The sequence below is a fragment of the Squalius cephalus genome, assembly GCF_949319135.1.
Source record: "Squalius cephalus genome assembly, chromosome: 13".
NCBI classification, from domain to species: domain Eukaryota; kingdom Metazoa; phylum Chordata; class Actinopteri; order Cypriniformes; family Leuciscidae; genus Squalius; species Squalius cephalus.
Genome location: NC_137134.1, coordinates 12,622,986 through 12,684,840, shown reverse-complemented (window position 1 = coordinate 12,684,840; position 61,855 = coordinate 12,622,986). Strand labels below are relative to the sequence as shown.

The window sequence follows — 61,855 nt, the reverse complement described above, 5'->3', positions numbered from 1 at the left end:
CCTCAGCGAGAGGTTATATGTAGAGCTCGTAGTTGCTGGGTCAAATTTAAAGGATCTGCAGGTTGAGAAGTGTTTGTGACCTCATTTTTACAGTCGAGCCAGTAAATACAACAACTGAAACAAATAAATACGCAAATAACAACGTGAAAGTATATACGACATATTTGGCAGACACATAATAAATACATAGACGCCCTATTGGCCGCGATACGTTAACGCCTCCGCCATATTGCTGAGGGCAAGACTGCGCTGTAAACAAATGCAAGTAAACGGGTGAGCTGCGGTTTCTCTGGATAAAAACAAAAATAACATTTACATTTATCAACTGATTTCAGTGGTTTGTACGTGGTGTGCAAAAAGCTCCATCTCTAGTTATTTAAAATCTCGATAATTAGACATATATTTTAATGAGGAATTGTCAAAGCTCAGGCTTGTCATGTATTTGGCTTTTTATTAGGGCTGTCAAACGATTAATCGCATCCAAAATAAAAGTTTGTGTTTACATAATTTGTGTCTGTGTACGGAGTATAATTATTTTCTATATATAAATACACACATGCATATATATTTAAGAAAAATGTGTTATTTATATATAAAATATTTAAATATAATACAAATGATATATAATATAAATATATATACACAGTATATACATGCAAATATTTCTTAAATATATACATGCATGTGTGTGTATTTATATATAGAAAATAATTATACACCGTACACACACATATATTATGTAAAAACAAACTTTTATTTTGGATGCAATTAATCGCGATTAATCGTTTGACAGCCCTACTTTTTATTCTTGGATAAGAATTGTGAAGACCCCCATACTGAGATATAATTTAATTTTCTCATTCAATGAAATAACGTTTTCTTATTGTGGAAAAAGCATTTTCTGTCTTTAACCCGATTTTAGCTTTTCTTGTGCTTAGAATTGACCGTCATTGAGAAAATGAAACAAATCAGCAAATACAAATCACACCGGCAGGTGCTTTCCGTATTTTTATAGCACTAAAATTATATATATATATTTACAGATAGATACTCCAAATATTCAATAACAAAGATAACTGATGGATCTTTTATGGTAATACATATGATATGGTACAACTACTGTGCAATCTAATTAGTAAATATAAGATAAAGTGAGAAGTAATAGTAAATAGTTTAGTGTATAGTCAATAAAATAAACAGTATACAGCAAATAAAATAGTAATGAATAGTATAATTATATAATATCATAAGTACAATAATATAATAATATATTGATAACAGCATAAAGTTTATGTATAATACTATAATAATAGCAATAGAATATGAAATATCAATTTCAGAACATAGACAATACAAAATAATAAGTTAAATAGTGACTAGTGAATAGTAAAATAATTTAACAGCATAACTAATAGATTGATAATCGCAAGTGGTATAATAATAATAATAATAGCAAATACAATGTAATATCAACTGCAGAATAATATAGACAATAATAAAAACAGTAAATGAAAAAGTGACAAGTACCTACCCGAAACGAGTACTTGTCATAAAAGTCGGTTTTAAGAAAATATAGATGAATATTTAGATTTCAGGAAATTTACTTTATAATATAAAATATAATATAAGCTAAAACTATAGTATAAATCATGTCAACTCATGTCTCAACTTTCACAGCTAAGTTAACTAGCAACATCGGTGGCTATTTTAGTCTGACTGACTCCGGTGGCCAACTAACGTTACTATTACTAATTATATAATGACCAAATAAAACCAGAAACAAATGTTCAGTCTTGAACACAAATTAAAACAACCTGTTTTCAATTGTGCAGTGATTTGTACAGCCCCAAGTAGCACACAAAGCAGATATTTTTCTCAATTCCCGTTATGAGTTATGGGAAAGTTGCCCTCCGCAATATGAAGGCGCCGTTGACGTACGATCCAGCGGCCAATAGGGCGTCTATGTATTTATTATGTCTATGGGCAGACACGTTCTTGTTGCAATTACCGGAGAGGAAGTTAAGAAGTGAATAAAAGTCATTCTGTAAAGTATATTATTTGATTGCTGGTGGATTCTGCTAAAAAATATATATAATAATAATAATAATAATAATAATATCGATATATCGCTTTAATTTTGTGTTCAGTTCTGATGTACAAAAAACAACCACATAAAATGATGACAGAATACGTAGGGCATTTTTGAATAACTGGTCACATATTGTGATTTGCGACTTAAAAGTCCATAATGGGAATTTAAATGTTTGTCCACTAAGAAAAGCTGCTTTTACTTTAGAAAGCAAGTTATTGTGTTGTTTAATTATTTTAGCCTAAACATTTTTTAACAAATGACCCAAAAAAAAAAGATGCCGATTGTATAGGCAGCTGAAAGTTCATCCCGTGAGAGTGAAGCGACTTGTGTGCATTGAGACAGCAGCATCTGTTCTCCCAGCAGGACACCGCTCACCAAACTGACAAGTTTAATGGGACACTAACACTATTCACAGAGACAGACAGAGTCAAGGGCACATGGTGGTTATAGGTTTGACACGGCACCTGTCAGACAACAAATTAACTTGTGTGGTGAACGACTGTAAAGCAGGGACAGATTTATGCGAGGTTTATCGTGGCCTCCCCGTGATTATGGGGTGGTTTCATCTGTTGATTACGTTAAGGGTCACGAGAGAGCGATTCTGGCAGAGAGAAGCGTGTGAGCAGTTTAGAGAAGAGAGATGGACAGGCCCAAAGGACTCTTGGATCAGTTTAGTGATCAGCTGAGTGGATCTGGCAGATAAAACTGTGTTTGTGTTGTTGGCAGATGGAAAAAGGATCCAATATCCCCAGATTATTTCAGTGAACATGACTCACCTTCAACAGAATGACTACAAACCTATTACAGACAAGCATGATTATTTCCAAAGCCTGATCTCCTCACTCAACTCTGATCTGCTTAAGCTCAGGTTTGAAAGACACTGGGATGAAAACAATGACAAGCATTACAAAACAGAAATATTTATCATATTATAAATATTTATTGAAATGGTAGGCTGTGTTTAAATTTTACCTTGAGATTTGTTTAATAAGGAACAACTTCTCAAAAAACCTATAAAAAAATATATATATATATTTTAATTTTACACACACACACACACTCACATAAAATATATTCACATATTATATATATATATATTTACTTAAGTTATGAATAAAAAGAACTTACTTGCACTGCACATGCCAAAAGCAGCCTCAAAATCGCTGATTTCTTTGCAACCACATGATGTAATAATATCAAAACTGTACAATGTGTGACACGGCGCCCTCTAGCGACAAGAAACCAGTGGAATCAGCTTTGATAAAGACCAGGGTAATTTTATTCTTTTTGGGTAACAGAATACACATTAGAAGACTATAATCACAATGACCTAAAGAATAAATGAAACATCAACAAAACAATGATAAAAAAACATGTAGGCTCATTCGGAAAACCTACAAAACGAGCCGTTTTCATATACCACTTAAAAAGGAGAGTATGATGAAATAGCTCATGCTGGTTTATTAGTAAAGGAAGAGAGAACTGGTGTCAAACGGCAGACTGCAAACCACAGCTCTTTAACATACACCTACCTGTGTATTCAGTCTTAGCATACTACAATTGTTCCTTTACTGGCGCTTAACTTTGAAACTGAGTGTCTGAACTTCCTCATCTTTAAATAACTCGAGTGTGGAGCACGGCACATTTCATCAAATATTAAAAAAATGTTTTCAGTGTTTTATCCTTGAAATACGAGAATCAACAGAGAGGAAAGAAAATATAAAATTGTAAAACAAGTCAGCATATCCTGTTCTGAATCCAAGCAGATTAAGAAAAACAAACTTTTGCTTTTCATTCATTCATTCCAACTGGGATTTTAAAAAGGAAAACACACCAGTTGAGATGGTGGTGAGAAACAAGGAAAATGAGTGATAGCGGGGTATTGTTTCTCTCAGCCGTGAGTGGTGTCGTCCTCCACAAAGTCCTTGGCCTGCTCTGCTGAGATCACATCGATGTGACTCACCTAACACACACACACAGAGAGAGAGAGCTTAGGAAAATCATCATCTGTACAGCTTGACAAGACTTCCATTTATAGCTCATTTATTTTCTATGCACAAGACTCATTTGCATTTGCTAATTACTTCACGCATCAAGGTGTTAATAATGCTGTTACCTTGTTTCTGAATTTGACGCCGTAGAACTTGTCTGCTGACTCCAGAAGCTCAGGTCTGAAGGTCGTAGTGATGAACTGAGCATGTCCAGCCAGCTCCACAATCATATCTGAAAGACAGCAATACAAACCACTGACGCACTGCAAAACCACTTATTCACTCCAAGCGGAAGCTTGTAACCTCCCAAAACCAAACATTTTGTGTGTAGTGAAAAGATAAAACAAACGACAGGTATGGTAGAATTAAAGAAAAAAAGCATTATTTTGATTAAAACCTGGGGCCGGTTTCACAAAGATAGACTTTGACTATGGCTTAGATATAGTAGACAGTCAGACTTCAGATAGACATCTAAATCAGACCGTTACACAAAGCACTTAAGACTCTGACTATCTTAAGTAGGACTACACTGCAATGCATTCTGGGTAAAATAAGACACTTTTCAAAACAAAAAACATGGCGGATCGAGTAAGCACATTCAACCGCTCAGTGCAGTTTACCCCAGCGGAAAATATGTGTTTGTTGGAGGAGTATAAATGACGCAGAATGTTTTTATGTTTCCACTGTTCGATCGCGCCCGTGCCTCTCTCTCTCTCTGACACACACACACACACACATTCCAGCATTGCAATCTTGACATCGCAGCCTGTTATTATGCTGCAGCGTTCACACCAAACGCGAATAGAGCGTCAATTTCGCGTCTAGTTCGCCGCTTGAACATTTTAAATCCATTCGCTCGTCCAAGGCGATTAGGACGCGCGTATAAAGCGAGCGTTTGAAGCGAAATAGACGGGCATTCAGAGCTATGACTCCACTATGACTCTACTACCCCCTGTTTGAGCAGTCACGGTGTATTGCATTTCACGCATCGCGCGTGACACTTGCGTATGAAAGGGAGCTCGCGTTGACTATGTAACAGCCCTAACAGTTACAAGGACATTTTACTTGAGAATGTAGTAACAAGAAGAAATGTTTAAATTTTGAGCCATTTCCCCTTTTCTTTTGGCAGTTTGTAATGTAACTGATTGTTACTGCTGGTTGCCAAGGTAACATAGAGTCTTAGACCTAAGTTAGCCTGGGGGTAAGGTGTCTATTTTTTTTGGTCTAAATTAAGTCAGTCTTTATTTTTGTGAAACAGTCTAACTTGCATTAGACTAGTCTATGAGCAAATTTTAGACTTGTCTAACACTATAGACCGGTCTAAAATAGCTTTGTGAAACCGGCCCCAGATCACTTCTTTTTGATGTAGGCCTAGTGGTTTATTTTTGCCTTTTATCCTCTTTTCAGTGGCTGAAATTCCACTGCATCTCTAATGTCAACACTGCATTGGCTGATGGTACCTGACACTGCTTTTCTGTGCTGGGCATCCAGAGCCTGGTCGATTTCATCAAACAGGTAGAAAGGAGCAGGGTCACATTTCTGGATGGCAAAGATGAGAGCCAGAGCGACCAGAGACTTCTGCCCTCCAGAGAGCTGCTGCATCTCTCTCATCTCTCCCTGTTTACCTGTGAACGACACCTGACGCACAAACACGGTTTGTCAAGTTTGAGCATGTAATAACTGCGTGTACATAAGCACACAATCATTTGATTGTCCATGCTGTCCTTACCCTGATGCCCACGCCAGTGAACTGGTCTACACTGGGCACACTGCTCTGAGAGGAAGACCCCCTCTCGCTGTCTCCTCCCTCGCCCTCGTCCTGAGACTGTCCACCCTCAGTGTCTCCCTTCTTCATCACCAGAGTGGCTTTACCACCGGGAACCAGCTTCTGAAACACCTCGCTGAAATTCTTAGACACCTGCGGGGAGACAGAGCACATTATTAAACAGGATACAGAATGCTTGTTTTTATTTGTGCTCACTGCGGTGGGAGTTTGATTTCAATAAGAGAATCACTGATGATGGGTTTTAAACAGGGCCAGGGCTCGGGAAGAAGGACTGAAAGGTGCTGGTGACAGATGATGGCTGAATCAGATCACAATCAGGCTTAAGTTTATAATTAGCACGTGTTTTTAACCCTCTGCTGCTCAGTCATTTTTGACCTCAACTTGGTAAAGGTCTTGGCACTTGCTATGTGAACAAAAAAAAATCATGGACATAAATCAATCAAAACGGTTGAATGGTCGTGAATAAAATAGTCACACTGCTTTTCTGTGCTGGGCATCCAGAGCCTGGTCGATTTCGACGTGACTCGCAGTCAAAAATGTTTAAAACATGTTTTGGAAAATATATATTTCATATATAAAAAATTTCAAATGGTATTTTTATGTATTTTTCATAACACAAAACTTAAACTTTAAGTTAACTTTTTTTATTTATTATTAATTATCTGCCAATTTTCTTCTTTAAAAGAGATCAAACTTATGTCTGTGCTCCAAAGCATTCAATATTTGAAATTTCATTTTCAGGGCTATGCTCAAACAGTGGTTAACAAGGTAATAAATGGATTATTAATGCTGCATAAATATAATCTATTACCTTAAAATACTTTTTTTTTTTTTTTTTTTTTTTTAATCAAACTAATACATAGTACATTCATTTTATTGAAATAAAAACAAATTGTCATTTTTGACAATGTCAGGAACACCAGAGGGTTAAACTTGCCGATTTAAATATAAGGGTTTCTGCAGGTATCTTTTAATGCTAAATTTAATGACTTTTTTAATGCCATTTTTTACATTTTTAATGCCATACACGACTCATGACTAACCACGGATATTATATATATATATATTAGTGCTGTCAATCGATTGACTCGATTCATCACACATTTTTTCTGTGATTAATCGCAATTAAAAACACTTACATTTTTATAGGTTTATTAGTTTATATATTTTATAATGTAATAATTTCACAGTTAATCTACAAATTAATGTAGAGACAACATAAAGGCCAGTATCACTGACACTAATACAGCTATTGATGTCTGGATAAAAATGATTTCCCCCCCTCTAATTTTAAACATTAATTATAGCCATCCAACATTACAGTGTAATTGAAAGCTATCCATTTTTTAACATTAGGCTTCAAAAAAATATAACTTAATTTAAATTAACTTAAACAATCCTCACATAAACCTATAATAAATGTCATATTTAACAGGTAGGACGTATACAGAAATTGAATAAAGTTATCAAACAGCCTGCACGCATAAACTATAAATTAAATATAGACTAATCCTTATTAAAGCTACAAAAGTTCTTCAGTCAAAAGCAGTGAGTAACGGTCTCTGTTCCCTTTGTTCTTTGTTTAACTTTACTGACAGAAAGCTTTATTGGCTGCTGTCCCTTTAAGACCAGCCTCTGCTGCACAACACATCTCACACGCCTCATTCTCTCACAACTCTTTGCATTCATTTAAGACTTTATTTCACTAATTTAAGACTGCTCTTATGTTATGAGGATACTATGAGCATAATTGTGTGTGTTATTGTTCGTTCAAGCGCGAAAGAGAACCGTTTTCTGGCACGCTGTCTCTGCGCACGATACTGGCGCCCGTCTTTCTCTGTGTGTGTGTGTGTGTGTGTGTCACAGACAGGACATTCACAGGCAGCGCGTTTAAAAGCATTTGCACGAATAAGAGCGGGATCATATAATGTAACGCTACACAAAGGATGAAAAAAATTAATGGATGCTGCGTTTTACGTTAAATATTTTAACACGTTAAACTGGACAAAAATTAATCGCAGCCGTTAACGCGTTAATGTTGACAGCCCTAATATATATATATATATATATATATATATATATATATATATATATATATATATATATATATATATATATATATTAGGGGTGTAACGATACGCGTATTCGTATCGAACCGTTCGGTATGAGGCTTTCGGTTCGGTTTTCGGTACGCATTACGTACCGAACGGTTCGTTGGACCATTTTTTCTGCCGACAAAAATTCCGTTATTTCAAATGAAGGCGCGTCGCGGGTGGCAAGCGCGGCGCGACCACAACATCAACTGGCAAATGCAATGTAAGGAACGACACTGAGCTACTCTTATTGTGTTTGTGTGTACCGTTTATCAGTTTTGACCTGTGAAGCGGGACTCGCGAGCCCTATGCGCAAGCCTGATCAAGCAACACTACCAAACAGCGCTAAGAGATCCAGACCAGTAAAGAAAGCATTTGAATTTCAAATGCTTTTTGAATTTGAATATTACTGAAGTAATAACATCGCTGCGACAGCTAGTGCGAAACATGCACATTTCTCTGTTATTAACGGATCAAACAGCGCTGACGTGGAAACCAGGAAGAAACATCGTGCCATGAATGAACTGGCCGGTGTCAGATCAGCAACATTCACCGTGGAATGGATTTGCTGTAGTAACACTAACTGCAAGGTATGGAAGTTTGTCAGGAATAGTGGGCTATAATGCTTTCAAGTAACATTACGTCGGTTTTATTTTGACATTATGAATACAATTATTGCTGCCCTCAAATGTTAATCTGAACTAAAATAAACCTTTGTTTATAACTAGCCTACTACTACAATATTACATTTCATTTTGTCCAAGGAGCTGTTTTGTTTTATATGCTCATAAGAAGAGTCAAGTATAGCTCCATTATTGCTCAGTATAAAAAGCAACAAAAAAAAAAAAAAAAAAAAAAAAAAAAATCATACTTTATGATGTTAGTTTCATTAAATAAAATAATAATAATAAAAAAAAAATTCAAGGAAATTTCTCTGGCATTTATTTATTTTTGCTGTATGGAAAACATACCGAACTGAACCGTACCGAACCGTGACACAAGTGTATCGTATCGAACCGAACCATTAATTTTGTGAACCGTTACACCCCTATATATATATATATATATATATATATATATATATATATATATATATATATTAGTGGTGGGCCGTTATCGGAGTTAACGTGAGACTCTTATCGGGCGATAAAAAAAATATCGCCGTTAATCTATTCTCAAAGTTGGGTTGGGAGCTGGGTCTATTACTACGCAAGCTATGATGACTTTCACCTTGATATTTTAGCGCGGATGTATACTTAGCTGAATTCGGTTCGGTGTTCGGTGCGAATTTTCAAACCGAACGGTTCGTTGGACCATTTTTCCTGCCGACCAAAATTTCGTTATTTCAAATGTAGGCGGGTCGCGCGTGGCAAGCGCGCTCATAATGTAAGAGACGCTGGCGCGACCACAACATTGTCCGACATCAAATGGCAAACGTAATGTAAGCGGAACGAAACTGAGCTACTCGTTATTGTGTGGTTGACGGACCGTTGTTTATCAGCGAGAGCCGATCGTGATCAAGCGACACTGATACTACACAGCGCTAATAAGAGATCCAGTAAAGAAATCATTTGAATTCGCCACAGAAGTAATAACATTGCTGCGAGATCTAGTGAGAAACATTTGCATTTCTCTGTTATTAACGGATCAAACAGCGCGTGGAAGCCAGGAATTTACATTGTGCCATGAATGAACTATCCAGTGTCCACAGATCTGCAACATTTACCATGGATTTACTGTAGTAACACTGCAACCATGGAAGTCTGGCAGGAATAGTAGGCTATAATGCTTTCAAGTAACATTACGTTGGTTTTATTTTGACATTATGAATAAAATTGCTGCCCTCAAATGTTAATCTGAACTAAAAATAGACCTTTGTTTATAACTACTACAATATTAGGCTACATTTCATTTTTTTCCAAGGAGCTGTTTTGTTTTATATGCTCCTAGAGAAGAGTCTATATAGCTCCATCATTGCTCAAAGTAAAAAAAAAAAAAAAAAAAAAAAATCATACTTTATTATGTTAGTTTTAATAATAATAAAAAAAATCTCTGGCATTTCTTCACAAGTTCTTTTAAATGTCACTTTGTATTTAAGAAACACGTGCCCTTTAGTCATTATTTGGGTAGCACACATACTCTGAATGCCTTCGGCAGAATTCAAATGAGCCATTTTAATCTAGATTAATCTAGATTAATTTCAAGATTACAGTGAGATTAATTAGATTAAAAAAATTAATCTATGCCCACCACTAATATATATATATATATATATATATATATATATATATATATATATATATATATATATATATATATATATATATATATATATATATATATAGTATTTTAAGCCACGTACACAAACAGTAATCTACAATTATACCACTCAAGTCAGTCAAAAGAGACAGTGCTGTGACAAAACATTGCATGTCAACAAATCATCTGCACAAAAACGCAAAGTGAGCTTTAACAGTGGATGTCAAGCTGATGAGGGAAAGTTACTACACACAGTTAATTGCTGTCTGCCTTTTACCGTCGATTTGTGGCTGTCAGACTGCATATGAGATTTTATGGCATTGATTCCCGTTGTAGCTACCCAACTTAAATACCTTTTAACAAACGCTGCAAAATCCTTCTTTATTTTGACCACCAACGGGCTGCAACCATGTCCTAAATTGTTCGTCTTCCAGCCACTTCTGCCGGAATTTGCACATTCCCATTTTTCTGGTCAAAGTTTTATTCCTGTCCACGGCTGTACAAAATGCCCGCGTCACCTCCGCATCACGGCAATTTTGCTCCGGCCGGATGCTGGTTCAGCGTGTTTATTATAACACTAACCTACATATTTTGCGACAGCAAATAAAAATTATTAATTATGAAGGCTATATTCAAATATATTGATAATATTAAATTTTCTTCAAAACTATCTACATTTTTAATGCCTGTAGGATTAAAATTTATGCTTTTTTATGCCATTTAAGGCCTTAATTTTCGCAAAATCCATTTAATGACTTAAATGCTTTTTAATGCCCCGCGGAAACCCTAAAAAAATCTTCGGCAGGCCAAGAGCTGAAAGCTGAGAGAGCAACATTTTTATCGGTGGCTAGATTTGTAAAAAAATTTAAAAATAAATAAAAATTGAAATGTAAACCCTACTTTACAGGAACTTATCAAGATCATCAACATACAAGAATCCTGTCAGCGGAAGATATTTGAGTTTGAGCGAGTCTGATTGTCTGATGGTCGTACCTGTTTGAAGGTGAGCTGGATAGCCTCGTATTTGCGCAGCTCCAGGACGTTCATGAGCTCCATGATGGATTTGTATCCTCTGTCCAGCTCTTCCTGCCTCTTAATCAACTTCTCTTTCTGCTCTGAGAAATTGACGAACTGGTCCAAGGCCTTTTTATTCACATGGCTGTACTTTTTCAGCTCGGTGTTGCACTGCTCAAGCTTCCTGAACAACTACACAGACACACACACACACAATCATTACACAACACGTAACGCATGAAATAGTATCGAGGGGACATGATGGAAAACAATTTGAGATGGGAGGAAAAATTATATTTCAATGCTTTGCGTTCACCGAAGAAAAGTAGCGTTCTTTGCAAGCAAATGTAGTTCATCAAGGGAATGTAAAAAAAATGTGCAAGTAAATTTTTCCAGAACAAAATCACTTGAATAAACGTTGTGCCATTATTACCACTTCTGAACCTACAAGAGAAGATTCCAGAAGATAGCTAAAGAAACAAGACAGATATGGCACAATTCAACCTCCCTCCTCAACTCCACGCACTCAAGTTCACCAAGACAGGGTGAAAAAACAGGAGCGCAAGCATGGGGTAATGAAGAATGAGTCACCTCAGTGTAGGAGGGCTGACACACAATAGAGCCCCTGACTGGAGAGGTGGAGAGAGAGGAGGAAGATCAACTAAGAGAAAGAATATGAGACAGGTGGGAGAGCTGCGAGACTGGAGGGGGACGAGAGGAAAAATTAATGCCAGACATGAGTCGAGGAGGTGGTAAAAGGGTATCCGGACAAATCGTGGTCTTCATTATGTAATACTCGTTTATGACCTCATTTACGACAAGAAGGAAAAAATGGTATATCACCACTCTAAATGTGTCACTGGAAATTATATGGGCAATTCTTAGCAACTTGACCATAAATCTTGCATTTTCTGTAACGGCTGTGTACCTGTTTGAGCGTGAGCGTTTGGTACTTCTCAAAGGCCTCCTGCGGCAAGGAGCCCAGCTCGCGGATCTTCTTCATACATTCCTCTTTCTTTTTAAGTAACATGCCCTGTCTGTTGGTCATCTTCTCCAGCTCCTTGGTGTCATGGTTGATGGCTTCGTTCTGCTCCTTCTCGATGTTTTTCCAGCGCTCCATACTCTTCTGATGATCCTTTATTTCCACCTCCGTCTTATCAATGAGGGTGTCCAAATCTGAAAAATGAGAAACAAAATTTAATAAAAAAAAATAAAATAAAAAAAACCACTGATTTTAATCTTTACTCACCCTCAGAGCGAGCCAAAGTGTCCTTTATGCGTTTATTAATGCCATCCAACTCTGACGTTGTCGCAGTGAGGACGGTTCCTCCTTCAGTTTCTCTCAGTTCATTCAATTCCTACACAAACACACTTTTTAGTGCACTATATGGCATTGTATTTCATACAGGTTATACTGCCAAAAGGGAAAACTGCTATATTCACCTGCTCGACTTGGTCGAGACGCTTGCGCAGGTTCTCGTTGAGGTACGTCTCCACCCTGGTCATGATTCCCTCCAGCTTAATTCGCTCATTCAGCAGCTGTCTGTTGTCCTATAGTAAAAAACATTACACACATGAAACACAAACATCTATAAATAACCCCAGACTGAAGGGCCAAAAGAAACATGATCGGTTTTAATGGTTTATTATTAAGTCTAAAAAAAAGATGATGTGGCTTTTGGCCATGTGAACGTACATCTAAAAGAACAAGTGAAAATCATATGCATATGTTTAAAGGCCAAGCCTGCCTGGAAATTCAAAAGCAGACAAAATTAGCAAACCAAATGGAAGGCAATACAAAAAAAACAAAGGCTAATGATGTGGGCCGGTTATACAACATTTAAAGTAGCTTTTTAATTGTCTGCTGTGTGTGTCGTGTGTCAGGCTGGAGGTGGTGAAGAGCTGCAGCTGTGGCCTCAGGCTTCAGCGATTATTCTCGCACACATCTAACAGAGCTTCACATTGACTAACTTTTCAGATGAGATTACAGCCTCTGTATGGAGTCGTCATACACATACAATGTCACAACAACTAGTTCTTCCTTGTGGCCTGGGACCTTGTAAACATCACTTTGCTAATCAGAGGCCCTGGCATTTACACTGCGCTTTGCACAAAACAGCCATGCTGTTGTTACGGCTGGGCAATTAATCAAATTTCATGATTTTGTTCTATGATTTTGGCTTCCATCGATTATGAAATCAAGATATTATCGATAAAATGATTATTATTGGTCTAATATATTTTAATATACTTTTGTGTATGTGTGCGTGTGTATATATATATATGTTTTTTATATAAAAATATGCCGTTTTTTTAATTTCCTGAAAAATAATGGTTTTGGAGATACGAGGATTCCGCCCGACAGCGACGATATATAATGGTTCCATCATCTCAATATAGCCCAAAATAAATGTTCATGACTTTTGCCATAAATCAAGCAGCCCAACCTGTTGCAGCTGTCTGATCTCGTCATTGAGGTCGTCCACCCTGCGTTGGTCTTCTAAACTGAGCTGAGAGAGCAGGTCCGTTCCCAGCTCTGCCTTGAGAGACTCCCGCGTGCTCTCCATGGCGTGCAGGCTGGCCTCCAGACTCTGAAGACTGCGTTGCTGTGGGAAACAGTAGAGAGAAACCAAATTAAAGACCTGATAGAGAAACAATGGTAGTTATAGTACTAGCGCTGGAAAATATACTATGCATTACCTTGGGCATGAATGTTTTCTCTGACTGCTGTCTCTTCTCCTTCAGCATTTTCATCTCAGACAGTATACTGTCTCTGGATGCTTTGAACTTCCTCTGCTGGGTCTCGATTTGCTGCATCTGATTCATCAGCTGGTCAATTTCATTATTGATACGTGAAGAACTGAGTTAAGGAGCCCACAAGAACTTGTGATCCAGTTTAATCCTGAAAAGCTGCATCACTTTAGATAATCTGCTTCTGGACAGTGTTATTTTAGTATTATTTGTATAGTATTAATTAACTTTTATTTTTATATTTTCTTAATGCTTTTATGCTTCTCAGCTGTGCTCATTCTTTGAAGGGCTTTTAAATATTTTTATCTGGCCTGTTTTTGCTGAAGCTGAAAAGGAGGTTGTGTCATCATATTAGTTCTGAATTAGTCAGAGTATGAGCCACGCAAATCTAGTGTGATTCGATCAAGGATTGAAATGAATTTCACTTGAGGCCTTCAGAATCACATCCTCCAATCCAACTACACATTATCATCCCTCCATTACTAATATAACACCAGGTGTGCAGCTCACACATGACCACATACACGTTAATGACTAGCTGACTCATACAGTGATCCTTCTGTGACCTTGTGTCATCTAGGCCGATTACACCAGCAAGCCCAGCTGGCCGAGAAACACACAAGTAGAATTTCACAATCCATTCGATTTCATGCCACTCCATCACAAGTAACCCTGTGTGTGAGGTGTAAATGTGGAGGATATGTTCAATGTTTCTACGCAGGTTCTCGTTGAGTTTGGCCTCCAGTTCTCCAAGCTCCTCCTCGGCCTTCCTCATGTCCTTCTGCAGCTCCAGACGGGACTTCCGCGTGTCGTAGTAGCCACCGGTCAGAGCGCCACGATGACTCACCTGATCACCTGTTACACATACCAAAACAACACAACGACAAGGGCTCAGAAATCATTTGAATGAAAAACAAAAAATGACACGTATAGGAACACATCTGTTTACCCTCCAGAGTGATGCAGTCCATGGTGAAAGCTCGAGCCAGCTGAGTGGACACTTCCATACTGCGGCAGATCAGAGTCTTCCCAAACACATGTTTGAAGGCCTTATCGAAGTTCTGACTGTAACGAAGCTTGCTGATCATAGGGATTGCGTCCTACAGAAAATTAGTATATTTCCACTTAATATAATAGCAAAACATAGCAATAAATTAATAAATAAGAAATAGAAGATGAATAAGCTTAATTTTTAAAGTCAAACCCTTTTTAATTACTTCCACAATGTGAAGAAAAAAGAAAAAAAAAAGGACAGGACTTGGTTTTATCCATCTGAAGGTGATTGTATGTTTTAAATTGGGTATTCCAGAATGAAGCCAGGCTTTTTTCTTGGAAATATTAGCATAATTTCACCTACATTTCGCATGCAAAAATGGTTCATTGTCAATAGTCACTTTCATTTCGCAATGTTTACAGACATAGCAACGGATCTTTTATTCCGTATTGTGACGTACATCCGAGTGAAACGGATCAGTGAGAAACTAAAGTGGGGTGGGGACTTGGTTTTATCCATCGGATGTTCATTAGATGGAGGCAGATCTAAAGTGGTGGAGTTTAAACAGACTACATGATTGGAGAAGTCCGGTATACATCAACAGAAAGAAGTCTGTCACTTCATTGGAAGGTTGAGTTGATTAAATTACAAGCTCAAAAAATGCTTTAAAAAAAGTGAAAAGTACATGGATGAATCGTTTACATTAAGATCAATAACATGCATTTAGAAAACAGATTGAATGTTCATTTCATGCTGACACTAAGTAAGGGTGCATTTTAAATGTCATGTCAGTGGTGTAGGTAACCATGTGTCCAGCTTACGTTAGTCTCAGGGTAAGCGGTGTCCCTGACGTCCAGTTTGGTGAGAGGCAGGAATGTGACCTCTCCAGGCAAGTTCATCTTATTAAACTCCATCAGAATCTTGGTGCTCACTTCATCTGTTTCCACAATGTGGTAAAACAGCCTGAACAAACACAACTCCATTACTGTCAACACACGGCCACAAACATCTGTGTGACACATGACATTAAGCAGGAAACACTAATAATAAAGCACAGTGTGTCTGACCTGGTGCCAGCGGTCACCTCCACACAGGTGTAGAAGGCAGGCTCGCACTCAAAGTTGTTCATGACGATGCCGTGATAACCGTTGATGACGTGCTGGTTGATGCCCTTCCGGCGGAAATGTTCCAATACTTTATTAATGCTGTCAATACCATTCAAGATAGCCTGGAGGAAAAGCAAACAACATTCAAAACATTGCATTTCCAAGTTCGTATTTTCATTTCAAGCCCAGATGACGATAAACGGAGTTCATCTATACTGATGTATATTTTTGTAACGTGGGAGAGTTGCTATAATTAGTGACTGACTCAGTCCATGAGAAACGATCCAGCAGCCAAGTTGAGCTTAGCAGATATGGTTCAGTTCAGCCGATACAAAGTGAACTGGAGTGGGCGGCATGTGTTTTAAATACACATGTATGCTGGTTACATATAATGAACTCTGAGGTGGACTTGATGGTTTAATGTTTAAAATTAGACATGACATGAATATTAAAATTATAATTTACTGTTGTACTGTAAAATAAAGTGTATGAATTTTTTTACAGTAAATATTACATTAGTAATATTATTTTTATTTAAAAAAATATACATTTTCTCTCCAAATCGTGCTTCCCTACAATCCCGAGGCCATATTTTAAGTTTCATTAAAGGCTTGCTTAAATCAACAACAGCAGGATGTAGAAAGATATTACATATAATTATAAATAAAAATTATATATAAAAAAATGAAAATAAAGTACAGATGACTGTTTTGGTTTCTAACCTTTCCGGTGGCTGCTCGCAGTAGCTGTTGTTTCTTCTCCAGGTCCTCTCGTTTGGCTGCCAGCGCCTGCTGTTCTGCGTTCTCCTCCCGCCACAGGTAACTGCAGGAGGAGGGACACAGACACACCCATCAGCTCTGGCTCACAAACACTACGCCTGGGTTCAGCAGGAGACCCTATTCTATAGCCCATCCGTCAAGTCTCATCGTGCTGGGAAACCTATGACTCCTGGATTATTAATAACTAAAATGCCAGGTGAGGAGAGGAACGGTTTGTTCAGGTAACAAGAAAGGGTGGGATGCTGGAAAATGGGCCAAAGCCAGACAATTTCCCATGATGCATTGGGAATAAGAACAGGAGGATCTTACTTTCTCTCACTCTGAAGTTCGTCCTTTCGGTTCTTCACCTCGTAGTACTTCTTATCCAACTCCTCCACTCGAGTCTTCACTTCGTTCAAGTCTTGGTCCAGTTTCTGTGACCGAAGTCAAGCGTCATACATTCAAAACAATCCATAAATCTTGCAAAACTAAAAAAAAAAAATCTGTCCTCTACTGTTCAATACCAAAACAAGCTTTTAACGAATCTTACGGTGTACTGTTCCAGATTTCTCTCTTTATTGGCCTCTGTGTCCTCCAGATCTTTGTGGATGGCGGCGATCTGCCGTTTCTTGTCGTTGATGGCTTGATCCAGAGACTTCAGCTCTTTCTTAATCCATTTGTCCCTCTCTTCTTTAGAGGTGAACTGGCTGCCTCGACCCTGCTTGGCATACAGATCTGTTCGCTCTTGTGTGGCTTGAGCCAGTCTGAAAAAACACACAAACAAATGAATCATACTTCAACTATTGGTTAAAGACACAAAACAGCATTTGTAATGCATATGTCCTCCTTAATGTGACATTTTGTTAAATAAAATAATCAAAATAATTTGTGAGAACAAAACGAAGGGCGGGACTAGAAAAATTTGATTATGGAAAAACAGGCAATATTATTAAGCCAAATGTTGAAGAAATAAATATTGACAATTCGATAAAATATTAGGAAAACAAACTACTTCTTTTATGAAATAACAGTGATGATGAATAATCCAATCACAAACCTCTAAAATGATAATGTAGTAGCAGTAGCAATAAGTAAATTATGGTTTTGTGATGTAACGTAATATTAATTGAGTCCCAAACGCAGCTAAGATGGCCTACGAATAACTTTAACACGTCTAGGGGTGTGACGGTTAGTATATAACCGTGAGACCGACGGTTATAGTTGAACACCGTCATTAGATCTCTATAACCGGCAAAACCGTGTTATTAAAATATTTTTTACAAACATTTTTTATCATAGAGAATGTTTAAATACTAATTAAAAACAATTGTTAACAGTCTGTGTTATTAATGGTCTACGTCGTTTCCAACTGTATTTGATTCTGTGCCAAGTACCCCCTGACCGACCGCAAATCATTTGAGATAGAAATAAAAGCTAAGACTATGATATAGTGATGTGCCATCATTATGAGATTTATTAAACAAATGAAAAACATTTGCAATAACAAACATTAGCAATGAACATTTGCAATCGGGAGACATGGTTTTTACCACTTAATGAAGTTTTGTTTTGTAAATCGTCAGACATGATTTTCACCACTTCATTAAGTTTTGCTTTGTAGAAAGCCTTTCTTTAAAGCAAATTTCGTTTTGTACAAATTGTATCTTAATTTTAATAAATGTTTCATCAACCAATTGCATGTATTTAATAAATAAAAAGCAAATATAGGAGACAATATGATAACCGTGACATGGAGGCTCCGATGCACCGCGTTCACTTGCATTGCATTGTGAAGTTGAACTAGAGCGCATCTCATCGTAAATGAATGAAACTCAGCGTAGGCCTATGCCTCACACATTAGCATTAAATATCTTTGCTGCATCCTTTCTAGAACAGACAAGGGCTTTCTTGCGGCTCGCATCAGCAGAGCATTGCATCGTCCATAGACCGCAAAACAGTCAGCGGATGGCGGGCGGGTGCAGCTTTGAAATTTGGTCAAAAAACGTTGGTGCGGATGATGAGTTATGTGATGCGGTTGCGGATGAACTTATACCCCATCCGCGTATCTCTATTGATAACAACATTGAATACTGCACAAATATTAATTTTATTCAAACTAAGTTGTCCTATAACAGACGAACGTCGCATCCCCCACCCCCCCCCCACCCCGGCGGCGACGGTTATGTTACGAACCGTCACATTTGACTCACGTCTTAACCGTCATAACCAATTCTGAAACCGGCACACCCCTAAACACGTCCCACCCCAACTTCCCGTTTAATAGGAAATACATCAACACAGGAAAGAAAACTATGTTCCCTACTTCATGGGCCCTTTCAATGCTTCAAAAAGTTTACCGGGCAATTCCTCGCTCCTCTTTTTCTTTCACAGCGTTAAACTTGGGTTCTGTTTCCTGCAGCTCCTTCTGTTTTTCTTCAATCTTCTCCAGAAGCTTCTGGCGCTCTTTGAGCAGCCGTTTCTGTTGGAAAGGAAGTGAGACCATATTTAATCACAAGTCGCGGCATCAATTCATGATTCTCGCCTCTTTTAATAGAAAGCCTAAATACATTTTGAGCAGATGCGTGAGGAGGTGTTCATATTTAAATGAAGAAGAATGAAATGCGCATAAACAGGTGTGTAGATTCAGTGTCATGAGCAGAACAAAGGGGATCTCCGTCTGAGCAAACCTACATTCACCAATCAAAGGGCAAATGACGCATTTCTGCCTCTCCTCCATAGGAAAACACACACACTTGGCCAGGTGGGGCTAATCCCTCTATAAGCCAAGCCGGGATGCAAGAGGGGCTGACCAAAAGTGTGTATTTCACACATACAGGGATACACAAGCATTATGTGTGTGTTTGTGTCTGGCTGCGAGCCCGAGCTGGAGTGAGCGTGTGTAGTTAGTGACGCAGACGGAGACACTGCAGACCCTCTGTTCACTAGTGCCTGCCAGCATTTCCTGCAGATCTCTGGCTCTCAGTGTGTATAATTAATGTGTTTGCATTTGCGAGCATGTGTATCAAACCCGCGTGTTTGTGTCTGTGAATTCAGTCATCGCTTTGTTTGTGCACCAGCCACCTCAATTCAGCGGCAGCAATAAGAAAAGAACAAGCAGGTGGGTATTTGTTTGAGGAAATGGGGCTTATACTTATGAATGTTTATATGTACTCCACACAAGTAAAGGAAAGTAAAAAAAAATTGTTTTTGAATGTAGCTCTTTAAACTAGAGCTGTGATAATTAACATCATTGGATAATTTGTCAACTCACTTTACTCCATGTAATTGAGCTGATATAACTCAACTTTGTTTGTGTGTGTGAAAGAAATTCAAACTTTTGATCAATTTAATGTGCCCATGATGAATAAAAGTGAAATTAAAGACATTTATAATGTTTCAAATAATTTTTTTGTTTTTTTACATAATAATAATAATGTTTCTTGAGCAGCAAATCATCACATTAGAATGATTTCTGAAGGATCACACTGAAGACTGGAGTAATGACGCTGTAATAATAATGATTGTAATAATATTTCACAATATTTCTGGTTTTACTGTATTTTTGATGAGCCTTGATGAGCGTAAGAGACTTCTGAACAGTAACGTATACAACTCAAAGACAGTAACTTTCACTTTTCTAAGACCACACTTCTTCTAAATGTGTGTGTTGAGTGCATATGTGTGCCTGTAGCGTGTGCATGTGTTAGCGTGTGTGCGTCTGCTAGTCGCACCCTCTGTTCGCTGTTTCCTGCCAGCTCGTCCTGCAGATCTTTGGCTTTGAGTTCCAGTTTGGTCCTCTGTTTGATCTGCTCCTGTCGCTCGGCGCTCAGCTGTTCTTTCTCCTCCTTCATGGCGGAGATTCGAGCCTTCAGCTCCCTCACCACACGCTCCGTCTCCTACAGAGACACAGAGAGAGAGGTTAGATAAGATGACCCAACGTAAGCTGCTGTATGACGCGTGAAAGCACGTTTTAGGGAATCTTCACATTTCATTACTTTATTTTAAATTACTAAGGCCGACACACTGGAAGAAAAGTTAACGTGAAATCAAAATTGACCCCATTTACAATCATTGTTCCTGGTTTATTGTGCTCGATTCATCAGTGCATGTTAATCTAAAGGAAAAAGGAGTTTATTTTTGTATAAAGAATTTTCTTTTTGTATAATACTTCCTTTTGATGTGTGACTGCAGAGGCAGGTAAAAATAAATTGTAATCTACAAGATTTTTTAATTTTTCTAAAGAAATTGTGGCAAATTTTTATGCAAAACATTTCATGATGATGTTAGGCTGTTGAGGACGGTTTTGCAGAACAAGAAACATGAATAAACATCAGTGATTAATGCACAGAGAAGCTCAGTTTACCTCCACTTTGTCTCGAGCATCTTGTTGTGCATCTCGCAGCTGTCTAGATTTGTCTCCACAGGTCTCTCTCTTACTGGACAACTAGAGGAGGGAATCACACCTTCAATAAATTATTATGTTAATCACACATCAGCAACAAAGTAATACAGTGTGTTGAATACTAATTTATTTACAGTCACAACCGAATTAAACTCAAGAAGGTGATGACAAGTAAGGTTTGGTGTGTGTGTACCTCATCCATCTTGGCCCGGGTCTCGTTGAGCTCCTGGTTGTAGATGGTGTACTCCAGAGCTCTCCTCATTTTGTCCCATTTCTGGTACTGAGCCAGTTCCTCTTTCTCATCCTCCAGAGTGTGCAGACGCTCCTCGATGTACTTCAGCAGCTCATTAATCTTCTCTCGCTTTCCCTCTGCACACACACACACACACACACACAAAAGAACTGCATGTCACAAACCTTTGACTATAAAAAAACACAGTAAAGCATCTACTGTAGGGCTGGGCGATATGGACCAAAAGTCACATCCCGATATATTTTGGCTGAATATCGATATACGATATATATCCCGATATTTTTTCCGCAAAGTGAGAGCAAATGTTCAGTCAAAATCAAAGCCAAATAGGACGTTACAAGTAGTTTTATTGAAACCGCCTATTTCAATGAACAGTTGCAAAATCGAATGAATAAATAATAAACAGGTTTCTTCACCAGGGCTGCACGATTATGACAAAAATCATAATTGCCGATTATTCCCTTGGAATTATAATTGCGATTTATTAATTATGATTATCAAAATTTACATTGAATATATATTAACAAATTTTGTGTAAACGTGTTAGATTTTGCCTCTATATATATATATATATATATATATATATATATATATATATATATATATATATATATATATATAGGCAAATTATAACGCATGTTTACACAAAATTTGTTAACACACACCAAAGTACTGTCCCCCTTTACTTAACATACACATAAATTGTAAGAATATGACTAATAGTAAAGACTAGTACTAATAAATAAACATTAGGCCTATGCTAAAGCTATTAAATAGCAGTCCCAAACTAGTTTTTGTTAATACATGTTGGTATGAGCCACTACAGTCATTTAAAAATATAAAAAATAACACAAAGAAAAATAAAGTGGCATTTTGGGGTTAATATGGAAACGACAGTTACCATGGTGAATACACAATACTAACAAGAACTGATAATGAAACATGGAAACTGCTCCTGGTGAATAGAATGAAAATCATAACTGCATTACTTTTATTTCGTGTAATTTACAACGTAACGGCGTTGCATGCTCGTAGTTTCTTTTGCACTTTACATACAGTGAGGCAATACACAGCATGCGCCACCGCATTTGCGCATGCAATTGATGAGTGTGAGAAAGTCGTTTTTTCTGAAGTGAAAGACTTTATTTCAGCGTACACTTACGTCACTGCCTGGTAGTTCCTATTGTGCTGGGTTTTCTGAAGTAGTCATGATTCACCTCTCATAACATAACATGCTCTAAACACGCACGCAGAGTGGAAAAGGAGGAGTGGGGGCGCGGGGAGCAGTGCTGAGAGCTCCGGGTCAGCAGCTTGCTTGGAGCAAGGATCACAGCACAAATTTGAACTATATCGATATATGCGATATGGTCTAATTCCATATCACATTTAAAAATATATTGATATATTTTTTATATCGATATATCGCCCAGCCCTAATCTACTGCAGTGTTTTCTGCACTGCTTTAGTGATTCATTTAAAAGATTTGGCTCCACTAAATAATACAAAGATAATAAATAGACAACACATTTTTATATTGCATTGGATGCACGATTTAGGGGAAAAAAGCAAATTGCCATTTTTCTGATAAATATTGCAATTGCGGTTTAAAATAAATACCAAGTTTGCTGTCCTTATTTGTAGGGTCCGCACAATTTGGCTAGAATTGTGTGATTATATATCAAAATGGCTATAAAAGTATTATTATTATTATTAGCAAGTAAAAAAAATAAAATTACTAAATTAAAACAAGAATACATTACTATTGTAATAGTTCACTATAAAAATTATTTAAGAAAATTTTACAAAATTTTTTTTATTTTACATAAAAAATTAAATTAAACCTGTAAAAATGCAATGCTAATATTTCTGGCTGTCTTAATTTCTTAATGTTCGACCATTAAATCATAACCTGTTTCATAAGCTTACATGACAACTGCTCTCTCTGGCTCAGCGGCAGTGCCAACACAGACTTTGAATGTTCGCTGATCATACTTGTCAAAGGTTTAATAGACACATCTGAATCGTTTTCATTTAGGAATAAGATCATATGGGTGTTTGAATCGAGATTGCGATCTTTTAACTATTATTCGTGCGGCTCTACAATTACGTAAGAAAAAGGTAAACTGCAAATATTTTGCCTTTTATTAAAATAAGCAGAGAAATACAGATCGGAAAAGAAAAATGGCATTTTCACTCTAATCATACATTTAAACAGAACAATCTCAGAGAAGGATCTACCTGTTTCCTTCATGAGCGAGATACTCTCCTCCTTGCGCTCATCATAGACTCTGGTGCCTGCCACCTCTCTGAGCAGCTTCAGACGCTGAGAGTCCGGCGCTGTCGCCATCTGATTGATCTATTATCATGTTGGAGACAATCAAAAGGGAAAAACAAAGTGAGCAAATTAATTTAGAACGAGTAGCAACAGCATTAGCACCACTTTAATCCCAAGTAAAGCCACATTCTTGTTTGTAAATCACCATTAATGTTAATGAGAGAGATGCTGTTATTTGCTACAATCCAAGAGGGCTGGAAAACACAGTTGCAGCAGCATCTTAAGCGATAATGCGCTTCAAAAAAAATCATGAATAGCTGTAAAAATCATTTGTCATGTCAAGAGACACTAACATACCTTTCCCTGCTTGACGATGTAATAAGGGTTACTGCGGGAGAAACCAGCACTCTCCAACAGGTTCATCACGTCGTTCTTACTGAAACGCACAGAACACAATGCATTCAGTTACAGCTTGAATCATTAGCAGTCCGCTGCTTCTCTGATGTGTTACGAGAAATAAACTTACGTGACCATCTTTTTGTCCAAGAAGTACTGGTCTTTCTTTGCTCCGATGACACGGCGCAGAGACACTTCCTCTTTATCGATCTGAGAGCAATGAGGTTATGTTATTCACCTGCCTTTACTTCAGTGCACTTCCCATCATTTAAGGCCCTGATTAGCGTTGCACGATATATACCGGTACTAGAAAGGTATCGCGATACCCTGCTATTAAAAACGATACGATATTAACTTTTATTAGTACCGGTACTTTAAGAGTGACAGTACTCTAAATAATAAGAGCAGTATTTCTTAATTTGCGTAGCTGTGTGACAGCAGGAGTCAGGACGTGTACATTCACTAAACAACGGAAGCAGAACAGTAAAATATATGTGCGCAGCACTTGACAAAGAAACTTGCATGCATGAGAAAATAAAGCGCGGGACGTGCTCGCGCTGCCGGGCTCAGACCTGAAGCGCGCGCACACGCCGTTCAGACAGCATACGATCGCGACTTCAGTTCTCTTTCGCGGATTATTACGTTTGAATAGTCAAAATGATATGTAAAAATGCACGTCTGGGCGAGTATTCACGTAAACACAGTCGGGTATGTATTTAGTGAACGTAAACCGTTTGTAAAAAGAAATCGTATATGTTCCAATGTATTGGATACGTGCAGGTCTTAAAGGGCCGGACCGGCAGCGTAATATTCTGTGTGATTAATGTTAATCCAACAACAAAAGAAAATAGACAGTCACCCAATGGTTGACTGAATAAATTTAATCTATTTATTAAGAATCAGTCTATAGTTAATTTATAGAGTGAAGACCTTATTTTTTCAGCTACAGAAGGTCTATTTAGCTTTCAAAAAATTAATTAAGCACTGTTTATTATATTTGTCTCTTATGGCCTAGTATTTGTCATATTGTCTGTAATTTGCTTTTTTGCTTATTTTTAATAACAAAGATACAATTAAATAAAATATCTATATTATAATTATAAAATTACATTTAAAAAATATTAAATGACTCGTATCATGAAATAAGATTTTGGTCATCCCAACCTGTTCAGAGTTGTGAAAGGTTTGTAAATGTTAGCATGATTGATAATAATGTGATTGTTGCAAACATCTCGGTAAGGACGTTCACACTGACATGTAATTATTATTATTATTATTATTATTATTATTTTTAATAAAGGGGAGGGAATGGTCATAAAGCAGGGCAGGAACATGCTGGTCATGTGAGTTTTTAGCTTTTTTAAATTAATTTATAAAACAATGATTTGTAAGTTCTGTCATATTTTTCAATTACTTTTACTGTTTTCGTTTTTTTGCCGTGGTATCGATTCAGTATCGAGGTATTTTGGTCTGGTATCGTATCGAAGTCATAATTTTGGTATCGTGACAACACTACGATATACTTCAAGCGATATACTTCACAGGTGTGTCGAATTGCAGAGCTCATGAAAACATATCCACGTCGCTATGATCAGATGCTTTCTTCACTGCGGTTTTCTCGCACATCACATATTTACATATTCAACTAAACATCGCTCTCCGCAGCGTGGACGGCGTTGGGATGTTGCCTAACAGTATATCTATGCAAAAGTATTTAAAACTTCTTTTTACCCCTAAACAAAGAACGCAAAAGAGCTTCACCGTTGAGTATATCAGGGCCTTTAAGATACATTTCTTACCGGCAGCCTGTTGTCAGAGTTGTCGAATATAATTTCCACAAAGGCTGAAATGACTCGAGGACCAGTGCCTTCCTAAAAAATACATGGTTTAGCATGGTTACTGAAAATTACTTAATGTACTTAAAATGTTTTTACATAAAATAATTGATCAATTATCAAACAAAGGTGTTTTTATGGGTTTTTAAATTACTGAAACAAAATATAATGTTACTCACGTGAAGCAGAGCCAGACGTTGCTCTGGTCGAAGATGACTGAACTCATCACTGAGCACAAACTGTATGGCTGATGGGGGAAACAATGAAAAGTGCTTATAACAAACTATTCACCAGCACTGTCAGTGTTTTGACGTATTAAATTACTAAGGGTGCTCCGTTTGATCAGTCGCCGATCATTATCGGCCGATAATAGTTTTATATAGTTTGATCGGTGGTCTAATTCAGATGATGCAAAACACACAAGACAATTTTTCATCACCCAAACTTAACATCAGTGATTGTCATAAAATACAGTCTACTGCTGCTAAACTGCAGGACAATATCCTTAATAAAAAGTTATTAAAATTACATTAAGCCGCGGAAGAGATACTGTTCTCCAAGGGGCTTTCTGTGTGCGCGCTCTGAGACGGAGTGTAACACAAACAAGCAAAGTGAACTTTGAGCTTCGGGTTCGCGCCTACAGAGTCAAATACACACAGAAATGTGTCTAAATGCCCGGCTTAGTGAGTATTCGCTTAAACAACGTCGGTCATGTCTTAAGTGAACATAAACAGTTGTTTAATAAAAATAAGTTGCATGTATAACAGTATATTGGATATGTGTGTTCAGTCAAAAAGACAACGAGAAAAATCACTCATTTAAGCAGATTTAGTAGATTTAATCTAATTAAATTTATGTAATGAAAACTACAGTGGTTTTAATTTTTTTTAAACATTTACTTTCTGTTGATAGAAACTGTTGTTTAAATATTATTTACTTCATAGGAATGCTATATTCGATCTCTCAGCTGTTCCTAATCTCCTCTAAGAGAGGGAATGGAATATGTTGCTTGCCAATTATTAAAGAGTTGTCATGATTATTGTCAATTCATGACACTGCCTTAAATCTTAATTTTTTATATATATACTTAAAATACATTGTCGTTGAAAAAAAATGATGGCTCCCCAAAAAATCCTGATCGGAGCACCCTTATAAAAAATAATTACTTACCATAAAAGAAGTTACTCTTTCCTGATCCATTTCTTCCAACTGTAAAAAAAATATGTTGTTGATATGTGATTTTTTTTAAACAAATGTTAAAACATTTTTTTTGTTGTTGTTGAAAGTTTATAAATGTAAAAAGCAAACAATGTGATTCAAAATGTATAAATCTGATGAAAATCATACCTATGACATTGTGTTTGGAGCTGAAGGGGTCAACCACAGTCTGATCTCTGTAGCTGCGAAACCCCTGAATAATAACCTGAAAGACAATTATATTAAATAACGTCAACATAGTGTTATAGCAATACAACCTGCTAGAATGTTTTTCCTTCAAATATACTGAAAGTAAAACCTGCTCTCAAATAAAGAGTGTAATCTAAACAAAAACTTACAGATGTTTGTGTATACAAGACTTTATGTATTATGAATTAACTTACACAATACATAACGGAGTTCAAGTATTTACATGAGAAATAGCTTAATTTTCTACTAGCAGTATCCTCACATATGATGGGCAGCAGCAAATTAAAGTTAATTTCAATATGAGAGGTTTAAAAATATTAAATACTTTATTGCAATGTTTGGGGGGGTTTGACAGCTAATGCTAAAGCTAATGCTAACTTCATTGAAGGCCATACAATCGCTAAAACTTACAACCTATCGAGCTCAAAATTAACAAAAACTTATGTTTGTGCACATTTGATATTTAAAAATGTAAATAGGTAGTTTAATAGCATTATTCAACCTATATATCATCATTTTACACGCAACGCGTGAGTAGCATCTCACTCACTCACCTGTTTAATGTACATGGCGGTTTATGCACAAATCTCTCCTCAGGAACCAGCCGAACAAAGCTGAATTAAACACCCTCCTCCTCAGAGAGAAGAAGGGCTTGAGTGAAGATAAATATGTCTGCACACTGAATAAATTTGTCCGATATTTACTCTTCTGTACGATCAAATTTTATTTTCCCTCCCCTCACGAAGCAGACATAACAATCAAAATGGCGAAAGAGGCGGGCCGAACGGACGAGTCTATTTTACTTTTTAGGGGGACATATAAGTATAATTTAAAATAAATGTTTAAAGGAGAAGTAAATGGACGGAACGAGCCTCAAATTTTCAAGACAAATTAATTATAGCTGTCCTACTTGAATGTTTAATTAACTCATTGCTTTACTTTAGTATCACATCTAGTTCGTCCATAACGTTACCCCTATTTTGTAAAGTTAGATTAGTCCGTCGTGGAAGAGATTGGGCGCCAAGACAGCTGCTGTAGAATAAACTATTGATATTAGTGTATTGTTTCATTTATTTATATTCCCTTTTTAATTTTTAATTTTTTCTTTATTTTCTTTATTTAACAGAAAAGTATGGAAACCCATTTCCACCACATAAGAAAACAACTATTGATTATGATCCATAGACTGTATAAACTAGTTGATCGTACAGTTATACAGTAATGACATAAAAAGTCAAAATTATGACATTCAAAGTCATAAGTATGACATACTAAGTAGGTATTATTACATACAAGTCTACATTAGGCATGAACAGTCATAATTATGGTAAAGAATTCAACCTTTCTACTTTTTAATCTCATAATTATGATTTAGTCATAATTATGACGTCATAATTTCGACTTTTATCTCATATTATGACACTTTTAATGTCATAATTCTGACTTAGAAGCTGTTATATATTTATGAGTTAGCTAAGTAGCTGTCACATGAATTTGAAATAATTCAAAATCTTTCTTTCACTCAAAACTTTCCTGCATAACTGAACTGCAGCACACAATTAATTCTGGTTTACTACACTGAGTATTTCTCTCAAAATAGTCGGATAATGAAGTGGTGATCATTATTTTAGAATGATCTTATCCACATTATTATTATTATATTATTATCCACATTATTTACATTATATTTACATTAATATCCAGTCAGTCTACACAGAAGAACAGAATCCAAACTACTTCTCGTCTGATCTGGATCTGGATTCAGTCAGATTTGGTTTGTGTTCCTGCGTGCAGAACTTTTATGAAGCCAAAAGTCTCTTTTTTTCTTCTTTTTTTCCAGTTATTTGCGCTACATTTTAATAATGCATCACAAGAGCCTTTAATGCAAATGATTTTTGTTGAGGAAAATGTTTTTAAGGCGCCAAAACTACTTTTGACGACGTGCATCTTAAATGTGGACTGAAATAGGCCTAAATTTGCCTTATTTTTTTGTGTGGTGTGAAAAGGGGCTTATGTTCCACTAAAATGTATATTTTAGTAGGCTATATACAGTATCTATACTGATACAGTGTTTATCACAGCAGAGGTCACTGTTGTGTCTTTTTTTTTTTTTTTACTATGGCTCCTTAAAGGGATAGTTCACTCTCTCTACTCTCACCAAAGCTTACACTACTCCTACATATATGTCATGCATCGGGTCAAAGGTCACTCTTCGGGTCAGAGGAACTCGACTCCTGTACGGCCGTTACCGGAAGCCAGTGATTATAGTTTATAAATCTATGAAAATTGATATTTTTCTTACAAAAACGCATCGCTTCGCTTCAGAAGGCCTTTATTAACTGCCTGGAGTCATATGGATTACTTTTATGATGGATGGATGCATTTTTTTGAGCTTCAAAAACTCCATTACAAAGCTTGGAAGAGCCAGGATATTACTTAATATAATTTCGATTGTGTTTGGCTGAAATAATAAAGTCATATTGTACACCTAGGATGGCTTGAGGGCGAGTAAATTATGGGATAATTTTCATTTTTGGGTGAACTAACCCTTTAAAGCTCATATTTTTTCTTGAGGGTATTTTAGCCCTATCTGTCAGTATAATAGGTATATTGTTCCTTTCATGACAAAAGCATGTTTCTGTGAATTACTGTTGACTTTCCCCAGGTGAAAAAGAAGTACTGTTACATTTATTAAAAATGTATTATAGTATATTTTTATTGTACTAAAAACATACTCAAGTACATTTTTAATACATTTAATAGTATGTCTTTTACACCTGGCACTGGTTTTGGGGAAATATCTGCAGGATGTGTTTAAAACGTGTGTAGAGGAGTGTAAATCATACCTGCTGGTAATAAGCCAACACCATGAACAAAATGTACACTGTAAAAACGTTTATTAACAGATCCACAATTCATAAAAAAGAAACTGTTTAAAAAAAACAATAATTTAATTTGCCCATTGGTGCTGTTGATAGACAGAACATCATCAAGCTAAGGCAGGTATTGCAGTGTAATCATTGTGCAGTGGTTTTCTCTAAGGCAAAAAAATCAAAAAGCTACCACTGTCTTCCATGATTTTTTTTTTTTAAATATGAAAACATTTTTATTCCCTGTGATAGTCCATTGCTTTGTTCTGTTCATCCTTTTATTTTTCAAGTACACTGAGACTGCAGTGAGTCGGCAGCCATTTTAAGGCAGCGCAGTTATTGGACTCAGTTTGAACTGGTGAACCGATGGTTGGATGGGCATTGGTGTCAGGAAGGAGGTAGGGAAGGTGAAAACCGAGGACTTGAAGCTCTCAGTTTCGAGTGTGAAGTCACCACTAAAGAACGTGGGCGTCTCCTGAGCGGCAGGAGTGATGGTCGGAGGCGTGGAAGAAACCACCTCCGACTCGAACTGCAGTAGTTGACCCATGAAGCTAAAATTGGGCGAGATTATGGCACGCCGCTTTCGGATGACCTCAAAAGCCTGCTCCAGCTGCAACCGTTGGGTTTTCATGATGTACGCCATGCAGATGGTGGGAGAACGAGAGATTCCAGCCTCGCAGTGGACCAGCACTTTACCTCCCTTTTCTTTCACACGTTCTGTGGAGAGAAAAGAACATGAATTCATTATGAAAGCTACGTTTTTAAGTCAAGCTTCAAGTCAGACTTAATTTTTTTAAGTCAGAAGAGCTAATTGCAGAATAGCAGTTACTGTTTTCAAACAAGTTTCCCAAATCAAGCCCCTCATCTGCCACTCAAGCAACTAAGCCACGCCCCTAAACATATGCCATTGGTTGAGCCAGTGTTGCTATGCTGGGCTGGTTAGAACACTCAAACAAACAACTCATTGGCTGCATCCGGAATCGCATACTTCCCTACTATATAGTAGGCGAAAAACAACATGTGACCAAAGAAGTATCACAGTACTCATAAAAGAGTAGGCAAAAAATACCCGGATGACCTACTCTTTCCTGTGAGATTCTGAAGCGTGCATTCGATGGACACTTTACTATCCCATGAGGCCTCGGGAGAGGATTTAAGAATGGCAGTAAAGGGACGTGAGAATGACAACAAAGCGAATGTAGTACGTCCAGATTACATTCATACTATATATAAAACATACTTTTACGTAGCGGTTTAGCGGTTAAAATAAGTACTTACTCAAGAGAAAATACGATTTCGGATGCAGACAGTGTTTTGAATACGCCAAAGACAAAAATGTTCAGACTTTTGGGGGAAAACCACCTATTTTGAGTATATCTGAGCATATTTGTTAGCACGATGGAGTAAAATAATCATCTGGTTATCTTTTCACAGTTATTTTCTGATATATACAGTCTATTATCGCTCCGCTAACTCATTTCCTCCCTGACCCTTTTTTATCATAATGTCATATCAGTTTCATTTCCACCTCGAAGGTTCTGACTCATAAATCCATATATTCACACACTCACACTATTAAAGCATAGATTGCGTATTTCTTTGTAATTCAATACTGATATCAGACTTATTTCTCTCAACGACACACACACACACACACACGGGGAAGTGTTGCGCGTGTTCATGCGAGATCCCTCGCTGCTGGTCTCTTTAAAGCAAAACCTGCTGGTGTGAATCACGCCTGAAGCCCATCTGGAGCGGAGCGGGGCCGAGCTGTGGGCGTCATAATGACTATCACACTCGCTAATGCGCCTAAATATTACCACACACTCATTAGCCGACACTTTCCATGGATTATTCTTTCATTTCACTGCTATCGCTTTCCTGCGAGAGACCAAATGATTACGTATTATTGTCTATATTCAGGTAAATGTAAAATAAATGTTGCTATATGACACTGACTGACAGGATGACTGCAATATGAATACAGGTCACACAGGGAGCTTTAGTCTCACAAAACCAACGTGTAGAGTATATTTCACCCCAAAATCAAAATGAACAAAAAATGTATATTTATATTTACAGTGTATATTTATATTTTACAACAAGAAAATTAGGCTTATTTTAAGACCACTAAGATATTTTGTATTGTGTCGAATATTTCCCTCATTACTGTAATGCCTTCCTACAGTTGATTTTTATAATTATTACAATGCAGTAAAAAAAAACTGTAATACAATGATTTTTTAAATTCAAATCAGCATCAATGAAAGACGGTATAGGAATCATTACAATTATGCATATTATATAATGATATTATTTTTTTACTGTTTTAAGTACAATTTAAGCATCTCATTTAATATATTATACATGGTGAACCTGGACATGTTTTTGACAGGTTGAGAATCACCCATACATCGCCTTAAAGTCCCCATGAAATCAAAATTGGCAATTCTTGTGTATTTATTGGAATATTGCAGTTTTTATTGTAAATGTTTTATCCGTGCATCATTATTTTTTTAATTCATGCGCCCTCATAATCTTCAATCAAAATATCTTCTCCTCCCACTTTCAGCGACATCTCTTTTCTTCACTGATGATGCGTTTACTGGCGTGAGGGCGGGGCTACCTGTCACTCACATGAGATCAACCAATAGCAGACCACAACCATCCAACCAATTCCCAACAGACAAAATCAAGTCCCGTCCTACATTTTTTCTTGTTCGAGAACATGTTTTCTACTCGTTTATACATCACAAAGGGAAGGAAAGACTATAGCAACTTCCATTTCAGACTTTAAACGCTGTCAAATCATTGTGTAAACACATTTACTTGATAATAAAGCAGTGCACAACCTTCAAAACACATTTCAGTCCATTTATATAGAACACACACACACACACCTATAACAAATAATCATCGACTCATCCACTGACACACTGGCCACGCCTATGATACGAAAGATCTTGGATTAGTCTAACTCGTGACTCAGAGTGACGCGTCCATTTATCACTGTACATGTTTCATCTTATTTGTTTCTGCATGAGTTGCTCTTAATTGCATTTCCCAGAACACAAGTTTATCATGGAATTTGTAGGTGTGAGTAAAGGGACTCAGGTCAGATAATGGAAATTATGTGTTAGTGAGGCAGAGGAAGTCTTATTTTTAAACGACCTGAAATAAGCTGTCCTATCTAAAGGTCAGTGCTGAGTTCTGGGAACGGTTTTACGTGTGACGTTTACATAACATTAAAGATGTTGACTCTCTCTCTCTCTCTCTCTCTCTCTCTCTCTCTCTCTCTATATATATATATATATATATATATAAAATAGTACATATACAATATTTACCAATAAAATCTATGGCTTCCTGGAAGTGTGAGCTGATGTCTGCCGTGTGACTGTCCTCCACCGGGATCCATTTGTAGTCGAACTGTCCTTTGGCGGGCCGAGAGTCCCTGCGTGAGACGTTCAGCAGCGCTGTAATGCGGAGGTCACTGAGATAGTCCTGTCTACAGGCGTGATATGCACTGCCCAGGTACAGGAAAGGCAAGATCTCCACCGGCCGGCCCTGAACAATGACAATAAAACACAGATATCAGAACTCAGACTCTCAGGGAAGACCAACAGGTGGTGCACAGGCACTGTTTGAATTGCATGAGCAAAGGTCAGACATAAAAGGACCTCAGATGTCCGCTGGGTGTCTTTGAAACTTTGACTCTTGGGTATAGACGGATGGTTGTCAACAGCCATAATAACCTCACATTTATATGTGTTATATATTATATAAAGCATTATCATTGACAGCATGGCCTGTTCTTTGTATTCCGACTCAGATTTGAGGGGGAGTTGTTGCAGAAATTCCCACAGTTCAGGGGAAGTGGTTTCGGTGGAAGTGGGTTAAAATGAGGAAACAACAGTTTGCTTTCTTCTCTCTTACCTGATCATAGTCTGGTTTGTGGTGAGAAGCCAATTTGTCACAGTGACTGCTGACGCCTCTCTCGCTTTTGTCTTCACTCAGGTCCACAGACTTGGTTTCAGTGCAAAGCTCGGGGTAATGGGAATGGAAGTTCTCGTAGCCTCCTGCAATGAGAAATGCGCAGTTATTATGAGCGTTCAAGGATTGTTGAGTCGTTCACCTTATCAAGAGCTCCTCGTGTAGCAGATCAAAGCTGATCAGAGTGTGAGAGGCAAAAAGCAAATCCCACCAACAAAGGGAAGCGTGTTCATGAGCTCTTTTCATTCTTCAAAATCTCCTAGTTTGTGCACATTGTTTAATAAGCCAATTAGAAAATCCGAGTACGTTTGAATCACTGGACGGAGTAATAATATGGTATGGTATAGCTATAAATATTAATGTATTGGTTCTCATACTTCCCTCTCTGACTCATCCGTCCTTTCACGCACAACGAGAATTTAACTCTTGAAAACCAGACAAAAGCTTGATCTGCTATATCAAACTACCTATTAATTCAACAGCATCACAGTGAATGTTGAACTTTAATGTAAAATGATAAGTGTTGTATGATAATATAGCCTATATAACAAAAATGTATCATTTAAATTTCACATTCACTTTCATCATTATTTATTGTAATTTTACTATATAAATATATATGTAATTCTTTATTTACTTTTAGAATGTCAGTTTTCTAAATTGATTTATTTGATCTAAAACCTTTCATTTGAATCAGAAATGACATTATATGTATAGGCTACCTATAGGCTATATATACACGTGTATATATGTGTGTGTGTGTGTGTGTGTGTGTGTGTGTGTGTGTGTATATGTATATATATATATATATATATATATATATATATATATATATATATACAAAAAGTACATAGCCTATTAGTTTCGGTATTAAAATGTAATTATGTCCGTACAATTCAGAGCATATTTAAGAATTATAAAAATGTATTGAGTTTTTTTTTTTTTTATGATTGGTTTTGCTTTGCCCTGACATCGTCAGTCTAAATGTATGCATAACAATTAAATGAAAGTTTAAAATATTTTAACACACGTCCTCTTTAGAAAACTTTAAACAAAACAGTCGAACCATCGAACATTCTTCACTCACCTTTAAGGAAGCAGATGCTCGCGGTACTCGCCAAGTGCGACAACGAATTAATGACAATCTGAGCGATACTTTCTTTCTTCAGTTTTTGTAAATGAGGTGTGCGGTCATCCAGAGCCACGACCGCGGAGATGCTGCCCTCCCGGAGCCGAAACAAAGCTTCCTCGTCCGGGATGACGAACTGTAGCGGTACCGGACCGCCGCGGGACCTCCGGACCACCACCGAATTCAAGTTGACATTGACGGATCCTCTGATGCTCGAGCTGGAGAAGGAGAAGTACGGTCTACAGTCCACAATAAGACAACTTCCACTCTCCTTCCGTATTATCTTCCTCAGGCGTCGGCAGTCTATGCTGGAGACCTTCATGTTGAAGCGATAATGTGAAATGTGGAGGACCGCTTTTATTTGGGATGTGGATGTTACAGGGGTGTAGGTTGCCTACTAAGCCCTGCTTACTGTGCCTGAGTCTACATTTCCTCCAAGGGGATTCCGTCGGATCGGTTTTATATGAATGGAACCTCCGGCGCTTGACGTCACGAACCATATATGGACACACCGACACGGGAGCGCGCCTACGTTCTGTTGACTAAACCCGCCCTTTTAGTCGAAAGTGTGATAGAAGCGAATCCTGAACATTTATCATCAGTTCATCACGGCACTTCTCCACACACTGTGTCATTTTCTTGTAATTCCAATCCATTTTCCTTTAAATATCCTTGAAAATATTTAAAAGCGGTCAGCTGTGTTGGCTTATGGCCCCTTCACACTAACTAACTAGCCTACACCTTAAAAAAGGAGCCTATATGATCTATAAATTATGACAACATATGTTTTTACATTGCTTTAACTCATCAAAATAAGTTGAACAAATTTTAACTTTTTAAATAAGTTAAAGCCAATGTATTTGCAATTTAAGTTGAAATTACTTAAACATCCAAGATGATTGTACTTAAAAATTTAAGGCAGCAACTTTTTTTTACAGTGACTAACTTTAGCAATATGTATAGCGTCCACACTGTAAAAAGTGATCAGTTGAATTAACTTAAAAAATGTGAGGAAACCCGTTGCCTTAAAATTATTAGCCTAAGTAATAAAACTTAATGTATAATTGAAAAAAAATAAGTTATGTGAACTTGACAACTCCACAACTTAATTTTAGTTTATTTACTTAAGTTAAGTCAACTGATCAGTTGACAGTGTAATGATAACGTTCTGTTTGTTCCATCTGCCGCTCGAGCTCTTTGAAACAGGATGGATTCTGATTGGCTGATTATCGTTCATTAGCTGGGAATAAATCGTTCTGGAAGTGATTCCGCCGATATCGTTCTTCTGTGTCTTTATTGATATAGCTGTGGTGTGGACATCCAGTATTATCAAAGAATTAGAAGATTAATAAAACTTTATGGTTATAGTTATCGTCGTGGTGTGAATTGCCTTTAACAATAACTATTAGCGTCCAAACCAGCGCACAATATCATTTCTGATTGAAAAAAAAATCGTTCCAACATCCAATTATTATTCTTTGTCGTTATCGTTACAGTTGTGGGGTGGACTTTCCTATTCCCATAATGCTTATTAAAACTTGTCTTTAATTATAGCCTTATCGTCCTTTTCGGGCCTTTATTGGTTGCATTTGTATTTGATCTCTACCAGTTTGTGTATATGGGTCATTGACGAATAAGGTTTTTAAAAGTGTAAAAAAAATAGAATGGAGATATAACTATATTTGAAACCATTTTTTAGTTTACTTCGTTTTTTTAGTTGAAGATTTTGTGGTTTGTACAATCAATTAACACTGTTTTTTGTCATTTTTTACAAGATGGAACAATTTTTTAAAAGATGGTCATTCGGTTTAACCACTGATTTGAAAGTTAAAAACTGATTTGACATTGATGTTGAGATAGTATATAGTGTGTACCACAGAAGAAATATTAAAACAAATTATCACTGATCTCATAAATGTAATAATTTATTGGACTACTCTAAACACTCCAACATATTCAAGTAAAACATTGCACAGGGAAAGGAGAAAAGGGGAAATGTAAAAAATAGCCTTATCTGCTTTATATTTGTATTATTGTAGTTCCTTTAGTTATTAAAAACAATATTATTCCATTTAAATATTTACTATATCGGTTTTACCGAATGACCTTTTGACACTTCAAAATCTTTAAAATACCATGTAGTAAAATATAATTAAAACCTTTTGGATTCAGTAAAAGAGATCAAGTTGTACTACCTTACATACTTTGGATGTGATATATTTGTTTTTTTATTATTATTAAGGCCTTTGGACAAAAAAAATGACCCGTCAAGTCATTGACCCATATACACTAAATTAAGTATCAAAACAGACATCAATACAGTGAAAAACATTTCCTTGGCAGCGCAGGTGAATGGCAAATTACATGTAATAAACTTCCGCTTCACTCTATCCACCTGGCCTATATTCGTTCTTCATAATCCCACACTAATGCGATTATACATCACCAGCCAAAGAAATATACAACAGGCCTTTGTTTTCACTCACTGTGTACATGTACACTGCATCAGATTACGCAACATAAGCAAAATATTGTTTTATTACCTTATGAGTAATGGTTTTCACGATACGAGGGCCCAACATTTCCCAGAATGCATCCCACAGCGAGGAGAGAGAGAGTGTGTGTGTGTGTGTGTGTGACAGGAAGAGCAGGCAGTTGGAGGATTACTGTGGCAGGCCGTCACCCATATGGCCCTGTGTAATCTCTCGGCTGATGACATCACAGTGTGTTGGGGTAACACACAGCCCGCTCTCCCTCACACTCGAAAATGAATGGCAATAAAGGCTGGGAGGCGAAAATCACGAGTAATTGCATGTAACTGTGCGTGTACATGAGTGAGTGTGTGTTAAATGAGGAGGATCAATAGAGTCTGAATTCACTGTAACAGGATTGTCTGTGTTTTATTATTTTAGTTATATATATAGGCCTATATATGGCCGACTGCCTTCAGCACTGATCCTCAACTCGTCTCCATACCGGTGTGATGAATCTGATCTTCAACCAGATGGAACTGGATAATATTCTGAATGTTCTGATCCAATCTGACTTCTGACCTGTAACGCTGCCTGAATCATAATCACACACTGTTCGCTCGTTGGCCAGAGGAGAACCTGGTTTCTCCCAAAGTTTTTTTCTCCATTCTGTCACCTGATGGAGTTTTGGTTCCTTGCCACTGTCGCCTTTTGGCTTTTGGCTTGCTAGTTGGGGACGTTTAATATTCAACAATATTACTGATCTGCCTGCATTGATACCATTATATGAGAAATGAACTGAGCTGGACGAGGACATCACTATTTTCTCCAGAACAATCACCGAATTTACTTAAGCTAGACTATGACGCCATTTTCTTCTAGATCTTGCTTTGAAACAATCTGTATTGTAAAAAGCGCTATATAAATAAAGGCGACTTGACTATGAGATAAAAAGTCCATATTACGAGATAAAGTTGAAATTGACATACTAAGTCATTTTTGTGAGATAAAAAAGTCAACATTACAATATACTAAGGCATAATTATGAAATTCTAAGTTATATGAGATTAAATTTGAGATTAAAGTTGAAATTATGACATACTAAGTCATTATTTTGTCATTATGACAAAATGTCATAATTATGAGATAGTCTAAATTATGACATAAAGTCATAATTGTGAGATAAAGTCAAAATTACGACATACTAAGTCATAATTATCGGATAAATTCATTCTTATGAGACATACTAAGTCATAATTATGACATTTTAAGATATATGAGATAAAAAAATAACATTATGAATTACATAATTTTGAATTTTGAAATGTCAGAATTATGAAATAAAGTTGAAATTGACATACTCATTTTTGTGAGATAAAGTCAAAATTATGTCATCATAACTAAGTCAATTATGAAATACTAAGTTATATTATAAGATTTAAAAAACTGAAATTATGACAGAAAGTCGAAATTATGAGATAAAGTTGAAACCGACATGCTAAGTCAGAACTGTGAGATACTCAAAATTACGACACAAGTCAACTATGAAATACCAAGTTATATCATGAGATTTAAAAAAACTGAAAGTATGACAGAAAGTCAAAATTATGAGATAAAGTTGAAACTGATATACTAAGTCATAATAATGAGATAAAGTAGAGATTATGACATACTGAGTCATAATTATGAGACAAAAGGTCAAAATTATGAGATAAAAAGTGGAATAGATGAATTTCTATGTCACAATTACGATTCAAATTGTAATTCAAAATACCATGGTAAGTTATTGTACCATGTAAGGGTCTGTCTCATTTTAGAAGGCCCTGACACAACATTCCTGTACATTGATTATCTTCTCCCTGTGTGAGTCATTCCCTTTCTTCCCTATTCTATCCACAGCATGAGTGTGTGCGTGTATAGAATGCCTTCCTGATGTATGCACGTTGTAGGATAAAAAAAAAAAATCACAATGGGACCCACATGAGTTTTGTGCTCTAGACACAGATGCAGGTGCTTCCTGGAGTCCTGACAGAAATTCCTCGCTGACCGATGCATTTCTTAATATATACCGTCAATGATGTACCATGCAGCGCACACACACTCTTCCGTCATGGCTCTTTGCCATTAAGAGGCTTCACACTAATCTAATATAAAGGGCACCTGGTATAAGCCTCGCCCCCACACTGATGATGATGATGATGATGATGACGATGATGATGATGATGACAGTGGTAAATATTCCTAGACTCACAGCTGTGTGCCGGTAATACAGTGGGTCACATTATGACACACGCAGTAAACCATGCATCTTAGCTGATCAATAACAGACACTCAAGAATAGTCGGAGATGAAAAAGCAGAGGCGTTAAAAGACTTTCTGAACATGGAAACGCTCCAGGGGCTTGAACTAGCGTTCCAGGAACACCACGTTATACTGTTTTTCGACTAAAACTGCATTTTAATGTCTCATATGTTTGAAATTTGCGTCAGGTCAAACCAAAACCTTTGAATTTATGTGACAATGCTCACTGCCAAACAATCATGTTCATTTGTGTTTCTTAAAGTAGGGCTCATTCCTAAAGCACACACACACACACACACAGGCCTGAGTCACACAACACACCTCTCTGACTGTATTACTGATCATTCTAATGTTACAGTGCTACAGGGCATGGAAAGATATATATATATATATATACATATAAATGTACCTCGCCTTCTCTATTCAGAGGAACAAAGCGGCTCTAAGTCAGGAGCAGTAAAAATAGCACAGACTCCAGGTGCTCGCAGGCGCTGTCTGATTGAACGAGAAGCCACATCGCGGTCTGCGCCTCAGCATGTGTCTATTTTCTGTCACATGTGAGGGAAATATTCAGTGTACAGCCAGACTTTGAAAGCTGTCTTCTCACATGGATTTAGGTGGACAGTTTCAGAATTACTTTATTATTATTATTATTTAGACATACCCATAGCTCTGTTTTAAGACCTAGCTAGTTAGCTAACAGGGAACATTCTCATAACTTTAGGCTAACATTCTGGCAAGGTTGTAAACCGCTAACCATTAATGTTAATAATAATCAAACCGTTGCGTTCGAATGTTAGTAACCTAACATCTTTTTATCAGTGTAGACAGCATTTTTAGGGAATAAGGATTTTACAACAACATTCTAAGATACCGTGTTTTGGCTTCATTTTGAAGCACCATGTACATCATTCACAGTGAATGGAAAATGTGTTCAAGATGGCGGACAAGTCCAAAGAGATGTTGAGTGTAAATCTGCTTATATTTGATTAATTAACAGGAAGGTATTTATAAAATATCCAAATGTACTATTTTGGACCAAATCGATTCAATATTTGTGTGAGATATATATTTTTGTGCTTATTAGTGTTGTGATGTTAGCTTAGCAACATGCTAACATCAAACTCTATTGAAATTGACTGAAATCGGAGCTAAAGTCTTTCTCTCGGTCAGGATATCTCTGTGTCTGAGTGAGGGAGGGTGGAAAATGACTGGCCGCTGTAAATGGATCGACGTCACGATGAGTAAGTGGCACAAACTCAACCTCCACCTCAGAAGATGCAGTCACAAGATTCTTCACAGGCTCTCACTAATATTTCTTCATTAAGGCCAAGAGCTGGATCATATAAGTCAGAATAAGAGCTTCAGTTGTTTATTATTACATGCACAAGCAGATGACCATAAGTAACGGTTTAAGAATGAAACATGAGTCAGCCAGCAGAGCTTAAGAATTACATATAATCAGATCACGTTTTTGTGAGTGTATGGCACAGTGGGTCAAGTCGGTGTCAACAGTGGAGAACTGTGTCTTGTTATGTCGCAATTAAAATAATAGTTCACATAACCTAAATGAAAATCATGTAATTTACCTTCATGTTGTTCCAAACCTGTATGACTTCATTTGAGCTTTATTTGAATTAAGACCATTTTAAAGTACAACTTTGCACTCAATTTAAGGCAAAACATTTTTTTATTACTATTTATGCCTAAACAACTGTTGAGAGCAAGAGTGGAGGGGAAGAATTTGAGGCAAGGTCTGATCATCAAACAAAGTTATCGTATGGCCTAGAATTGAATCACTTTAATAATACTTTTAATCTCAACAGCCATTTTGCTTTTGGGATCTGTTCGACCCGGAAACTGTGACTTTGCAACGTTGTTGCATGCTAACAACAAACTCTACTGGATTCAGTTGTGTTTGGAGCACAGAGGTGCTGACTTTATAGCATTATATTTCAATCAATACCAAAAAGTATTTCAAGACTTAAAACGAGACCTTAGAATAGATCCTCACTGTTGTTTCTGTATTCCCTCACTTCAACCTTCTATTTAAGTCCATTCTTTTGTTTACGGATGCACATTCTCATACCTTATTATAAATGTATGAGCATCTGAGACAATCATCTAGACGCAGATGACAAAGACATTCAGCTGGAAAGTTTCGAGGGTTCCAGGGGTTTCCCTGCATGAGCAAACTCTAGATGTGAAAAACACCCTATTGTTCTACCTGGTATGAACTTATTGTCCAGTTTCAATGTGATGACAGCTGTTCTCATTACAGACATACTGACCTCAGACACTTGGATTGTCACGTTTATGTTCACTTGTCTAGAAAGCCAGTATTGCCAATGTCACTTAAAACAGAATTATTGATCATTCACTGTTGAATTGACTTATTTAATCAGCAATCCGATTAAAGTCGGCACAAAGCGGAAGTTGCAATCTTTTCTTCCCTATTTTGACATATATCTGAGTGAAACTGCTTCTCGAACAAGAACAAATGTAGGACGGGACTTGATTTTGTCCATTGGGAATTGATTGCATGGTTGTGGTCTGCTATTGGTCGATCTCATGTGAGTGACAGGTAGCCCCGCCCACGCGCCAGTAAACGCATCATCAGAGAAGAGAAGAGATGTCGCTGCTAGAGCGAGGGGAGTTATTTAGATTAAAGATTGTGAGGGCGCATGAATAATGATAAAAAAAAAACAGATTTGAACGGATTATTCATTTATAATAAATGCTGCATTATTCCATAAAATAAAAATAATAATTGACCATTTTGATTTCATGGTGACAATAAATACTTAATTTCTTCGTTAGCCTGTTATTTTACTACCTACAGTTGCGATAGAAAGCACACAGCTATACGATTTTGATGATTCTGGCACAGATGAAGCTGATTCAGTCTTTTGTTTCCTCCTCGTCCATCTCTGCAGGTCACTGCCTTTAATTCTGGCTGAGTGGATTTGGCTTTCTGACTCCCACACATACGGGAGGGGGGAAGAGAAAGAGGAAAACAGGGAAAATGAGAGGCAGAGGGATTTCGGATCTCACCCCATGCCGCGGGAGATTGCTGCAGGCCAGGGCTGAACGGCCCTCCTACTTTCTCCACCCTGGAAGACCCTTATTATGACAACCATTTACAATCCTTCATGAAATGTTTTCACAGGGAATGACGCTTCTTGAAGGAATGTTTCGGGTTCAATGCAAGTTAAGCTGTATTGACAGAATCAGTGTCGTGTTTTCATTTACCACAGAAACTATTTCATCGTTTCACTCTCAAGTCATGTTTACAGTATAGGCAATGAAAGTCAATGGGGCACAACACTGCAGTCAGATGACTTTTGAAATACGTTTTGAAAGTACAGTATATACCAACATAATTATACAGTTTACATGTGTTAGCATGAGACTATGACGATACAAATGTTTACGAGAACTATATTTAAATAACCATTTAAAGTCAGAAAACCTGCTACAATGTGCAAAATTATACCAGAAATGGCAAAGTTGTGTTTGCATGGTAGCGATGGACAGTAGCATCGCTAAAAATAGTAAAGCTATTAGTATTAGCGATAAGTTTAGTTATTTCACAGTAGTGAGGCGGTAGAATTAGCGTTTTAGCATTGTTGACGATGTGTTTTACCTCATGTTTTCAACAAATTACAATATTGTAATGTTTTTATACCTCTTTCAGAGATGATGTCTACCAAATAGGCATTTCATCAACCTGCCTCTATTTTTACTGTATCATATATGAAAAAATTATGAAGTTGCTTCCATGTAGCATGATACTTTTACTACATGCAGATTGAACTGGAACTAGCTACTTTGTTAAAGTGTAACTTTCAGCTTATCTAAAGGGCCGTGTACATGACACCATTTTCAACTAAAAACGGAAAACTTTGACGGCTTGCCCGATCATTTACAAGAAAACGGTGCAAACTTTTGAAAAAGGGTTTCTAGTGCAAGATTTTGAATATGATATCGTTATCGTCTCTGTGTAAACTACAAATCCAGTGACATCATGCGCATGTGTATTAAGTGTTCAGCTTATAGGCGCGTAGTGTTTCTTTACAAAGTGACATCGCCATCTACTGGCCTGGCATGAATATGAATAAGATCCGTGTTATCGGGATGGTTTTGACAACGCTGTCATCTGTACAAAGAAAACAATTTTTCATTTTTTTCTACATCGTTGTTGTGTAAACATACCCTAAGATACTAGCTTAGCTAGCTTATCTGAATACTTTGCTCAATACCGTTGTTATGTTCTGAATAACCAAACGTTCATCCGCCCGGAAGAGTAGTCCCACCACTAAGCTACTTTTGCTAAAGCTGTCAGCTAATCTTAGCTTATTTTTATTGTCCAGTTAGTAAATTAGCTAGCTAATCTGAATAGCTTTCCCAATAGCATTCTTATGTTCTGAATAACAAACATTCATCCGTCCAGAAAAGTAGTTCCACCACTAAAAGAACGATGTAGACGATGTCTTTAAAATGCTGTTGGTAGTAAAATCTTCTGAATAGCCTGCTAATAGGCTAATGAATAACCAAATGTCCATCCGTCCCGAAAAAGTAGTTCCAACACTTGGATGATTTAGACAACTATACACACATTTTTGTATTGTAGAATGAATATTTCTGCTTTTCAAGCCTTCAGAATGTCTTTCATAGCCTTCTATTGTAAGCGCATTACCGTAACCATGATTTTTATTTATTTTGACATGCCGAGGGACAAAATGCCACAGATGCCAACGACAGTGTTTTGAACTGGTTTTGAACCCGGAACATATGCAAGTTTCGGTGTATTTTTAGAAAGCCTGATATGGATTGTATACTTCATATATTTGCAGTTGGCATCCCACATCCCTATATTCACTGGAGAGCGATATGAAGCGAATGACTCATTTTTCTATATTCTTGATCTGAGATCCCTTGGGAGGGATGGAGGGATGAAGAATCAGAGGAAGGAGGGCTGGAGTGGGTGTTGTGGAGAAAGGCAAAGGCAACAGACGAGTGACATCTCTAAGCTGGAGGTTTTCTCCCCTCCTCTGAGGCAGAATCTAAAAATATCGTAACCCAGTGCCTTCATTAGGCCAGACAGGGCTCTCCATACACACAAACACACTCTTCGCCCACAACGTGCAATACAGTTTTACCAAACACAACATACATCGACCATTACCGAGATAAGATGAAGAGAAAATGATGGTTGCTCGTCTGCATGTCCTTGCTATGACTCACCGTGTGTGTGATAAGCGCGTGGGCGCACACATGTGTGTTTATGTGCGAGTGTGTCTGGATGTGTTTCTGGGTGACGATAACATTCTTCAAGACGAGTTTGGTGGCTCTGACAAACTGTAAAAACTCTCGAATGTGTGTCACAGAGAAAAACATTAATTACGCTGTGACAGGCTGTGTGTGTGGTGATTTCAAACCAGTAGGGAATAATATTGAATAACTGGAGTGGGTTCATTTTTGAACACTCTTAAGAAAAGCATGTATGAATAAGGCACAATTTTGAATTACTCACTGCATTGTGTTGCGTTTTAGGTTTGAAGGAATTGTCCGTATAGCTTAACAGAAATGGTACTGGTAATTTTCTGCTACATGGACATTATCTGTTTTTCTACTGAGTCTTACAGTGTATTCTTGCTTTAAAATACTATATATTTAACATTCACACACATTATATATATATATATATATATATATATATATAGAGAGAGAGAGAGAGAGAGAGATAGAGAGAGAGAGAGAGAGAGAGAGAGAGTATACATTTACAGTATATATATACTGTATATATGTACATGTATACACACACTCACACCAACGCATAGATAGATACATATGTCCATAGAGACAGACGCAGTATAAATATATTTTATTATTAAAATATTTTTAATACACAAGTAGCATTACATTTTATAAAAGATTAATTTTCCACAGCAAATTTTCTGCTTTTCTCAATATAATACACCTTTTGCCAGGTGTTTGCATTATTGTCTATTTAACATAACTAGAAATTTCTGTAGATCAAATTAAGCTTGATCAATGATTTTAATTAAAACTAACTTTATGTATATTTTGTATGAGAATCTTTTGGGCTTGAGGTGAGTCATTTATTTATTTGTTTGTTTGTTTTTATGTATTCCTCCATTTATTTATTCATACTGTTTACATTACATTAACTCATCAAACTAATTCAAGCAATTTCAACTTTTTTTTAAAGTTACACTTAAGAAAAAGGCAGCGACTGAACCGAAGCTAGTTTAAGCTGAGAACTGAAGTTGAGGTAGTTTAGAGAACTTAAATTGAAATAGGTGGGATTATTTTTTACAGTCCCCATTCAGCTAAATAACTCTATTTGTGTTCAAGAGAATGAAAATCAGGCGTAAAACAAGGTTTTTAAATCAGTTTTTTTATTTATTTATTTTACTGAACTCTTCCTTTAATAAATGAAAATTGTAAGTCAAATGGACCCACTTAAAATAGCAAGTTTTGTAGTGCAGTCGTGTATGATTATATAACTGTATTGTTTTGGTGCTAATTAATATCACAGGACAGCACTGTCTGAAAATGCCAGATGAACAGTCTCGGTGCAGACAGACCCGTTGAGTGGGAGGATAGCTGGTGAAGTGCTAAAATCCGCCATCTTATTAAAACTGTGCAAGTATGATTACAATGAGTCAACCACTTAAAAAGTAAATACCAAACCTGAGTCACACAAGCTATATGAGTAAAGCACCACTGGAACAATGAAGCGGGGTGTTTGAGACCTGATAGGCCTGTCGTATACACAAGTACCCCCCTCATTTATAGAGAATTTATTTTTACAATATACACCATGGTGTGTTTGACCACACTGTTTTTGCAGAATTTGAATTATTCTTCTGGAAGTACCATGCCGATGACTCATGAGACTGTCGAAACGCAAACACACACACACACACACACACACACACACACACACACACACACACACACACACACACACACACACACACACACACACACACACACACACACACTTAAAAACACATCCACAGCCTATTTGAAGATTCGTTTCTCTGAAACAAAGGGTGCTGACGTACGATAACGCTTGAGATATTCAAAAAAAATTTAAAAATGCCAAGGGGAAGTTGTATTAATAGTATTGTATATAATGCCAAACATATATCAGATACACTGAAAAAAATTATTTGTTGAATTTAATCAATTGTTTTATGCAAGTGGTTGCACACAATTGATGCATTAAGTTGAACTTATTCAATTTGAGTTCAACTTAATGCATTTGTTTAAATGTAGCTTAAATCAATTGTGTGCATACATTTTTTTATTAAATTCAATTTATAATTTTTTTCAGTGTATAAATCTGTACAATAATTGATCATAATTTGTTTGTAGCAACCATACGTTAACTAGTAGGCTATTTGTGGCAAACCATATAAACATCTTGAATAGCTCAATGATTTTTGCTGTGCAGTTACAGAAACTGATGATACTACTGTAGATTTTGATAAAGGATATCTGTGAATTCCCGTCATTTTATTAACACTTCCTAATTTTTAAATGTCGAGAACAAATGTTGATGATCCATTTTTGGCATTTGGTTTGAGCAGTTTCAATGACAGGCTCTGTCCTCCTCACACACAATGAGGCAGAAACAACCTTCGTTTCTCACTCAGTATCGCTTTCAAGATCAAAATGGGGATGTGGATATGAAAACTAACCACGAACACCCTCTCTCACAGTCCAGAAACGGCTGCCGGCGGCCGATGGGGGTTGGTTTGGTGCGTCAGTCACAGATGTGTGCCCATGAGAATTTATTTCTGGTCAGATTCTGTGACACTGCACCTGTGTTACTTCCCTTTAAAAGAAAGAATCCTGTATGACAGTATAAAAATTACTGAAACATTACAACATGCAGTCAGTGGGTGCCCTGAACTCTTGTTACGTAATTTGTATAAGTTTCGGAACAATACTCTTCAAATATAGGGGTTACTCTAGTCTTTTTTTATTTCTCATTTTGAACAAGGTCATACTAAATATATATATTGTTTTTGCATGTGTTCATACTTTCTTTGTATGTCATCCTGGCCTAAAATTATATCTGCACAATTTGGCATGTTTCATTGCATTATCACAAATAAAACAACTGACTCCAAGCAAAACTATGCAATATGCTTACAAAATCACTTTTGGCCACTACTGTATACGTTACTGCTCGTTAGTGCAAATATCTAATCAGCCAATCACATGCCAGCAACTCAGTGCATATATGCGTGCAGACATGGTCAAGACGATCTGCTGAAGTTCAAACTGAGCATCAGAATGGAGAAGAAAGGTGATTTAAATGACTGAATGTGGCCTGGTTGTTGATGCCAGACGGGCTGGTCTGAGTATTTCAGGAACTTCTGATCTACTGGGATTTTCATGCACAACCATCTCTAGGGTTTACAGAGAATGGTCAGAATAAGAGTGAATATAAATATCCAGTGGGTGGCAGTTCTGTGGGTGAAAATGCCAGAAGAGGAAACTGAGGATACAATGCACAAACTCACCAAAACTAGACAATGAAAGATTGGAAAAACATTGCCTGGTCTGATGAGTGTTGATTTCTGCTGCAACATTCAGATGGTAGAGTCCGAGTGTGGCGTAAACAACATGAAAGCATGGATCCATCCTGCCTTGTATCAACGGTTCAGGCTGCTGGTGGTGGTGTAATCAAGTTTCAGGTTTTCAAGTTTGGTTTATTTATAGCACCATTAAAACAGCAGCAGCTGACCAATGTGCTTTACAACATAAACTCATCAAAGGTGTAATGATGTGTGGGATATTTTCTTGGCACACTTTGGGCCTCTTAGTACCAACTGAGCATCGAGTATTGTTGCTGACCATGTCCATCGCTTTATGACTACAGTGTATCATCTTCTGATGGATACTTCCAGCAGGATAATGTCACAAAGCTCAACCTCAAAAACCTCAAACTGGCTTCTTGAACATGACAATGAGTTCACTAAACTCAAACGGCCTCCACTGTCTCCAGAATCCAAAAGAGCAGCTTTGGGATGTGCTGGAACGGGAGATTAACATCATGGATGAGCAGCCGACTAATCTGCAGCAGCTGCGTGATGCTATCATGCCAATATGGACCAGAATCAATATGGTTTCCAGCACCTTGTTGAATCTGTGACATGAAGAATTAAAGAAGTTCTGAAGGCAAAAAGGGGGTCCAACCCGATACTAGCAAAGTGTACCTAATAAAGTGGCCAGTGAGTGTATAATAAACAGAATATTTGGTTATTTGGATGCCCTATAGGTAGTGACTACTCGTCCTGGGCTCCCAAAAAGTAAAAATACAAAACTACATTAATCAACAGCAATAAAATTCAAGTCAATAAAACACATCATATAAGTGTCAGGGTTGGGTTTAGTTTTCATTGTGTTTTGGTTTCGTTTTCATTGTTCCCAGTCACTTTTTTACTGAGTTCTTGTAACATGCTTATATTGATGTGGATTCGTTTCTAATTTGGTTACCCTGCGATTCTGAGCATTATTGTTAATAAACTGTTTGTGTTGAGTTCTCTGTCGTCGTGCCCTTGTGCAGCCACAGATGTCTGACAATGGATATACTGAATTAAATAACTGTCATTATATTTTCTTAAAGTATATATGTATGTTAAAGTATATATGTATATGTTTATTGTTGTCATATTTATTAATCACGATTAATTGCATCTAACATAAAAGTTTGTAAATACACAAACACATATGTATATGTAATATATATATATATATATATATATATATATATATCCTATATATATATATATATATATATGCACATTTTTCATTATTCATACAACATTTTAGTTTCAGGTGTCTACAATTGACATTTACATTGACATAAATGAAATGCTTTAATTCAAGTCAAGCTAATTCTTTAATATGACTAAATCATCCTGATTGCATTGTGTTACAACAATGAAAGTACTTTCAGAAGCTCTGTACACTTCACTTTCACAGTGTGTTTTAGCGTTGGGCAACTGACTGAGGACGGTTTGTGCATGTAAGTTCATGTAGCGAACAGCGTGATGATTCGGAGCAAGTGGGGGAGCCGTTTCCTGTGGGCCGTTTCCTCTTCCTGTCTCTCTGAGTGACAAAGACCACAGGGGGGGGGGGGGGGGGGGGGTTGGCTCTTCCTGTTTAACAGGAAATGGGAACAGCTCTCAGCAGATCTAGACTGGCAACGAGGGGCTGCTATGCGAAACCAGGCATCAGAAACAATGCACATCCTCAAGGCATGTAAACAACGCTGGCCCATCCCATACCTCGAGGACTCAACAAAAACAGAGATCGTTTTAACTGTACATGACATGCTACTGGTCATGTCACACTTTGTGGATATCTTGCACAAAATAGGTTGCGTGATTATAAAAGGGGGAGTCCACCCACACTTTCCATTAAGAGTGAGAATGAAACCAGCGTGGCGTAAAACCCCCATTCCACTGCATGGGTGCGCAGGGTGGGGCTGAGGTGTGTCTATTACTAATGAACCACTGACTAATCTTCTCATCTGTTGCTCGAAGTGTGTGTGTGTGTGTGTGATGTGGGAAGCTTTTACTCAGCTGTCTGTTTCTCTGACAAAGCTGCGACATGTTAGGACATGTTCCTAATACTGCAGTTGTTGTAGGCTAATTGAAGTCAAATGTTATGCCAGCGTTCAAATACTTTGGTAACATAAGCACATCTTTGGAAAACAAATTAATTTTGAACGTTTAGCTAATGTTCATATGAAGTTATGAAAACATTATTTCTGTCCAATCAAATGCTCTCTAGAATCTGAAGCCCCACCCCCTACACTACAAATAGACGCTGAAGCTGCGGCTGAAATCAGTCACTTGTTCACACATTCACTATTTTCCACATGGTGAATGGCACATAGTGCACTATATAGGGGATAGGGAACGATTCAGACAGTGTAAAAATGCTTTGCATTGGGCCGAATGAAGTCTGGTTTCATGTTATTGTCACATGAACCCCCGCAGCTCTGGTCCAGAGACACGATACATAGAGCGGATCATATAATCGAGTCGCCGCAGAACAGAAAACGTATCGGACTCATTTGTATTCTGCACAGAATGCTATATTATAAAGCGATATGGAGGAGATTAGAAGGAAACTGCGGCTTTATTGAGCTCAACAGCTCTGGCCGAGCCGTGATATAAACTAAATGCTATTGGCTGTTTTTAAAAAGGGGAGGAGCTGATCGATACGTCCCGCCCTGTCTTCCTGTTTCAGTGGAAATGACATCAACACATTGAATAATAGTGCTCGTTTAAAGGCACTTCAGTGGGTCTTTAATGTCTTTCTTAGTTATGCAAACATTAGGGAAAGATTCCATTTTATCGTTTTGCAAATATTGTGGAAACGTTACTTTTGAATTTTCTTTGAACATCCTGAAACAAGCATTAACATTTAAAAAAATGTTAGACGAGCGCCCAACTAAAACACTTCAGAAAAAACCTTCAATGAACAATGTTTAAATAATGTTTTTGGCCCAACGGTTTGAGAACATTATTAAAGACCAGATAACTTACAGTACGAACAAACGGTTTTTTTAGGAAGAAAGTTTGTTCATAACTTTGAGAAAACCTTGCCAGAACGTTCCCTGTTAGGTGGGATCTTCAGAGGGGTTTTAATGTGTTCTGAGTGGTTGCAAGGGCATTGTTAGGGGGTGTTTTTAGCATGCTACTATGGATGTTCGGGTGTTCTGGATAGTGCTATGGTGTATTGGCTGGTTAAAAGAGCAAAAGAGTCCCCCGGCAACACCACCCAGCCAGGGAAGGAAACGCAAGAGAGACGGCTCGGCTCTGGAGCCCACTGTTTATGCAGCAGCATCCTGCCCATCGCCCCGCTACCCACCGAGAACACGTACACACACACACATACACACACACACACACACGAGTAATCACACGCAATAGACCCTCACTACCTCCGCACACTGGCGTTGCAGTGAATAATCTGCTTCCTGTTGCCTGACAGCACACATTGACGCAATAGCACACAAACACACACACACAGTTTGCTCAAAGATAAAAAGAGCAACATGAAGAGACAAATCAAGGAGATAAACAAAAATTACTTTAGAAAAGTGCAGTGGTTGGCTTAGCAGTTGCGTTCACAATATGATTTCATATCAGGCTCGTTATCACTGTTCATAAAAGTGGCAAAAAGGTTGATATGTTTCTCTGAAACGTTAGGAACTGACAAACAGCAGACTGACATGTTTAGAAGGGCGCCACATTGATTCATTTTGACGTCTGTCCATTGTTGTTACATTGAGCTACAAAGGACCCTGACCCATTGTGTGTGGGTCCGTTCGCACTGTGGCGTCATCTAGGTTTCTCCTCCCATTCAGTATTTGTGTATCCGAACACGTTGTCCTGCATGAGCGACTCTGCTCTCTCTCTCTGAGCTGACTTGCTGTCTACTAGCTTCAGCACTTCTAAGGCAGCATTGTAACGGAAATGGAATATGAAAAGTGAATTGGAACACTCTACATCAGGGCCGACCCCATATAGGTCACTGATGATACAAGTGATTTAAATAATAATAATGATAATAATAAATTAGTGAAAACGTAAAACTGACAAAAATGTGTGCAAAATATTGAAACGTTTCTTCAAATATGCTCTTTATGATATATATTGTTTTGTGTGTTGTATTTTTTAGTACATTCATTTATACATATTATAATTAATTTATAATTTTGTAATAGCTGCTTATTTTTATAACATTAATAATTAATAATATGTTACTTAATAATATTTTAAATATATATATATATATATATATATATATATATATATATATATATATATATATATATATATATATATTTAGAATATATAAAATATATAAAAATGGTGAAAAAATTAGAGCACTTTAAATCAGTTTTAATTTAGTATTAGTTTTATACTATTATAGTATTTTATTAATATTTTGAATTGGCTCTTAGTTTAGTATTTTAGCATAATTTTAGTTTATGTTTTAGTAATTTGCTTTTGTCATTGTCATCGTATATATATATATATTTCTGTTTAGCTTTATTTCATTTCGGTTAGTTGCCAACGCAACATTCAAATTTTCATTTAAGTTTTTTAAAGGGATAGTTCACTTTGAAATAAAATTTTGGTATGTTTTAGCTTACCTCAAGGGCATCCAAGATGTAGGTGTCCTTTTTTCCGCAGTAGTTTCAATTTTGATATTTTTAGGTCAAACCGTTCTTGTCTGTCAGTCATTTAATGCAGGTCTGTGGTCACTGTCTTAAAGAGCATGCACAGAGTCCAAATTAAAACAATTCCCCATCGTCCAAATTAAACAATTCCCCATCGTAAGAACACATTGATGGCCACTAGAATAGTGGAACACTAGAAAAGATGCTGCCTTGCCTACGGCATTCGTTCCAATGAACTGCCGTAGACAAGGCGACATCTAGTGTATATATATCTATGCACCAGTCTGCGCACACGTTACACACCAGGATGCGCTCGCGCCCTCAGATCACTTGGACGTGGCTGTGTTATAAGAGGTAAAAACGATATAAATACTGTTCGTTTTCTCACACAAACCGCTCGTTTCATGTCTTAGGCCATCAATGTGTACTTACGATGGGGAATTGTTTAATTTGGACGATGGGGAATTGTTTTAATTTGGACTCTGTGCATGCTCTTTGAGACAGTGACCACAGACCTGCATTAAATGACTGGCAGACAAGAACGGTTTGACCTAAAAATATCAAAATTGAAACTACTGCGGAAAAAAAGACACCTACATCTTGCATGCCCTTGAGGTAAGCTAAAACATACCAAAATTTAATTTCAAAGTGAACTATCCCTTTAAGTTAAAATTTTTCATCTAATATTTATGTTTTCTTTTATTTCAACTTTATTTAAATTATTTCTAATAGTTTTTGTTTTAGTAACAATAACAGCCCTGCCTAAAATACAGTTTACCATATATATATATATATATATATATATACCGTATATTAATCTAAAATCTTGACTTTGAACAAAAAATGTATGGATGTTATTTGTCAACTATCCAAGTACTTCATTAAATTAACAATATTTTGAATCAACATTTCTCTTGCGTCATCCCCGCCATCTTGATTTTTTCCACTGAGTATGTCGCAATGTATTCTGGGATTGCTGTCTCCATGTTGATGCGAAGCTGCTTTAAAGTACCGGTCAAAACGAGGTATCTTAAATATGCTGCTTACTTTTCGTTGTGTCGAGAGCACCGATGATGCCTTAAAATGCTGGCAGCTCCTGGAACAGAGCCAGCGTATTTGTGAGTCACACTGCCTGTATTCTCCAGGTAAAACACTTCAAAAGCATCAGTACCTGGATGTGAGGTGAATAATGGAGAATCAAAACACACACACTCTTTCTCACACAGTATGGCTAAACGTCAATGAAAGGGCCACTGTTTTCATGGTCCCGCTTGCCTATCGTGTGTTGTGGACGTGTGTCAGTTTTCAAAAATGATGACGCACATCCCATAACAGAATTGTGTCATCTCATAAAGTGTTATATGTGTGTGTGTTTGAGAGAGAGAGAGAGAGAGAGAGAGAGAGAGAGAGAGAGAGAGAGAGAGAGAGAGAGAGAGAGAGAGAGAGAGAGAGAGAGAGAGAGAGAGAGAGCTGCAATGTGGGACGGCTAGTGATTGAAATGAGCGAAATGCTGACGTACTTCAAATTTGGACCAATGGTCTAGTTAAAACTACAGAAAAACATCAATTTCCAGTCAGTTTGATGAGGCTTTTTCCCCCAGATACATAAACAAATACGTACGCAACAAGAATGATTCACAAAGACATACTACACACACAAATACACAAACCCGCTTTCTGGAAGATTACCATGAAATGGACGTGGAAATTGAAGCGAGTGTGATGACAACAAGAGAACTGATTTGACGACAGCAATTACAGAGGCATTAAAGGACAACACGCAAACACACACACACATAAGCGCTGACCAAAAACCTAGTGAGCTGCTTTGCTGTCAAAGTTGGGCTAGTAAAGCTAGTCAGTTCATATTCATAACACTTCTACTTGAGACTTAAAGACAGTTGATTTCAGTGGAGTATGACGTTAGCATGCTGCTAAGCTAGCTAACAGCGTGATATTCTAATAAGTATAAAAATACACAGCACACACACATTTCTAATTAAATCAGATTTTCTGAGAATCTCTGGAGATGTGATATAAAATCTGTGACGAAAGCACCCACTAGCTATACCCTCCAAAGTTACGTCCCATGTGTTCAAGAGAACAAAATCGTCACTTCCTTAGAAATTGGTGCAAATCTTTTTTATTTGCATTTTTAGAATAAATGCGCATCTTGCCGTTTCCATCCAATGTTTTTTTTTAATGCAAAATCCCACAATTTGCATAAAAGCAGTTGAATGCACTTCCTGTTGGTCGAATTGAGAGGAAAGTGGGTAAAATGAGACAGAAAAACAAGCAAAACAATTATTTCAACAGAAATTTGCATGATTTATGCAAAATATCCCGCTCACATTGCGTTTTCCCTGGCTGTCAGGCCATTACACTGGTTATTTTGGATTTCTTCTGAATAAAAATGAGTCAGCAGGGGAGGGCGAAGAGACGGAGGAGATAAAAATGTGGCATTTTTCAAAAGTACAGTATATAAAGTATGATTAATTTTACTTTTGCTAGTGATTAAGATGTTTTCTGTAACCCATGTTACTCTGGACATCATGTAACATCACTATTAACATTAGCATTAACTGTAAAGGTATCTGTTACAATACACACTTAAAAATAAAGGTTCTTTATAGTGGATAAAGGTTCTTTAGATTCTTAAGTTCTTAAATGGTTCTTCGCTGTGGAAACCTCCCTATAGGAACCTTTATTTATAATAGTGTAAATGATGACAGACTCTTTCATTTCTGAGTGAACCTGTGGACCTGAACCTCTGATTGGTGTAGAAGATGGACAGCTCACACTGATTCCCTGAAGCGTTTCAGATGTGTGTGTGTGTGTTGACAGTATCATGGCACAGCCTGTTGTGAGAGATGAGCTCGATGAGTCTGTATCCTGTTGGACTGTAATGACTCAACACCGAGTTCCACACCAAACATTTTCTGATCCTTTATGCATCTATCATTCATTCATCATGGTAATATCAAAAAACGACAGGCTATAATAAGATATTTAAAAAAGTATTTTTGTATTTCTGATTACAAAACAATTATCCAGTCCCTGCTGCTTTCTACACAGTGCATTCAAGGCATATATTTGTCATGTTTTCTGGGAATCAGACCAGGATCTTGCTATTGCTAACCTCATCTGCTAGTGGTTGAGCTACAAAAAGGGTTGCAATCATGCGAAACTGGTAAAAAATTGCTTGAAATAATAACAGAAATAGTTTTGCTTATTTAATACACAAAATGAATTCAAATCTTATGTGTTTATATGTACATAATGGTATGTATTTTAGCTATTTATTTTTTTCTAATAAAATTGCCGCATGTTGAAATCCATTTCTTGATCCAAAAATCCTTGAGACAAGATTTTTTATATTGATGTTCACCCATTTGTAACCATTCAGGAGAAAAAAACAGCTGAAATATCACAGAAATTTGAATATATTAAAGATATATGCTTTTACTTTAACCATTATTACTTTAACCATTACTGTAGTGGTTTAGAAAAGTAACTGTAAATTGGCCTGTAAATTACTGTAATATACATTGCATCATGGGTGATATAACTTGACATGAAATGGAAGTTGTGAAATGCCAAGTCCGAAATCGATTACTTCCCTACTATATAGTATGCAAAAAACAGTACGCCAACAGAGTAGTGTGTAAGAATACATAGTATTTGAAAAACAGCAGACACAAAGTCTCCAGATGATCTTCTACTTCTGGCGAGATTCTGAAATGTGCATTTGATGGACACTTTACTATCCCATAAGGCCACGGGAGAGGAATTATGAATGGAAATGAAGCGACTGACGCTTGTAGGTCACATGACAGTAACAACATGGCGGATGAAGTATGTCCAAATTTCATTCATACTACCCATATTCATACTACGTAGAATAGCGTTTCTCTCAGGCGCGCTGGGAGCAATTTCTTCTAAAGCGGGGCATTGAGTTGTTTGTTTAAAGCTACACTGTGTAATTTTTTTAAGTTGATTCTTAGCAAAAAACACTTAGTTCTTTCAAAATGATGTGTGCTCATTAATGTGTAATTACTTCTACCAACTAATCAAGTATTCTCGTAAGCGTAGAATCTGCCATTTATAATACATACGAGCGAGTCGCTCGAATGGCGGAAGCCATGTTGCGCCTCCATCTTGAAAATACATTAGCCAAAGAGGGACATACCTGGAAATTCAAGCTTCGCCTTTCGCGTTTTACACTCAGTGGCACCGTGACGAATGCGAGGGGGAGATTACTCGCGACTGCCGGCAGATTTGAAATAATACGGCCACCGTAGGAGTTAAAACGCCCTCGGAATGGGAGGGGCTAGAAAGTAATATTCAGTTGGTAGTCATAAACAACTTCACCGCTAGATGGGAGAAAATCCTACACAGTGTAGCTTTAAGGCATGTAAATCCCAAATATCTAGAGATACAAACAATTTACGGTTGCAAAGTATTGTATACTTCCCTATTGTATATCTGAGTGAAACAGCTTCTTGGACAAGAAAAAATGTAGGGCGGGACTTGATTTTGTCCATGGGAAATTGATGGGATGGTTTGTTGATTGTTCTGATTGACAATTTGGTGTAACAGGAAACCATTTTGTTGTCATGTGACCCTCATGGCTGAGTATCAAGGTCACGGTTACACCACTTGACATAGTCACTAAATCCAAATTTTAGTTTAAAACCAGCCACATTGGCATCAATGTTTTTCAAAAACAAACATGAAGAAGATTTTGAGTTTGAATTGGAAAATATTTCTAATTTTGACGATCTATTTTGTCCTTTAAAGGAAGCTGTCCGCACTGTTACTGGATCCCAGAAAGGGCTATTTTCCCAAACACGACACGTCATGTTCTGCATTACATGGACAGATACTGTAAATATGATGGACAGGAAATGTGTCTGTGAGGTTTTTTTGCATTCAACGCACAAACCAGCCTCACACATAAACGGAGGTGCCATTTGACGTCACAAACTGAGACAGCAGTCAGCATATTCATGTTGGAAAAAAAAAAAAAAAAAAAAAAAAAAAAACACCTCGTTCGCTCCTCTTGCTGTTTTTCCAGTTAATCAGGGACATCTTGCTAATGTGTGAAGAAACAGTGTGACTGAAACCTACACCCAGTCTCGGCACAGCGTTCTTAGACCCAAAGAGAGAGGAACGTCTTTAGCTTTGTGTGAATGTGTTTGTTTGGATCTGTAGAATGGGATTTGTGACTGTCACCCATCTGTCCCATTACGCAGCAAACAGGAAGTGACCCGTTTGCTTCATCATTATTCACAAACACACACACACACACAAACTGCCATTACTCACCTCTGAGGCCTCCATTACTAGCAGTGTTAAGTCTGATACAGCAGCACAGATTGTACCTTGTACTGTATTTATTTGTACACTTTCTGTCACCAAAAACCATTTGTGATTCAAAATAATAATAATAATAATAAAAAAAACTGTTTTAAAAAAAAAAAAAAATATTAAAGTTTTAGGACTGTTAGTCCATGTTAGCTTTGAGGCTATAACAAATATGTGACTGAACTTTTTTTTTACTGAAATTAAAATTATATATTTGTTTCGGTTACATTTTATTTTAAGGTATCCTTGTTACTTTCTTTTTTCTTTCTTTTTTGCGTCAATGAGCACATGACCTCATCTGTCAGTCACTGCAAGTATAGGCTAAATGGATTTTTCTGTGGAACACAAAAGGAGATATTGTGCAAAGTGTCTACAAAATAATAGTATTATTATAAATAGCCAAATAATAACAATAATATTATATATTTATACATATATAGCTTCCTTCTTTGTCATTTATCAGAAGTCTTGTCCTTCAAAGTATGTCTCTAGACCACAAACACGCGTGTGTTGTGAAGGGTCATGTACATGACTCACAGGACGCGTGCTTTACTGATATATGCATGCTATTTTAAAGTATCCTTGTTACGGTGTACTTATACATTTAAGGTGAAGGTTAGGTGCATGCAATCATGCATAGTTTACTGTTATTACATGTAACGTGTAACAAGGACATTGTAACATAAAGTGTTACATTTTTTTATTTTATTGTGGTGCAATGTTACCTGTTCATATTTTCATGAGCTTATTATGACAAAATAAACAAGATATGTGCATTTAATATTTACAGTCTGAGTAAAAACAGGCCAAAGATATACATGATTGCAGTGTGAGTGTGTGTGTGTATGTGTTCACTACTCACTGCTCCTAATGTGTGTGCACTAACTTGGATGGGTTAAATGCAGAGGACAACGTCTTGAAGTACAATCAACTTGGCTGTTTAGTATTTCAACTTAAATTACATTCAACTGACTTTAAAATCTGAAGACTGCTCAACTTATTTTGTTGAGTTAAAGTAATGTAAAATATATGTGTTCATAACTTATTGATCATATCAGTTTTTACAGTGTATTTGGCCTTCATATCATGTCATGTCACACACATCTGCCTCTATAGAGTCAGGGCTGGGTTGGCTGTGGTGGCTGGTCCTGGATCAGTGGTATTGATTCTTTCCTGTGGACCGAGAAAATTGCTGTCTACTTGATCTCAGATGAGCTCTTCAAAGAAGAAGAGCAAACAGGACTTTTTTTTTTTTTTTTTTTTTTTTTGCAAGCACATGTTCTCATCTGTCAGTCACTACAATAGGCGAAACTGCTTTTTCTGTGGAACACAAAAGGAGATACTGTGCAAAATGTCTACAAAACAATAGTAGGCTATTATTATAAATAGCCGAATAATAGCAATAATATTATACATTATTATATTTAGCTTCCTTCTGGGTCATTTATCAGCAGTCTGTCCTTCAAAGTATGTCTCTAGAGCACAAACCCGCACGTGAGCTGTGAAGGGTCAATGCCTGTAAATGACTCACAGGATGCGTGCATTACTGATATATGCATGTAGATTCACGCGCCCCGCGCTGTTATATTGCTCACGTCTGAATATTAAACTCATATTCGCGGTGAGTCATATTCCACACTAGAGCTCTGCAAGTGATACGTCACGCGGGGAGCTGTCAATCAATTCCAGCATAAAGCACGCAACCCAGAATCTCAAATTCATGTTTAAATATGCTATGTGAATATTGCAGCAGGTCCAATCAACTATGCCAAAAAAGCTTGAGCCGTACGGTGGTGTTATTCAGTAATGGGTAAACAGACATTTAATCTAATTTAATAGAGCTGGGGCGCCATCTAATGGGCATATGACAAACTTTTGGCTCTTTTTAACTTCATGGACACTGGCATAAAGTTGTTGTTTTTTTGTCGCTGGACATTCAATATTCGCAAATATCGTCTAGAGTGACATACGACATACGTTTCTAACTTCAATAGCATTTGAAGAGAATGACTTACAGTCAATAGTATCAATAGCCTATCCAACGTCAACTTTATGCCAGTCTTTTACTGCAGTGAGGTGCTACTGCCAAAACCCGCCCACTCCAAGAAAAAAAAACGCCCAAAATTTTACTGCCAAAATAATGTGATATAATTTTATTACCATGTCATTCAAGGTTGATAAGCACCATTTTGTATCTCCTTAAAACAAAATAACGATGATAAAATAAAATAAAAAAGAAATATCAATGAACCGATGACTTGCTACACATTGCAGAACATAACGCAGAATTTAGCTGTCAACACTGATTCATTGTTGATTCAAACCTTTTTCAGCAGCTGAATGCATGCAGTCTGCGCGGTGTAAAAGTTGCAGATGTCTGGTTAGGCTAGTGTGCACATGACCATCCATGGACAGGAGTCGTCCCATGAACACGTGATATGAGTTGAATACGTGCAGGGAATGGACTTTATCTGAGTCATAACAGCGATCGCGGAAGAGAAGCACAGTGGAAGCCGCTAATGCTCATCAGATCGCGTACATCAGTGGAAAAATAAGTGATTCTGTCTAAAGAAATATGAAACGTGTAAGTATAGTCTATATAAATATTTATCTAAATATGCACACTTTTGGACTAAACGCCCTAATGGATGCAGTTTAGTGAAGAACTTTAAACCTCAGCAGACGTGACTGAATATGAATTGTATTCAAAATGCCAAAATAGGCCTACGACCAATTTTGGTCTTCTAACATAAATTAAGAAATTACTGTCACTGTAACAGAGTTTTCTCATAAAACAGTGTTCTAATATATCGAAGCTTTCTAATGATACAGTTTATCAAGTTCAAATAAGAATGTGATGGTAATAAAAGATGGTTTCTGTCATTTTAGGTAGCCTAGCGCTTATGTACGTTCAAGTGTTCGTTTTTCTAATAAGTTTGGTTTTAGTTGGCTATTTGATTCTATAAAAATAAGGTGTGGCATCATGATTGACAGCTGTGATTGACAGCTTCTCTGAGTGAAGTATAGTCACAGAGGCACCAGCAGACTTCTTTGGGAGCTTTGG

General features: G+C 37.1%; 3 protein-coding genes across 3 annotated transcripts in view; 1 reads left to right on the top strand and 2 right to left on the bottom strand.

The window, feature by feature from the left end:
• Nucleotides 1-3,817: 3,817 nt before the first annotated feature.
• smc3 (structural maintenance of chromosomes 3) lies at nucleotides 3,818-28,186 on the bottom strand. The gene is made up of 29 exons (XM_079889953.1): nucleotides 27,967-28,186; nucleotides 27,353-27,428; nucleotides 27,176-27,214; nucleotides 26,185-26,252; nucleotides 25,970-26,041; nucleotides 24,301-24,380; nucleotides 24,132-24,210; nucleotides 23,738-23,855; nucleotides 21,440-21,615; nucleotides 21,208-21,288; nucleotides 20,576-20,740; nucleotides 19,202-19,323; nucleotides 17,395-17,608; nucleotides 17,175-17,278; nucleotides 16,809-16,908; nucleotides 16,048-16,208; nucleotides 15,802-15,943; nucleotides 14,936-15,086; nucleotides 14,689-14,841; nucleotides 13,936-14,087; nucleotides 13,683-13,841; nucleotides 12,679-12,786; nucleotides 12,485-12,593; nucleotides 12,164-12,411; nucleotides 11,215-11,427; nucleotides 5,813-6,001; nucleotides 5,544-5,721; nucleotides 4,209-4,315; nucleotides 3,818-4,055 (listed from the first exon to the last, which is right to left on the bottom strand). Exons 1-29 carry the CDS (start codon nucleotides 27,979-27,981, stop codon nucleotides 3,984-3,986), a joined length of 3,651 nt encoding a protein of 1,216 aa, XP_079746079.1. The 5' UTR covers nucleotides 27,982-28,186; the 3' UTR covers nucleotides 3,818-3,983.
• Nucleotides 28,187-30,490: 2,304 nt separating this feature from the next.
• Nucleotides 30,491-38,001, bottom strand: dusp5 (dual specificity phosphatase 5). The gene is made up of 4 exons (XM_079890392.1): nucleotides 35,363-38,001; nucleotides 34,219-34,361; nucleotides 33,630-33,849; nucleotides 30,491-30,999 (listed from the first exon to the last, which is right to left on the bottom strand). The coding sequence occupies exons 1-4, from the start codon at nucleotides 35,724-35,726 to the stop codon at nucleotides 30,605-30,607; spliced, it is 1,122 nt and encodes a 373-aa protein (XP_079746518.1). The 5' UTR covers nucleotides 35,727-38,001; the 3' UTR covers nucleotides 30,491-30,604.
• Nucleotides 38,002-61,264: 23,263 nt separating this feature from the next.
• Nucleotides 61,265-61,855, top strand: part of LOC307170364 (stonustoxin subunit beta) — a 7,555-nt gene continuing 6,964 nt past the window's right edge. Inside the window, exon 1 of the mRNA XM_079891453.1 lies at nucleotides 61,265-61,375. The gene's annotated coding sequence lies outside the window, so the exon portion shown is untranslated. The remainder of the gene's footprint in view (nucleotides 61,376-61,855) is intronic.

What these genes read in the sequence shown, in the direction of transcription:
- smc3 (XM_079889953.1), bottom strand. An exon ending in CTCCAAACACAATGTCATAG is followed by an intron (nt 27,215 to 27,352) that starts GTATGATTTTCA and finishes TTTTTTTTACAG; the next exon opens with TTGGAAGAAATGGATCAGGA. An exon ending in GAGGAGCGAGGAATTGCCCG is followed by an intron (nt 17,609 to 19,201) that starts GTAAACTTTTTG and finishes GTGTTTTTTCAG; the next exon opens with ACTGGCTCAAGCCACACAAG.
- dusp5 (XM_079890392.1), bottom strand. Translation starts at nt 35,726, where the DNA reads ATGAAGGTCTCCAGCATAGACTGCCGACGCCTGAGGAAGATAATACGG. An exon ending in GAGCATCTGCTTCCTTAAAG is followed by an intron (nt 34,362 to 35,362) that starts GTGAGTGAAGAA and finishes TTCTCATTGCAG; the next exon opens with GAGGCTACGAGAACTTCCAT. An exon ending in GGAAGCCATAGATTTTATTG is followed by an intron (nt 31,000 to 33,629) that starts GTAAATATTGTA and finishes TTCTCTCCACAG; the next exon opens with AACGTGTGAAAGAAAAGGGA.